Source organism: Tauraco erythrolophus, chromosome 5, assembly GCF_009769465.1.
Source record: "Tauraco erythrolophus isolate bTauEry1 chromosome 5, bTauEry1.pri, whole genome shotgun sequence".
In the NCBI taxonomy this organism is placed as follows: domain Eukaryota; kingdom Metazoa; phylum Chordata; class Aves; order Musophagiformes; family Musophagidae; genus Tauraco; species Tauraco erythrolophus.
In genome coordinates this window covers 35450607-35522695 of record NC_141469.1, presented here as the reverse complement: position 1 = coordinate 35522695, position 72089 = coordinate 35450607, and the positions used below count along the sequence as shown (strand labels likewise).

Here is a 72089-nt window from a genome sequence, read left to right as displayed (position 1 = left end):
TTTAACAAGTACATAATTCAAGGTGCTCCCTAGGAATAAAGCTGTTGCGATTCTCCAGAGAATCTCCAATAGGGCATAAATCAAAAGCCTGAACACCAAAGACGATGATTCATCTCTCAGACAGGCATCCGTCTTGCCGAGAGCAACATAGAGTAACGAGTTCAACCCCTGAAGAAGGTGGTCAGAGGAAACGGATTTTTAAGTAACCTATCACCAGCTAAAGATACTGTTTTGTGACGGTAAAGTTTTCTATACCTTGCAAGATTCAGTATATGCTCAAGCACTTAATCAAATCATTACATTCATATACTTCTGAAAGCCATGACATGGACTCATGACACTTCTCAGAACATTTGTTGGTTTGACTTCAAGATCTTGGTAAAGAAAAATGAACTTTTCTAGAAAGGTCAGCCAGTTTTCATGGTTGGAGGAGGTTGCACTACTGCTGGGGTGTAGTGAAAAAAGCAGCCACATTTAGGGCAGAAGCAACCACAGCTTTAGAACAGAAACGCGACACAGTGGCATTCAGCTTAGCTGCATACAGCAGGTATGCACTTTCTGTGCCACAAGAAGCAGCCCAAAACAAACGAGGCATGGAAGAGTTTGGGGAGTTGTCTGTAATATCTTAGAAGAAGCTAACAGCATGCAGGTAAAAAGCTGTTACTATAATTACATAATAAATATAGTTTACTTGCTCTCTGGGCATTTTCATCTTCATTTACTAATCTATCTTCCAATGGGACCATTACTAACATTTCAAATATGCCAGCAGCTTTCAAAGAACCGTCATGTCTTTAAAGTGAGTAGCTTCAAAAATATAATTTCTTTCCTAAAGGTCATTAGTAATGCACTGCTACTACAGCAGTTCATGATGAGGAGGTGGAGACATTTTGAACTAACGTATTTTTATTTTATTTTAAATTAGAGAAACATCTCAGGAAGGCTCACTGCAGATTAAGGATGGCTGTCCAGGCTAGCGAAGTCAAGCTGAGGGACTTCTCTTCCTGCTGCAGCCATAGTGGCAAATAAAAGACCATGGCCAGAGAACTTGCAGAAAGCTTCATTAAAGCTAATGAAAGTTTTGCGTGAATGAGAACAGCTCCAGAGCAAATGAATGAAGGGCACAATGACAACTAGGTACGCAGATGTAATTTTTCCCAAATATCACCAAACCTCTGTGATATAGGGAAGAGCAGAAAAACACGCACAAACAAGAACCTAGTGAGTTCTCGTTTTAGCTTCTACCACAGTCCTGAGCTGGGAATTCATGCAGTTGTACACAGACGAGTGGTCTTTTGCAAAACTGGCTGGAGAAAGGAGGCCTATTAACCTCCCAGAGTATATGGGGTACATGTATCCAGCTGTTATGGAGCTGGTAAGGTGATTCATGGACCTGTGTTTTCCCCAGCCTTGGCAGAGCAGTCTGTGCCTGCACAGACGCCAGCAAGTGCCTGGCCTGGCCTGCAAGAGAACAGGGGAGATTTGACCGAGGACACTCAGGAGTTTAAAGGCTCATTTTACCCTCCGTGCCTTTTCCGAGCAATTCAGGACTGCACCTCAGCAGCATATCCCACACCTCTCAGCTGTGGTTTGCTTCATCCTGAGGATAATAAATCCCGAGAACAGCTCAAAAACTTTAAATCATATAGCAGATATTCTTTCTAAATGTGTCTTCACTGAAAAGATTGTCCTAATGGCCAGCACCTGAGTGTAAAATATCCAAGCTAGCCAGAAGTAAGCACCCAGGCAGGAAAGCCACATCTGAGCTTCTGTGGTCTAAGATGGTCTAAGACCATTGCAGGACCTCAGTGCTCGCAGGGGAGGGAGCACAGCCTGGCCTCCAGACTGAAGAACAAAGGCACAGGCAGGTGTCCAGCTTCTATACTGTGTGAGGACTCCTCAAAAGGGTTACCCGAAAAGCCCCCCCATACACTGGAGAGACCCGTCTAGAGCTGGTGTTCAACACCAGTTGTTGGAGTGGAGCTCAGGCCTCAACTGAGGGCTACGAGATGGATGGATGAGCTTTCAACCCTTGGAGTGCAGAGACTGAGATCTGCTGGGGAGGTTCCAAAGAACTCTTCTGAGTTTGTTCCTTCCTTTATTGCTCACCTGACATACAGCCTGATGGTTAAAGCATAGCAAGCAACAGATCTGGATTTATTGCTTTATTTTTGTCTAGAATGGGATGTTCAAACTCTACCTTCCCAGAACAAATTTAGACAAAGCTAAGCCTTTCTACAACATTGCTTAGGCTTCTGGGGACATGTCCCAGGTGTCTTTGTGATTACCTCTTCAAATTAAAGCAAAAACTATCTGTCTGCCTAGCCCTAACTAGGAATTGCTGTGTTTCTGGCTCTGAAGTTCAGATCGTGACTCAAACCCGGCAATCACGAGACAGAGAAATCACCTTCTAGTCTAGAAGGAGCCAGGAGGGGGAAAAAAAAATCAAATTTCATCACTAGCCTTTGTAGCTTTCCACTTCATCTTCCTTTCCCACACAGCTGTGATAATTGTTAATGTGTTTCCCTGTCAATTGCACAGAGGGAGAATTTACTTTTATTCTCTTCAAAGGAAAATAATACTAACTTTTGATTATTCACTTGATTAGCTTCTTCGTTTCTTACCTCCAGTGCATAAACATCTTCTCCAGATATTCCTCCTTCTTCCTCCATGCTCTTCCTTGCCTCTCAATGCCAATCCAATGGCGAGTCCTTCAGCTGAGGGCCACACTCTGCCCCTCTCCCACTCCTCCCTCCTGCCTCCAACCCTGCTTCACCAACCCTCACTGTCTATGAGGACATCGCTAATTTACGCTGAAGATACACCAGGTGAGAAGAATCATACTGATGCCCCAAGCCGCAGACTGTCCTTTGCTGTCCCAAACATCAGCCATGCCTGCAGCCGCAGGACCAAGGTCAGTGTGATGGCATTCATGTAAAATGACCAATGTTGCGGATTGCTTACAAACCTCAACTTTAGGGCAACATCCTGCAATCGTTTCCATTTTTCAGAAGTACCTGCTATGGAACATGGCCATATTTTTACTGTAGAATCCTGAAAAAGTTGACGTGAACACAAAATTTATTATTTTTTCCATCCTGGCTGCTTCTCAGTGCTTTATTGAGAACTGGGGTGGGATTTATCAGATATACATAAGCTGCATGTAGTCCTCCACTGTTTGCACTTCACTGTGAAGCTTCAGGATTGCACAGGATGTCCAACCCTGCTCACACCAGGCCACCTCTGCCCCTGGTACTACACTAAAACACATGTGCTTTACTTCCTCTATTGTTCTGTAAATTCACCCACAGTGATAGCTACAGAGTGACCAACAGGCAGGGGAACAACAAGGGTATCATCAAGGGATTAGTAAAAATAGAAAGACAAATATTACCTGGAAATGTATCTGCTTTTGTCAGCTTGTGTCATTTTTAGCAGAATTGGAAAGAAAATTGTGAAAAGAACTTTTGGCTTGGATTGAAAATGGATATCTGAAAAATAGCTTCTAAGTAAGAACAAATAGCTTAATAGAGTGGTGAGTCAAGTTGTTGGAAGAAAAAGAGAAAAGATTCCTTTTTATAACAGTAATGATAATTCCACTGGCATGAGTATCTCTCAATGTATGATTGAAGGTAATATTCAAACAGAAAAATGTCTGCATCATGAGAGACATAACAATCACTCATAAATTTAGGGTGTATTCAAAAAATTGAATTTCATCAGATCATCCATGCAAACAGCAAATTCTTCAAATCAGTCTACCTTCATATTCCACCTACAGAAGGCACCAGCCAGCCATCAGCTCTTCACCTTCTCCTTTTTTTCCCTCCTTTTAAGGTAAGTTTCCAGGTTTGGCAGGCTGTTAGATATGCTGTGGTATAAGCAGGAAAGTGGTGGGGACCATTACGGCTCACAAAGAACTGGCAGGGAACAAGACAGTAAGAGCCTCTGTGCCCTGCCAGCCCCTGCTCCAGCTGTCTGTGCCTGGGGATCAGGGCAGGAGGGTCCTGCAAGCCCTACTGATATCATGGAGCTCCCTGGGCTTGGGGTCATCCTGCTCAGCTGCACTTGCAGCTCCAGTCCAGCCCTAATGGGTTTTCCTTCAGTCTTCTTCTTTGATTTTTTTCTTCTTTGATTTATAACACTGTCAGCAAAGGTATACTGTAACTCCCTTCTATTACTATTGCTTTCATTGTAACTTTTTCTCAGTTTCAAAAGCAAGAACATTGTCTTTTCCTCTCCTAGGGTAAATCCTCCCTTGTATTTAAAAGCATCTACAGTACCAAGGTCACGCTGGCCAGTGCAGTGAAGTAACAAGGTCCGTGAACACGGTGTTCTTTTGGTGACCTTGCACTGAAGTGGGTGAGATACTGGAATGATTTTACACTAACAGGTCACACGATGATCTAGAAGCAGAAAGAAAACTGTCCCCCAGCGGGTTGGGGAAAGAGAAAAGGAAGAGTAACAGTGAGAAAACTCGTGGGTTGTGATAAAAATAGTTTAATAAGCAAAGGATCGAAGGATGAAAGGAAATAAAAACAAAACAAGTGATGCAAAGGCAACCGCTCACCATCTTGCCCTGCGTAGACTGACGTCCAGCCAGTTCCTGACCAAAAGATGACTGACCTACCTAACCTTGCTCCTCTTCGTTTTATTGCTGAGCATGACGTTATACGGCATGGAATATCTCTTTGGTTAGTTCAGGTCATCTGCCTGGTTGTGTCCCCTCCCAACCTCTTGCACATCCCTGATCTATTCACTGCAGGGCCAGAGTGAGAAGCTGAGAAGGCCTTGGTGCTGTACAAACACTATTCAGTGAAAGCTAAAATATTAATGTGCTATCAGCATTGTTCTAGTCACAAACCTAAAACATCGGACTATACAGACTGCAATGAAGAAAACTAACTCCATCCCAGCCAGAGTCAGTACAAAAGAGGTGATTTTCAGATGAGATTGTGCAGCTCTGGTTGTAAATAGCTACATTAACAATTCAGAACTCATAACCAGAAGTTGATCATTTTTTTGTTCTATTTATCAAAATTGCCTCTGCATCTTCAAAGGCAGATTTAATGTAGTTGGGTGAGCTGGCCACTGAAAATCTTACGAACACAATACTAAATTTGATGTCAGAACTGTTTATGTAACACAAGTTGCAGAGTTTTAATAAGGATGTGGGTTTGTTTGCTTTCTACAGAGAATGTAAGGATACTTCTCTTAAATTGCACCTAGCTGCCTTGTCTTTTACTTATGGTTTTTGTGGGGAAAGGAAAGAGCTAGGGGAAATAAAATATTGCTGATAGTATCCTAACAGTTTGGAAATAAATTGGAGACATACAAATGACTTTAAATGCATCTGAGTGAAATACTTTGACTTGAATCCACATATTTCTTGTTTGGAGTCTGAGTTATGTTTTAGGCTGGGAAAGGGGAGAATAAAGCTTAGTGAACTTCTAGACTCATCAGATCTTGAATTGTCAGTTGCATCTCAAAAGCTGTTCATGCATGACAAGTCCACCATCGTTATATGTCATCAGCTTTAGAATCAGATTTGTCCTAAGAAGGATATAAAAATGACAAACTCACCCTGTTACAAAACTACTCAGTTACTCCTACTATTGCAGGATGCTGCAGCTATTCTTTTGTTGTTGTAGTTACCTCCAAATTTTAACACTGAGATAAATAGGCTTCCACATTTTAATTGTGGGAAGGATAACAACAGTTGGCCTTTGCATGCAGCCCCACTCCTTCGCTCGTGCCATACACATATGGCTCCTGCCGTTACTGCCACTCACACACCCACAAATGAAGCGCTGAGGCTCCCATACGACTCTGTCTACCGCACATTCTCTCACTTAAAAGCATTTGATTTGCTTCCTCAGCCTAATACTTTTTTTTTTTCCTATTAAACCCTGCATATGAAAATAGCTATAATCCTCCAGGCAAGGAAAGAACTCTGGCTGAAGAAGATTTTTTAATGCCATGTTATCTGCACAGCGCTGACTCAAATGGTTAATGATGTATGGGAATGTTAAGTAAAACTTGAGTCATTTTCTTTTATCAGACCTGCCATTCCTTAGATGTATAATTTAAAAAATAACTTCAATGTTTTCCCAGATCTGCATAGGGCAAGAAAGCTCCTCTCAAAACTTTTTCTTAAGATTGAAAACACATGGTAGAAAAAGATGGTTCTCTGTCAAATGTTTCTTCAAGTCACATCAGTGACTCAAACTCTCTGTCTGAACCATGCTCCCTGCTTTGCATGTTTTTTTGGTTTTGCTTTTCTTCCTGCTGCTTTGTTATCACATAATGATTCCTACCAATCTATTGCAAATTTACACCTGTGCTCTTACCAAGGCAACGCATTAAGATGGTGTAAAAGTGCCATAATTCAGTTCTCAATCAAGCCTACAGTGGTTACAGGATACTTTATATAAAGGCAGAACTGTAGTAGGGCAGAGGTCTTGCACAAGAACTGTAAGGGTCATAAACAACTCCCCTGTAAAGTGTCACTGAAAAGTCTGGAAGCATTTACCTTAAAAGCATATAAACTCACAGATAAACTAGACTGGAAGTTTTGGTTCTCTTTCCATGTGACACAAGAAATAAGGAGGCATTAGATGAAATGGAGAGGCAGTAAATGAAAAGCTGATCACATGAACCAATTTTTCAAACACTGTGACACCCACAGATCTGCAAATGAAACTGCAGTGAACTTCTAAGACCAAGTTGAATACTTACACAATCATCAGTAATATCTAAACTTAGTTAAAATTGTAGAGAAATCACTGCTCATCAAGGCTACAAGGACAGTGCTATTTGGAGCAGGTGGTAATATCTTTTATTATCCTCTGTGACAAACAAAGAGACTTTCAAGCATACGCACTTTGCTTCATCAGATACAGACACAAAACAGTTCAGACCAGAAGAAGGGCTTTTGTTCCCAGAAGTCTGACTGTTTATTGTATCAGTTAAATACACTATCACTTTCTTGGGATGTATAACAGTCAATGACAACATAAATCAGAGACGGAGTATAAAACATCATGCCTCAGACACCAGTATTTTAAGCACAATTTAACAAGGAAGAGCTACAGAAAAGGAAATGCCTTCATTTTGAGCTGCAATATTTGAAAGGGTTAGACAAATCGTGCACACATCCTACCAGGTGTGACAGTTTCCTTTCTTCTGGGATTTCAGTGAAAGATCTTCTTGAAGACCTCAGCAACCTCCCTCCCTGCTCCAGGAAAGAGTTATTGGCTCATTTTCAAATACCTTCAATACCATACAGGTAAATAGGACACAAACTTATCTTAACTGTGGAAGAAGTTAAACCTAACACTTCTCCATGCCCACACTAGGCTTATTAGAAGTTTGATAAGAGACATTTAAGCCACTTTTCAGTGTTTTTCCTTCAGGAAGAACTCTGTGCTGTGCGAGTAGGACAGTTTATCTCGCATAGGTCGCTCAATGGACTTCATTGATCCTGTAATTACTGACCAGATCTGGATTCCAATCAGAGGCCAAATACAGAGACACTTTGTATAGTCCACCTTCTAGGTATCTTCTGCTTCTGTGTCAAATACTTGTTAAGAGGTGGAAGTGGGAGGAAGCAACTGAGGCTGAAATGAAGCCAGAAAGCAATCCAATTACTGCTTGCTAACCCTAGAAAGTTTTTTGTTGTTGTTTTTCTTTAACTCTTTAAGCGTAGCTTTGTCAGGCTGGACATTTCATCTTACCTTCTAATTAAACCAGAGGCTTACCAGTGGGGAGAAAATTAAGCCAGTGGTGTGGCTTCACAGCACAAAAGCCAAGCCAGTAGAAAAGCATTTCTAACCTGCTTTTAGCTCTCAGCTTTGGAAAATCCCAAACAAGTGGAAGCTACGGGATCGGAATATCAGTCAACTAGTTTTATCAAGGACTTTTGATCTGAACTGGGCCTTTGAACAGGTGGCAACCATATCCAGGTTAAGCTTTTGAAGCACATTATTTACATGGGGACCAGACCTTCTGAGCTCTGCCCACTGGGAGAGGAAAACTGGACTGAGAAATGCTGCCAATGTGAGCCTGGGTGTGAGCTGCCTCCAAATCTGTTCTTGCTGGAGGAAGGAGATATACAGGTGTGGCCAGTTCATGAAGAGCCAGCCTTGCATGGGATGCTGGGAGCATAAACTGTAAGTCTGTCCTGGTTTCAGCTGGGATAAAGTTAATTTTCTTCTTAGTAGCTAGAATAGCATTGTGTTTTGGATTCAGTATGGGATTTGGTATGAGAAGAAGGTTGGCAATATACTGATTGTTTTAGTTGTTGCTAAGAAATCAAGGACTTCCCATGCTTTGCTAGCGTGCAGGTGCACAAGAAGCTGGGCGGGAGCATAGCTGGAGCATCACACCCAAACTGGCCAAAAGGATATTCCATACCATATAATATCATGCTCAGCACACAAAGCTGGGGGAAGAAAAAGGAAGGGAGGGATGCTCAGAGTCTTCCCACGTAACCGTTATGCATGATGGAGCCCTGCTTCCTGGAGATGGCTGAACACCTGCCTGCGGATGGAAAGGGGTGAAGGAATTCCTTGTTTTGCTTTGCTTGTGCGTGCAATTTTTGCTTTACCTATTAAACTGCCTTTATCTCAACTCACGCGTTTTCTCACTTTTACTCTTTTGATTCTCTCCCTCATCCCACCAGGGGGGAGTGCGTGAGCAGCTGCGCAGGGCTGAGTTGCCAGCTGCGGTTAAACCACAACAAAGTCTTTGCGTAGCTATCCACTTCTTCTTGTATTTAATCCTTCTCCTTCTTTCCTATATTCTCTTCTTGTGTATGGATATTCTAACTCATAAAGATGGGGAACTGGTCACAGCATGTAGCTCATCCTGTAGAGCAGGAAAGAGGGTGGTGCATGAGAAGACCACATTCCCGCTGTTCAAAGCCTCAATAGACATGGTGTCAGCCCAAAGTGCTGGAAGCTGACGTTGGTGTGGATCCCACCACTTCCAATAGCATCAGAGACTTAGCTGAATTGTTGAGAGTAGCAGGACCTGACACAAAGCAGCAAATGAGACCTCCAAGGACTTAGGAAAGTGTGCATCTCTTTTCTCAAAGGGAGACAGCCTGCCTCCGGTACTGGACAAAACTGAAGTCAGTACACCACCCTGATGGACCTTGAATGGTCCATCCTCACTTCAGTCACAGGCCAGTTGCAAGTAAGCTAGAAGTCCAATTCCAATCTGTCCTCAGATCATCACTGCTTGGCAACTAGGAAGAACACACAGAGCCAAAGAGGTATTTTCATATGACCTGAAAGCCACTGACTTTGAACACAGAATGAGACATGCAGAAATGAGTCTCTCTGAACCTGGAGTTTTTTCACAGGGAAAAAGAAAAGAGAGTTTGTGGAGGACAATTTCTAGCATACAATCCTTTCTAGTTGTTGTAGGTGAAAGGAAAAGCTTACATTCTGAACAATTACAGGCTGTAGATAACTGGTAGGAGGAGCAGGCGTTAGTATCTGAAATCAAACTCTCAAGCAGAAGCCTGCTACTTACTAGCTGCAACCAATACAGACAGGTAAATTTTGGTAAAACCTGGACTGAACTAAAGTGGCACATCCTGAATCCTCCAGTTAACAAAGAGGTGTGAGAGTCACCAATTCGGGGGCTGATCATGCAGTGTGCTTCCACACATAGACTGTGTGGTGCTTTCTGGAATGTAGAGGTGGTGCAGAAAAGCGGGGTTCCCCAAAAGAAGTAGTCATCTGGGAAAGAAGAAGGGAGCCCGGAAAGAATAAAGTTACAATCTTGGCTAGGGGAAAGATTTGGAAAGTAAGTTTCCTCCAGCTATTGATTAGCACCTCCCAAAGGAGACTATCAGGCACTTTTAGGACAATTTATTATAACTAATCAAATAGAAAATAACTTTTCTGCCTGTACCAAACAATTTTCTCTAGTGCTCCAGCTAATACACCAGCAAATTAAGAAAGAGAGCAGAGACAACAAAAAAGACAGTTTTAGAATGGCAAAGTCATCTCTTTTAAACCATCTTCACCACTGAATGATCTGTCCTATTTAATTAAAGTTATAAAGTTTGTATTGCTGCCATCACTGAAATCATCGCATTTGCTTTTATACACAAGGCACTGAAGCATACCATCTTTTAAAAAAGCAACTGGAAGTGGACTGTGCCTCTTTGAGCCACAAAATAAAGCTCTCAGCCCAGAAACATGAAGTTAAGGGCGTTTTTTAGTCTTCCCGAGGCTTCCTGAACGTGCAAAGAGGCGCAGATGTAGCAGCACAAGCCATTCTCCGGTCAGCCTGAGCTGCTTGTGAGGGGCACACCGCACAGGAGAGTTCCTCATTTTACATCCATTGGTCCCGGTGCTGCAAAACCCCACTCCAGGATGGTTTCATAGCCCCTGTACATGAATGGATGCAATAGTATGTTGGGACCAGTGGTTTGCTTCAGCTCACAGTGAGAGAATACAAAGCACACGCTGAACCAGGTGGTGCTCACAAGTGAGAAGGGACAATCCTGCTTCATCTGTGCTTGCAAAGTCATTCAGTTTACACACTTCTGCGTGGCCTTTCAAAGCCTGTCCATCTGGGATCCAGATTCATTTGCAACATGCGCAACATGTAAATATGTATTTACATATTTGAGTAAATACATCTGTAACCTAGAAGGTATTAAAATGCTTACAGTTCCACTTACGTGGAATTTAAGTGCCTAAGTTTAGGACAACAGTCTTGAAAAAAAATCCCACTTTCACAGCCAACTGTTTTATAAGGCAATTGTTGTCTCCAAGTTCCTAAAGCTGTGCCATCACATACACCCCCTTTGCCCTCAGTTTTGCCGAGACACCTTCCCACCAGCTATGGAGGGGTGGCACTTGGAGACTAGGCATTCCTGCATTGCTGACACTTGCTTGATTTACCCAGCACACTCAGAGGCTGTCGTTCAGCTTGACTCAGAAACGCAGCCAGTAAGGACAGTATTTGCAATGTGTATCATAGTCTCGTGGTTAAAGACCCTGCTGAAAACAGAGAGATTAAGTTTCTGCAGCCTCCAAGGAGAGCTGCTGAGCTGCAGTGTGAGCGCAGGCACGTGGGGCAGCACTGGGCCATGACTGTGGTGTGCATGGATCCAGAAAGAGTGCAAGTATGAGATGTTGAGCTTTACCTGGTGCAGGTCGTTGCACTAACATGGTGAATACATTCAAGCAGAGGTATCATCACTTCTCATCCAAACAGTACATAGCAAAAGATTTAAATTTTACAGTTTACTCTGCAGCTCTTTTGGCCGTTACCATCTGTTGGCTGTTACCATCACTTGGGTATCCTGACAGAAGTCACTACAAGGTTAAAAAAATAAAAAAAAAAAAAGCAGCATTCTGCAAAGATGTAAGCCAGTGTAAACCTTGTATAGTACAGAACTGAATAACTTCCTGTTCGATATTACATGATATGTATATAACTATTTTTAATTAAGATTTATGTCTCTTAAGTTCATTTCCAACAGTCCCATCACTGTACAAAAGCATCCAATTAGGCATGCCCATAAGTAGTAGTTGGTACCTTTGTACTTGAAATAAAATATTGCTAGTACTTGTATTTAGCAAAAAGCAAAAAAAAAACAAACCACGTTTCTTGTAGTTGCAAATTGGCAGATTTGGTCTTGGAGTCATGTTATGGAGTCAATTCCATAACATCACATTACAAGTCACCACTGGAGATCAGCTTTTCACAATGAACATATGCACTCAATATACAGCAGCAGATTTTGCTTACGTTCAATACCTTATTTGCACAGATTAAAGAAATCACAGTACTGACATACTAGGGCCATTCTACTAAAGATTTCAAATGGGACTAGGCTCTTTCAGAAAGTTTCCAGCAGACAGACTTGCTTCTAGCAATCCAGCAGAACTAGGACAAACAGCTAAAATGCCCTACCATTACACAGCAAAACCAGCATGATCTAGCACAGCGGGAAGATGATCTCAAAGCCCTCTTTGCTCTCCACTCCTTGACTGAGTATTCTTTGCAGGATAGTGTAGCATGTCACTGTGGAAGTTATTTTCCAAGCTTTAACACAGTGGAATAATTATGACAGCTGTTCATCTGCTGCACAGTAGACTGACACTTGAGTTGTACCTGTTTAATGATAAAATGAAGCGGCAATACTGGAGTTAATTGGAAGTGGTAGGTGGGGATGGCAAAGAGCAGGAAGGACTGCGGATCCTGGGAGAAGAAAGGGTGGGTGAGTTGTCTGCTCTCAGCCCTTCCCTGTTGGCTTCCCCACAGAAATCTCACGCATCTCTGTACGGCCTCCCAGAGCCCCACAAGCCTTTAGGGATGCTCTCTGCCTAGACTCCTTCCTGATCCCTTCCAGTTCCCTTTCACCCACTCACTCCAAAACCTACTGACCTCTGTTATCATCCCTGCATCATCTAACTGGGACTGTATCAATTCCTCTTGGTCCCTTATTGTCTTCAACTGCCACCAAATTTCTCGCTTCCTGGACCCTCAGCTGGTTTCTCTCATTACTCCTCTAAAATTCTCTCCTTGCTTCCTGCCCAACTATTTTCTTCCCTGTCCTCAGCCATGGCTCTGCTATTGCCAAGATGTTCAATCTTGCCTATTTTCTTTAGTGCTGCTGAGCTGGTCCTTGAATTTTCACTTCTCTATCCCATTTGACCTATGAAACCCTGACCCTTTGCAAATATTATTTTATTATTTATATTTATTATTATTATGGGTACAAAAATGATCAGAGGGATGAAGCACCTCGCCTATGAAGAAAGGCTGAGCGAGCTGGGGTTGTTCACCCTTGAGAAGAGAAGGCTCCATGGAGACCTTACAGCAGCCTTTCAGTACTTAAAGGAGGCTTATAAGAAAGATGAGGACAAAATTCTTAGTAGGGTCTGTTGCTATAGGACAAGGGATAATGGTTTTAAACTAAAAGAGCATAGATTCAGACTAGATACAAGGAAGAAATTTTTTACAATGAGGATGTTGAAACACTGGAATAGGTTGCCCAGAGAGGTGGTAGAAGCCCTGTCCCTGGAAACATTCAAGGTCAGGTTGCATGGGGCTCTGAGCAACTTGATCTAGTTAAAGATGTCGCCACTCATTGCAGCGGTAGTTGGACTAGATGACCTTTAAAGGTCCCTTCCAACCCAAACTATTCTATGATTCTATGATTATTTTTAAGAGAAGGCCATTATTTGAATTATCAAACTAGTTGTTTAACACAGAAAATACGTCAACCTGAGATGTCTTTTAAAATTTGGACACTATGTTACCTAAATTGGATATTTTGAAAGGTTTTGTAATACATTCTATCTTCCGGTGAAGCAGAAACTCTTTGCATGCTGTCAAGAAGTTTGCACCTCCGTTTCACCGCATCAGAAAGACAAAAGCATTAATACTTGTTGTTGAGGGACATTCATGAGGTACTTCTAAATCATCTCCTCTTCTTGCTATCTGTCTCAAAATGATTACAGATAAAGATCAATTAGCTATCATTACTAAAAGGTTTTAAATATAAAATAGTTGAAAGAATTTTGTAAACTCCCTCTCACTGAATATTTGGATTTTCAAAGACTTCAACTTTAAGCAGCCAAAGCACCTTTTGAACATCTGGGAAGACTGTGCACTTGTATTTGATGGTTGTGATAAAAGAATAATAGTAAAATTTTAAGATGTGACTTGCTTCCTTCTGGATGAATTTGCACATTTTGTATTTAGAGAAATATATTTAATTACCCTGTAAATATGATGAAATATATTTGCATGTGTGTATATACATCTATATAAAGAACATATGTATGCATACAAGTGTATAAAATGAAATGCATATACTCTTCACAAATAAAATATCCAGCTCATATTTCTATAAAAAGCCCAAAATTATACCTCTTGTAGAAAAAACTCTTTTATCTCTATGCCTAATACCGATCCATTCTCATTTTGTATAATCAAGCAAAATCCTTAAGAGCTTTAAAAAAAAGTCTATTTATGCTTGTCCTCTAAATTATACTTCTGGTGAATAATCTTGTGTTGAGGAGGGAAATGTTGTTGCTTGGAAAAAAAAAAAAAATCTAAAAGATTCCCTTCGGGCTGAAGACGTAATTTAAGTGTAGCTTGAGGTAGTTTCAGATTCGGTGACGATGAAGTACCCAAGCAGCTAACACCATGCCAGGAGCTTCTGTCCACTGAAGGAGACTAATTACATGAAGTTAACAGAGAAAGCAAAAGGTCAAGGCCAAAGGCTGGAAATGTAGATTTTTAATCTGACTAAAAACATTTTAGATGGGAAAAATGGGGTCAAAGGGTAAAAGAGGGCACACTGAACTTCCTTGTTAGTATTTTACCCATGGGACATTTTCAAAACTGCAGCAGGTGAGCTGTAGACTAGATTTACCCGCTGTCCTCAGAAGCAACCAAGCTCAGGCTGCAGTCGAAGCTCATCTCTGCTGTGCAACCACCAGACTATGTTTTACAGTGCTCCTCAGAGGCTCTGGAAAAACTATATGAATTTACGATTTCTTCCACTCAATATTAGGCCCCTAAACTACAACATACATGCAGTTCAGATATTGAAAACCTGAGCAGCTACCACAGCCATATCCGTTCAAGCACTAGCCAGGCAGCAGCTAAACCACTGAGACAATAAACACCAGATGTCATTTGCAACCACTTATTTCAGAGCATAACCTTGAAAAAGAAAAGCGTAGTTTCTCTTTTACGTAGTCAAGAAAAGTCAGAGCAGTTGTTAAAAAGCTTAGATTTCCTAAGCATTACATATAGATTTTGAGCATCCACCTTGGGAGCAACAGGTCTACCATGCAGCCAAGGTCTAGGGAGCTGGCGTTCGAGATCCTTGTGCATCACAAGAATGGCTCATCACTGTGCAGTCATCTGCACGGGCTGGCTGACACCAGGCCGATTTCATGTGAACTGAACCTATCTGTACGTGTTGCTGCCATTTCCTTCCTTATTTTTCAGACCTTCCTCCTAACATGAATCAGCAGATTATCAGTAGCAGGTTCAGAGCATTTCAGCTTCTTCTGGTAGCAATGAGAGTGTAGTCCAACATACAAATAAGTATTTGTTGTTAACAGTGGGGAATAAATCATAGGAAGAAACTTTTTCATTAACTGAAATTTTTAATTATTTTTTTATGATTAATGCATTGTATTTTGCAACCCTCACAAATGTGACCATGACGGCTGTGATATAAATGATTAAGTCCATAAAAATGTATATCCTCCTTAAACAGCTATCTGTCCACTATAAATATTATTGAACATTATCTCCAGTCAGAGCTGAGAATGGATTTAGGCATATAACAAAACAAAATCATCTTGTAAATTTCCTATTAAACTAAACTATCCTGGGAGAGCTGGTAGGCTCCCAAAAAAAAACAATCCATCATTTGCTTCAGATGATAATATTATTTGTATTTCTACTCTTTACACCCCTAATCCCATTATTGCTCACTGCAGTCTTACACTGCTACAATAAATAAAAGGCTGCAGAAAGAGGCACATCTTGGGTGTCTCCGTTACTAATGGAAATGTCTTCATTTATAGGTATTTTTGTGCACATCTGTGCTTTTACAGCAAAAGTATACCCTCATCTCGGAAAACATCAGCTTAAACTTAGAGGAGTATAATTCTGTTCACAAAAGCATAGCGCACTATATAGTTACCAGTGCACTAAAATTGCAACCAGTTGTTGCTGACCTGAGATACGATCAAAGAGGAAATGCTCTTTGTGTGGACTTTGTGAAGCTCCTAGAAAGTCTGAAAAGTCTTCCGAAGTTTGAAAACAAATAAGTAAATCTGAATAAAATAATTATTTCTGCGTATCAGCTGGTGAAATATTTTGTTCAGCATGCCAACTTTAACATGTCACCATCCACTAGCAGAGAACACCAGCAGTAATATTCATAAGAAGCCAGGAGAAATAACTTCATTGCTCTGTGACCCAAGCCCACATTCATCACTGAGGTCTTCTACTGATTTAAATAGGCACTGAATAATTTTAAAGATCTAATTAATCCAATTAAACAGTAGTGAAGACGGCCTCAGAGGAAAGAAAAATCTCTGCATAATTATTAACACCGACATAGGTGTATACCCTGCCTTCTGTGTGACAGTGACGAAATTGCTCTCCTTGTCAAGAGCGGCAATTTTGGCACATAGAAACAGCTGAAGGACTTGTGACCTCTCAAACCTCCAGTTTGATGCATGTTCTGAACACCGCCTCCAGTCTTCTCAGTCTCTTGAATGCTGAGTTTATACATGATTGACTCCTAAATGGTGTAAGATTGTCCTTAGTGTTACTTTTATAAGAAGCCTTCCTGATTTTGAAGCCTTTTTTTGTTATATGTCACAAAAACACTCGAGTTTTCCGTAGGGACTCTCCCTGCAGAGACACAGCAGATGTGACTTGCAAAAGTAACAAACATAATGAAAGCAAAGGAATAAAGTACAAAACTTACCAAAAAATATTGCAGTATTTTTTCTCTCTTTGAAAAGCGTTTTGTTTGTGTTCACCTCTGAGAAAGTCATCTATATTTCTTTAGCTTGGGGGGGGGGAGGGAAACACTATACAACCCATAAATATGAATAGTGAGTGAATCTTCATGGTGTCTGCAGCATTTTACATAAAACACTGTACTTTCATGTCCCCTATGTCCGAGCTTCTGAAAAATGAACTAAGATACCTTCACATGTTCTGTTCTTTAACTAAAACGAACTCCTCTGCCATTAGTTAACTCAGACAGAAAACATACAGACTACTGATCTACTGACCCTCCTTTGGTATGGGGTTATCCAGGACTAACAGAATGAGCCGTAATAGAAGATTTGGCTGGCTCAGAGGTAATTTAATAGTGACGCATATCACAAGGTAAGATATATAAGCAATAACACAAAATAGAAATTGAAAAGAATTGGGGATCTTAAAGGTCAGCCAACACTCAGAACTACATTAAGTAAAACAACTCAAAGCCAAACTGCACTGTACATTCAAATCGTTAAAAGTATAAAGGACAAAAAAAAAGAAAAAAAAACTGAGCTAGCAATAAGTGATCATGCTTAAGTAGAATGCGCGACAGGAGCAAGGTGACTTTCTCAGAAGAAAACATGTTGATGGGAGGCACAAACCATTGGCACAGATGAGTTCCGGAGTGACACCACAAGGATATGAGGATTATAAGAACCTGCTTGCACTTCCAGTGAACTCTGCTCTACAGCTAGGCAGATGCATTAGTCCTTAAGAGGAAAACCATCAAAAAAGTAGGGCAGCAGTTTCATCTGAGAGAAACCCGCTTAAAAAAGCCTTTTTGGGGACGTTTTCATTAAAAGTCTGCTTTTTTATAGTTCAAGGCAAGATAACAGATTTCTTTTTAAAAAGTTTATCTTACTAATTCTGAATACACTAGCAACAAATCGTCCCAATGTTACAAATCAAGAAAAAGGTTTTCTTTCAGATCCTTAAAGTCAATCTGTGCTCCTAGCAAAAACGTTTGTTTTCCCTGTCTTTCAAAGCAGAAATGTTCCCTTTCTGATACTCCTGGGCTCCAAAGGATAAAGCCCCCTGACAGGTACACATGCCAAGGGGAAAGATTATATCGTAGAGCCACCATCAGAAATCATTTATCAGCTGAAGTCATAAACTAAAAATTAGTAATGGAAAGTGGCAATTAGGCCAGTTTTCTGTATTGTTCTAATCATGCTCCCAAACTCTGGGGGCAAGCTAAAAATTGCCTTCATTTAGATCCGAGATAAGACCGTCTCTAATATTCTGTGCAAAGTTGTCATATAAACCCACTGATGGAGATGTCATCTTCTTGAATCCCAAAGTTAGCCCACCCACTTACCCCTGAAACCTAGGCAGGTAAAGCCTTGATGAGGAGAAAAACACCTGCCAAGGGGATGCACTAGCATATTCTTGTGCACATCTACCCCTCCAACACACCTGCAGGGACCTGGATCTAAGGGAACTGTCACTACTGAGACTGTTCTGCGGCTCTGTACTGCTGCTGGAGCAGGGTGTGAGGTGCAGCATCAGACAGCACAGTCTGTTGGCACACAGGTGCCCAGGAAGAAACCATCTTTCCCCATTTCCCCTGGCAGTTTCTGATTTAATATGGGCAAAATCAGACAGAATACAGGCATTGCCCTGGGAGCTGGAATCAGCACCTAGTGTCTGCACTATCACAGGCTTTTTGCAGAGATCCAGGAAGTTTTACATGCTGTACTAGCCTCAAAATTTGAGCAGTAACGAGCAAATGCAACAATCTAAATTCTGGTTGGGATAATTCATCACTACACCACCAGAAGCCGTTTCTGTTGTTTTTATTTGGGAAAATTATTTTATTCTGGGCAAGTTTATCTAACCAGCAGGGCTAAAACTATGGTTAACTCCTGGCAACATATGATTGCTTTAGTAGAGGAATGATAACATACTCACCCTTGATGTCAAGCCATTAGTACGCTGAACCTGGTTATGGGCATGACATTTGTTTTTCAAGCTTCCCTAAGCCGCAGTCACAATACTCTTTTCTGAGGACAGCTGTAAAGGGATGTTACACTCAGATCTCGTACCAACAGCAAAGAAAACGCTCAGGTAGATGTCGATCTTCAGTGACAAGCAGTTGACAAAATAAGCCAAAATGACAATATAACAAATTAGTATCAGAGACTACACACACAAAAAACATTGCTTGCAGACAAAACCGTATTGTGGTAGAGGCGACCACAAAGGGTTTTCAATCACAAGCCTCCTGTCCTTCTTCCACCCCATATCCCAAGGGGAGGTAAGACAATCCCCAAACCAGTATTAAGGCCTTGACTTCCAAAGAGACTCAATACTAAGTCCTTAACATTCCCAAATCCCAGCATCTGCTTAAATGACTTCTGAACCATGCTGGCTAGTGCAAATCCTACTTTTCTCCCAGGCATCATATAGGGGCCTTCAGTCCCCAGTCAGGCAGGATAGGGAGGCTCCAGGTGAGGCTAGTCAGGACCACCAGGAGGGAGTGCTGCTGCTTCAACACCTACAATTTAAATCTGCTCAGCTCCTGGCACAGGTATTTTTAAAGGGTAAATGAATTCAAACATCATTCGTTTCATAAGCCAAAACTTGAAATAAATATTGGTACTGTTTTTAGTACCTTTGATCATTTGTCTTGGAAATAAGATCACTTTTCATTTCTCAGCTGAAAGCTTACAAACATTTCTAAACAATGCATTCCAGTTGGTTTAAATGTTTCAACAGAAACAGAGCTCAAAAAAAATATTTTGAAATTTTTAAAGACTGCTTTAAAATGTTTTGTCGAGTCAAAGCATCTGAAGTATGTTTAAGTTCTGGTTAAAAAGTAAGTAACTCAAAAATACATCAACAGCATTTTTTTCTTCTCTTGGTTTCAGTGAGTTCCCATATCTACAGTGGCAACTGCTGATTCTTATCATTTTCTAACACAATTATTTTTTTCAGACATATCCAGTTCCTAATTCTATCACCAAACTCTTCATCAATAGTATCTTTCAAAAGTAAGTTCAAGTGGAAAGTTGTAATAGCTCGTAGGTATGTATACCTGATATTCTTAGCTGTGGAGAGGGGATAGCATCAGTTAAACTAATAAGAAGAAAAACAGGCATAAATCTAGCTGTAAGTAGAGTCATACGAAACAGTTCATTTTAAATCAATCCTATGAGTCTTGCTTCTACTCAAAAACTGTGTTTTCTATACAGCCTATTTTCCTTTTAAATGATAGGGTTTAGCTGTTAGTCATTCTAACCATTCAAACAAAAACGTAAAAGTTCGAATACTTGTTGTAAAACTTTCAGGGTGATAAATGAAAGATAATAACCCCTTGATCAATGTAACTTTTATTTATTCATCTGGGAACATGGCAAGGATATCATAGGCAACAACGCTGCCTAGGAGAACATGGATTTCACATAAACTGTTTTGGCAGAAACACGCATTTAAATAATCATCCAAATCATCACCTCACTATTTCTATCTTAAAAAACAAAACAAAACAAGAAAGAAAAAAAAACCCAACAGAGAAAAAGAAACGTAAGATCTGAACAAACAAACAGCTTAGAATTTTTTCTATTTAATGTCTCTGCCAGCCACATACGTCCCTGATTTTAGAAGTTGTAGTACGTAGCACTGACAATGGCACCTTTCATTTGCAAACACATTATAAACATGAACTGACTGTATAATTATACCACAATACCTCACCACAGCTAATCAACGCGACTGCCTGGTCCTCCCTCAGCCGGGGAAAGTGCTGAATTCAGTTTTACTGCCAGCTCCCTGTACGACAGCATCTACATCCTGCAAAGTGCTACACTACACGTAGAAGTGAGTTTAGCATGAAGTGACTGACCAAACTATAGCATAAAACCAAGCAGGTTCTTCCACTCAGTGCTAATATGTTGTTGAGTAATCCAAGAAGAACTGACCAGGACAGGATGCAATTTAACGTAAACCATTTGGAGTGAAAGGTGTTATTTTGCCTAGTGAAATCTCCCCCTCACAGTCCAGCTCACAGACAGAGTTAGTGGCAATCTCACGGTCAGGGGAGATCTGGGACATCCTATCAAAAGGGTCCTCGCGATTTTCCTCACAGTCAACCACATTTGGGATCATGTTAACGTAAGCAGTCACAATCTCCTTATGGAAAAGGGTGTCCTGGTTGTAAGAGATAAGCTCGTTGCTTATATTAACAGTCTCCACTGGAGTACTAGAGCAAAACTGACTGCATCCCAGGAGGTTGGAGAAGACTTTTCTAAAGTCAGCATTGAAGGCATAGATGATGGGGTTGAGAGAGGAGTTGGCCCAACCAAACCAAACAAAGATATTAAAGGTGGTCTCACTGACGCAGGGAAGGCCAGCGCGGGGGTCACCGGGTGGGCTCTCGCAGAAGGGAACCATGCAGTTCAAGATGAAGAACGGCAACCAACAGCAGACAAAGACGCCCATGATGACGGAGAGAGTCTTCAACACCTTGGTCTCCTTTCTGATGGAGGACTTGAGGCTTGTGTGATGATGGCAGTCAATGCGGCTGTTCCGGCAGCTCTGCGCATGCTCGGCTGCCCTCTCCAGGGAAGAGATACGACGAATCTGCACCTGGGCAATGCGGTAGATTCGAGTGTAGGTAACTATCATGATAGCCACTGGGATATAAAAACTGATCAAGGAGGAGGAAATAGCGTAAGTCCTGTTGAGGCTGGAGTCACAGCTTTCAGATGGTCCAGTGAGGGTATCATTGCTGCCAGAGGTCCCATCAGAGGGTCTCATTGCTGCTAATGCCACCCATGTGGTACTTATATCTTCCGCCCAGGTGGTGACAGCACCTGCTGCTGCCCAGCCAGCGCCAAATCCATCTCCAGTATCACCAGCAGCGACAACATCCTCACCTTTGTGCCAGTTGAGCTGGACAGGAATGAAGGAGATGAGCACAGACAAAGCCCACGCCACGCTGATCATCACCAGCGCCAACCGTTGGGTCATCTTCCTCTCATAGCGGAAAGGGCTGGAAATAGCCCAGTACCTGTCCACACTAATCACACACAGGTTCAGGATGGAGGCCGTGGAGCACATGATATCGAAGGCCACCCAGACATTGCAGAAAGCCCCAAACGGCCAGTACCCGGCCACCTCAGCCACCGCCTTCCAGGGCATGACTAGCAGAGCCACCAGCAGGTCCGAGATGGCCAGGGACACGATGAAGATGTTGGTGACCTTGCTCCTCAGGTGCCGGTAGCGGACGATGGCCGCGCACACCAGCACGTTCCCAAAGAGCGTCCAGAGGATGAGCAGAGCCAGCAGGCTGCCCGCCGCCACCTGCGCCGCCCCAGGGCCGCCCGCCGGCCCCCGCGCCCCGCCGGGGGGCCCCGCCGCCGGCGGCAGCGGGCTCCCGCCGCCCCGCAGCATGGCTGGCGGCTCCCGGCGGCCAGGACGCGCCGAGCAGCCGGCACCGCCCCGCCGCCCGGCCCCATGGGGCCGCCGCCCGCCGCCACTCCTGCCGGATGAACCCCCACCCCCGCCGCTCCGGCGGCCCCGCTCCGCGGCTCAGCGCGTACCGGGCTCCGCGCCCCGCCGCTCAGCGCGTCCCCCTGCTCGGGGTCTCTGCCCCGCGGCCCCGGGCTGGGGTTCGCACTCGGCGGCTCAGCGCGGGTACCCCCGCTCGGGGTCTCTGCTCCGCGGCTCCCGCACGGGGTCCGCGCTCCGCAGTTCGGCGCGTTCCCCCGTGCGGGGTCTCTGCCTCGCGGCACCCGGTCGGGGTCCCCGCCCCGCGTCCCCCCGATTGCTCTTCCCGCTCCGCGGCTCAGCGCGTCCCCCCCTGCTCGGGGTCTCCGCTCCTCTCCGCCTCGGGCTCACCGCTCCGCGGCTCAGCGCGCACCCTCCTCGGGGCACCCGCTCCGCGCCCGCTCCTCGAAGTGACCGCTCGGCGCTGCGCGGCTCCAGGTGGCTGCCGCCCGGGCTGGCGGCTCCGCCCGCCCCGCACACGCCGAGGCTCCCGGCGCGGCGGAGCGGCGGCACCGCTGCCGGTTCCCCGGGCCGGCCGGCGCGCCCGCCCCCGCCGCCCTCTGAGCATGCTCCGCCGCCAGGGACGCCCCGTCCGGGCCGGCGGACAGAGGGGCTTGAGGGCGGCGGGTCCGCGCGGCGTGGGCGGCTTTTTTCCTCCCCCCCGAAACCAAGCCATCCTCGCAGTTTTTTGCAGCTGTCACCGGCTTGGTGCGGTGTTTTTTCCAGCTGGAGGGAAGAGCGAGGTCCCACCGCGGCGAACGGGGAGATGCTCTTTCCCCCCGCCGCCAGTATCCCCGGGGGAAGCGGGGCTGTCGGGAATGGGCACGGGCACAGCCCGCTCGGCCTTTCGCTGGGAGCGAGTGGGGCTGAAAGTTGCCGTGGGGGGAGCGAGACGGGCTGGGTTGCATCCACAGGGATGGGAAACGTAGCCTAAATCGGTATTTTTTTCCAAAGGGTTCTACTGGACGACTGAGATGTGTTACAGGCAAGAAACCCGGCAAATGAAATCCGATTCTCTTGCTTTTCAGCTCTTCCATGGGGCGAATCGTTCCTCTGGGCAGGGCTCCAGTGCAGCTAGAAAACGGAGTTATGACCCCTAAGTACAGGTGTGAACACTGTGCCGTTGGACTCAGCGTGCACTAATGTCATGCCTGTGTTTCAGAGAATGTGCTTTAGTGATTTTTATTCAAAATATTATGAATTCAGTTTTTCAAAAACTTTATTCTTTTTTAAAACCATTGACAGAGATCAAACCCGTTGTTGACTCTGTAGCCTATTTTGGCACTAAAAGGGCTGAGAAAGACACTCTTTAGGGGCCTTCCAGCTGCTTCTCCAGGCAGATGGGGAAGGACAAGACTCGTTATACCTTGCTGCATCTACAGTGATATGAAGGTTAAGTGTTAAAAGAGTTACTAAATGCAGAGTAAAAAAAAGAAATAGGTAAACTCCAACTCCAACCTTTTAGACAATTTTCTAAAATTGTCACAAGGAAAACCTGGAGCTTCACTTTAGCTCTCGCTTAAGAAATTGGCACTACTTTTCCACATTTAAGCAGAGTTATATTTAATATTGGAGGGAGAATTTAGCTTTTGTCACCACTGAATTCTAAACAGCGTGACTAAAGCTGTGATGCCGAGGCAATGTGTTGCTTGCACAAACTCTGCTTTCCTAAGCAATGCCTCCTACAATTCGTATAAACGAAGGACCGAATTGCACAAGTATTTGTGCATGTGTCTGTTGAAGCTGCTGGTCCAGACATTTTATGTAAAAAAGCAATGATCTGATTTGCTTCTTTAGCTTATATTCATTGCATCACCAATGTAGAGGTGTGTGCGCACACATGCAAATGCATCAGCACAAATTGCATATAGAATGTGGTATCTATATGCCGGTGTGTATTTACATGCACGCAGTCAGTATGCGTTAGCTATTTAAATAAACGTATGTGTAGGTACCTGCCTGCTTAATAATTACAGTAGCCCAATAATAACATAGCCTGCCCACAACTCCACAGCACCATGCAAGCGCTGGTGGCTTGGTACAAATGAGCACCAGCGTTGGAAGCAAAGACATTGGGCTCTGGCTGGGTGCAGCGGAGGTGCGGGCGTATGTTCTCTCCTGCCAGCTCTGCTGTGTGTGGTGGAGTCAGGCAGAGAGGAGCTGCAAGCAGCCGGGAAGGCGCCTTAACCCATTGAAACAAAAATTGTCACAGTTCGCTTGTCAGGCATCTAAAGAATGAAATTTTACTGTGCTTTCTACAGTAGTGTCTGCAATAGGCGGACTCAAAGTAGAGAGGAGTTTCCAAAGTATCTCGTTTATCAGCCAAGCGTTGCATTTGACTGTCTTGCTCCTGAGTAACTCAGAATTTAAGGGATATAATGTCCTGTCCCAACGACTTCATCTTTAGCAAATATTCTGCATTTCATCTGGTGTGAACTGAAGTTGCTCATCAGAGATCCCGGTGGAAAAAGACTTAACCATTGAGCTGGGGGAAGTTTCATCAGCCAAGGACGCACCTGTACCTATAGGTGCACTGGTGATCCAGTCTTCAATGTTGATCCAACATTTCATGCATGCTCAAAACTTTCTTTCGAGTCAAAGGAATGCGTTAGGAGATCAGGAATAGTTTCAATGGTAGTAGAAAAAAATATTGATTTGTGACAGGGTGGCATATGAGAGTAAAAACCCCCACACTAATGAACTCCAGTGAGTTGGGAAGAGGTGGAGTAGGAGTGGGCAACAGGACAACTCCTTTTGCTGCAGCACTTGTGCCAGATCATTCATAGCCACACCAGGCCAAAGCAGCAATCGTGTAATGGGGATGTTTACAGTATGTTATAATATTCCATCCATTGCTATCAACATTTTTTGAGCCTGAGATAAAAACCTTCAACAGTTATAGATTATTAACATCCTTTTTTTACTTTCTGTAGGCAGTTTGCATATAAATCTCATTTTAAGAATAGTCCATTAAAACCACAGCTGTCACTTGCTGAGAGATTTGAGGTGGGTTTTTTCATCCTGAAATCATCTTTGTAATGGCTTTTGTGCTTTTCTTTCAGAGCTTTGTCTCATTTTTCTTTTTTTTATTCACCTGTTAAAATTGCACTTCTCTCTCACAGCTGGCAGATTGGAAGTAATGGAATTCAACTGCTATTGCAATGATTCTGAGCAGGAAAAAAAATCTTTGCAGTTCCTGATTTTAGAAATGTATGTTTTACTAGCTTTTTCTCTTCATTGCCACATATTCTGTTTCCATTTCAAAATACATAGACCCACTGTTCTGCCTGATTATATTTATTTAAAAGTAGACATCACTCAGAAATTAACACATTCTCTCATCTAAGAGATACTCGATTTAAAGAGATAAAAAATAATTAACACCAAAAGGAAGCTAAAATATATAGACACAGATGTACTGCTGAGGTTTAGGCTACAAAAGCATCCCATCAAAAACCTCTCGTTACAGTTAGTCTCTGAAACAGGCAAGAAGAGGTAGCGGTAAAGGTGGAGCAGCCTGGAAGACATTGCACATTAGACCAATTTAGCAAAGTAGCTGGACATGTTCTTAACTGTAGAAGTATGCTCAAGTGGAGCTATATTTAGGAGCACGGCTGAACATATGCTTAAGGTCCATCAGTTTTACTCACTGAAGCTGAAATGCTTTACTGTACAGGGATGGGCAAAGGTGCGAGTGTATATATATAGTCATGTGAAAGTACTGAGGAAGGAAGGGAGAGAACTGGTATCATCAATTTATTCAGCACAGAAAAATCCTTGCAGACTAGGTCGGGTTCCGCTGTTCATGTTTCAAATAAAAATAAATATGAGCAATTGGAAAATGATCAGAAAAGCATTACAGGAATTATGTCTGGGAAACTTCCTTAGCTGAGCAGAGAGCACCAGGAGGGTGAGAAACAGCTGGCAATGTCTTACAGGAGGAAAAGTTTTCCGATAATGGATGACTTTCAATCGTTTAGGTAAGTCCATAAAAACTGCAGAGGCTAGAAACTGAATCTATCAGAAATCAGGGTAGAGAAGACGTGCATGTTTTTAACAGTGAGGATGATTAATGGCCGATGCAATTGATTTTGGGTTGTAATAGATTTGCCATCATTTGCAGTCTGAAGGCCAAGGCTGAATGCATTTCTCAGAGACTGTGCCTCAGCTCACCCCCAGCTCTGTCTTGATTCAGATGGTACCAAACAGCATTCTGTAGACTGCCTTGTGGAAAAAGTCATTTTAGATGGTTACAGTTATCCCCGCTGGCCTTAAAACCTATTTAAGTTTTTGTTGACTTGGGACTGTGATGGATAGTATTAATTAACCATATATAACAGAATGAGCAGTTCTCACGGTATCTCCGTTGCTTTTTTCTCTGTAATGAGTGCAATATGGTTCCTACATCAGCAGTTGATCACTGTCTGGGTGAAATCATGACGTAATTGATACTACTAGAAGAGATTTCCACAAATTTTCTTCTTTTTTTTTTTTTTGGTGTGTTATTCATACTGAGCTTGACTTCATTTAAACCGATGGTAAAGGATGAAAGATGAATGCTAGCCAAGACCTAAAGCAAAGGATTTTTGTAAATATGATTTCCTGGTGGACTGTGTTAGTACATTTTGTGACTTTTATCTTATAAAATATTATCTGTATTTTTGTATGTTCACAATGATATACTAAAATTAGTATCATTATTTTTAATATAGAAAGAGCTCACATGATGAAAAACTACTAAAGATCAGTGACATTAGAAGCAAGATAAAGAAAAGAAAGAAAAAGAACTTGATTTATTCAGTGGTAAAATTTGAGTACGTTATTCGTATTGTCTGGGTGTGCATGGCTACATCCCAGGTGAATATCTGCCCTGAGAAAATTATCAAAGTGAAAAAAATGATTTCAATTTTCTAATACTGAACATTTCAATATTTTTATTTTACCGTTTGTCAGCTATACTACCAAACTGCACATAAAAATCAGATAGGCTTAATTTCCAAAGAAGCTGCTCTAATTTTGTCTCTGGCTTAAATGGTATAAGGGCAGTTTGCCCTATGGAATAATTTGAAAACAGATTTCAGTGTTCTGATTTCTCTGTTTCTCTAACCCACTGTATTTTAACAGGACCTATGAATTTTATATTGAATAGGTAAATTACAGGCTTTTTTAGTTAACAGTTTTTATTGGAAGACTTGCAATCGACATCATTCATCTTAGGATTTTACCCTGTCTGTTAACTTAGTGTGAGATTATCTTCCACAAAATGAGTAGGAAAACCAAATCATTCATGGAATCAAAGAAACAGTAATTTCTGTAATGAAAACAGACTCTATTGTGAAGACTTTTAAGTTTGATAGAAAAAGGGGACTCAGAAGACAGAAGTCAGAGGCGGGGTCACAGCCTCTTGAGGACAGCAACTCATCATTGGGCTTCCCTCCTCCCCAAAGGCAACTGCTGGATGGAACCTCGGCTGCTTCGCTGGCGCTGTGGGACAGCTGTAACCTCGCAGGATAGCCTGTTGCAAATGCTAAACAGAAAACTACAATACAAGGTAATTTTACAAATGTGTCAACAGCTAGAGCTGATAGGTTTTTTGATCTATATTTTTAAGATTTGTATAGGACCAGGGCTAGATTTTGTAGTTCAGGATTTATTTGGAGGAAGAATTCCAGTTTCAAATTTTTAAACACTAGTGGTAAGAATGAGCAACTTTATCACTTTGAGATGAACAGCAGTAAAATACTGCTTTTACTTAGTTGTGCCCTTTTTTTTTTTCCTTAAGTAAGACTTAAAATAAAACGCTCCTTTAGAATCAACAGGTCTCATTCATCTCCATAGCAGAATATCAGCAATAGAGATTAGAAAGTTCTTTATTAAATACCTGTTGCAATAATCTTTAGGACTATTAGTGCTATTACAGAACACAGAGGAACAGTTGATGAAGACATCAGTCTGCTAACACAAGAGCTGTACTTGAGCTGACAAAGAGAAACTAAAGTGTATTCTTCCGCCCATCTGTGAGACAGCAATAGCCATTTATTCTGAATTGTGAGTAGCCTTCTGCATGCTGAGTAGCAACATTTCATCCTACAGTGTGTCTAGATTGGTCATCCTCCCGATTTCTCCTTCTCCAACACAAATAAGGAAGGTCAAAGAAGAAATACACAGTTTTTCAAGTGCAGACAGCATCAAGCACCCCCTGCAATGCCTTTATGACCCCCATTCTTCTGGCTGACACACTGCAAATCAAAGGAGAGAACCTAGAGATGAAAAAGCGTATGCTCCAATAAATCAATGCAAATACCCCAAATTCAGAAAAATTCACAGCCACAGTGGATTGGCACAATGTGCAGCCTTGGAACAAAAATCGTCTTTGAAAGGGAAGGAGGTAGGACCTTGACAGCATCGCATGGGGCAGGCCCAGGATCCGATCAGTCCTGGCGAATTGGTCAGTCTGGGGTTCATTTGAGGCTCTGCAACCCGCTCAGGGAAGACTTCTGTTAAAGTCACAGAGAGAGCTAAGCAGTGGCTATGATACTTACTGGAGCCAACAGTTTGTCCCAGTGATCCTTGTGTTGGTAAACCAATAACTCTACTCAGTGAGATTTTCTGTGTATTTTTTTGGCAGGCTTGGTCAATAAGACTTATATTTACTAACTTTCAAGATATGTTAAAAGACTATTTTTGCCTTGGGGATTCAGCAGAGGTAACCGTACACAGGCCAGTGTTCATGAAACGTAAAATGTGTATTGATCTGAGACAAAAAGAGTTGCCACAGGGAGACGCAGGTTCCCGAATGTCAGAGCAGAAGACAAAACCAAGGACAGAAGCTACCAATTGAAATATTGTCTAGCTGCTTTTAATCAAAGAAAATACTACAGATCAAATTATCTGATATTTGTGAATTGTTTGTTGCACGTAGGCTGTACTGATTGCACTAATTGCCTGCAATAATGATACCCAGCTCTGGATCTGAATTTTAATTTTAGAATAATTTGCAACTACTTATTGTTGCTGCTGTGGCCTTTATAGTTAAAAATAACTAGCTAATGCAATTCCTTTTAGTACTATTGACTGAGATTTGTGGCCTGAAGAGGAACGAACTATTTTATTTTAGCTGTAGCTCTATTCAAACATAAAAGATAATCATGCGAATCATAGTTGCACAAAAGTTCAACATTCATTTCTGCTTTGACAAAATATGAGGTAATTTCCTTCCTTGGGTCATTTAGTGTATTAATTATGCCCCATTAATTTATGTTGCCACAATGTCAGGTCCCCACATGGTGTTGTGAGGACCGGCTTGCCCCTCTCAGGTCTTACCTGTACTTGATGGCCACATCTCAAAGGTTCAGTGTTGGTGCAACACCTGTGCACAGAGCTGATGTTGAATGCAGGCACAGTTATCTCTTCTTGATATAGTGAAGTTTGAGTTCATGACTCTTACTGCATTGGAAAGGTTTTCCAAAATGGTGAGCAGAGAAAATAAAATTAAACATTTGGAGAGAAAAAAGACACTCTGATGTTTGGAAAAGGACTCAAGAATGCAATGCTTTCAAAAGTACGTTTGACTAGTGTTATATCTTATTAAAGTATTTCTTGGTAATGACGCCATTTGATTCAAGCAGGCAGGACAATCCCACCTGGGGAGCACTGCGAGAGTGCTCCTCATACATGGGAGGGGAGCAATGGGAGGGACAAGGAAGGGGGCTCATATAACCAGCTACCATTAAGATGTTATTATGAAGCTGTTGCTTACTACATCATAGATGTTAGTTGCTGCCCTCCTGCAAATGTCATTGCCTGTTAAAGGAGAAATTGCTAAACTCAGAAGATGATGGACTCAAGTCTGAACCAAGCACCAAGTGATTTAGCCCTAGATATGTTATAAATGGTGTATTTTTAAAAGCATTCTGATCTTCAGTTAAGCCTAGTAAATATTTGATTGCAGAATAAATTAGAATAAAGAGTTATGGTAACCTTGATAATCCTGGCTGTGTGGACAGGAGCTGTTCCTCACTCTGCTTTGATTAAAATACTGATATTATTCTCTGGAATTAATGGGTCTATGTGTGCTTTTCATAAACTGGCTTTTAATTCCAGTCATGTTGCAGTGGCATTCAAGCAAACATTTATTGGAAAATAAACATGAAGCATCCACTACTTGTACAAGTTTTGCTAGAAGTTGTGTAAAGACAAAAAAATGCGTTTGTTGCAAGTGAAGGAGAGAGATGGCAACTGGTTTTCCTGCCATCTCTGTTCTTTTACAAATTTCTACCTACTGCATCCATCTTTATTTCAGATGTTCTTAGGCCTGATTTGTGGTCCATTTACTTCTGGCAAGAACTAGAAAATGTGTTGGTAAAGATTTTACCAAAGGATGTATTTATAGGGGTGAAACTCAGTCACAAGTGGTGTTCCCCGGGGCTCAGTATCAGGGCCAGTTCTGTTTAGTATCTTTATCAATGATCTGGACAAGGAGATTGAGTGCACCCTCAGTAAGTTTGGGGATGACACCAAGTTGAGTGGGAGTGTTGAACAGCTTGAGGGTAGGAAGGTGCTACAGAGGGGTCTGGACGGGCTGGAACAATGGGCTCAGGCCAATTGTATGAGGTTCAACAAGGCTCAGGGCTGGGCTGGGTCCTGCACTTGGGTCACAAAACCCCCATGCAATGCTACAGGATTAGGGAAGAGTGGCTGGAGAGCTGCCCAGCAGAAAAGGACCTGGGGGGGTTGGTCAACAGCCGGCTGAATATGAGCCGGCCATGTGCCCAGGTGGCCAAGAAGCATTCTAGCTTGTATCAGAAATAGTGTGGCCGGCAGGACTGGGGAAGTGATCGTCCCCCTGTACTCGGCACTGGTGAGGCGGAACCTCAAATACTGTGTTCAGTTTGGGGCCCCTCACTCAAGAAAGACATTGAGGTGCTGGAGCGTGTCCAGAGAAGAGCTATAAAGGTGGTGAAGGGTCTAGAGCACATGTCCTATGAGGAGTAGCTGAGAGAACTGGGGTTGTTTAGCCTGGAGAAAAGGAGGCTTATCACTGTTCAACCTGAAAGGAGGTTGTAGCGAGGTGGGCGTTGGTCTCTTCTCCCAGGTAACAACCCATAGGATGAGAGAAAATGGCCTCAAGTTGCACCAGGAGAGGTTTAGATTGGATATTAGGAAAAATTTCTCCACTGAAATGGCTATCAAGCATTGGAATAGGCTGCCCAGGAAAGTGGTCGAGTCACCGTTCCTGGAGGTATTTGGAAGATGTAGTTGTGGTGCTTAGGGACATGGTTTAGTGGTGGACTTGGCAGTATTAGGTGTAGGACTTGAAGATCTTAAGGGTCTTTTCCAACCTAAACAATTCTAAGATTCTATGATTCAGATCTCTTTTAGGTGAAGAATAGTAGCAGAGGAAGGTGGGAGACATGCCATAGAGAACTGCAAGTTTTGCTTTAAATTTCATATAACACACTTTCTAATAAAAAAAAAAAGAGGACTCTGACAATTGACTATTGACATTAAAGTGAGATTTTCCACTATTATCAACTTCAAGACCAAATTCAACCAACCCTGGTTTTTAAGGTTCCCATTTACAATTGCAGCTGCTTCAATTCTGTTTAAATCCAGATCTCATTTTATTTGTGCACATGCAGAATGAGGCCAAATCCTTGGAGACAAGAGTTCCCAAGGAATAAGTGATCCAATGAGCTAAACTCATATTGGCTACACAAAACATTGTCATCAAGTTTACAGGTAAATTACCCTGCTCACATTATTATGATGATCGAAATTCGCACTTCATTTTCAGCTACAAACAACTCCAGCAAACAACAAAGCCTACAGCTTAACAAAACTACCATATCTTTAATTTTCTTTTTAACCAAATCCTGCTTTGTTCAGAGTTGTTTCAGGAAAAGGTAGAATATACAAGCAGGATATACTACTTAGGAAAGAGCAGATTAGATCTTGAACGATCTATTACATGCTGCTCAATGGAAGAGACAGTCAGCTTTTTTTTTTTAATGAAGTAATTATCCTCATAAGGGCCTTAAATTCCCTAGTAAATGGAGAGAAGCATGTACTTAAATTACTTCGATAATTTCCCTCTCTCCTGTTCTCTGGAGCCATCTACTCTGCACTGATACAGTCCACTCAGCCTATGGACCACAAGTGGGCCGTACAACACAGGAACATTTCTAAAATTATCAGAATTTTGGAAATATTTTTTAAAGTGAATAAAAAGGGAAAATGAAAGTACTGAGAAATACTAGTAAAAGGAATTCAGTTATTTTAGAAAGACTCGACCATGACTCCTCCACCTTCTTCCATCTTAGAGTTAGTGTCATGGACACTAAAAACACTTGGAAAAATCTATGCTCATGCAAGTTTGACTCTTCAGGCAAATGCTTGAGGATTGCAGGAATCTTTTTGCACCTTAGTAACCTTTATTCCTGTACATATATGATGTACAGGAATGCTGCCCAAGCATACATTACTGAATAAATAATATCATCTAGGGAAGAAGGGAGGGAGAGGAAGAGTCTAACAGAAGGATATGACGAACATCAGAGAATAGCTTTCTGATTAAGATTATGCAGCAAAAATTCAGAATCCTTTACATATCACGTGCATTTTGGAGCTGAATAAAGAAATTTCCTTAAAAAAAACCCAAATCCCTTTTCAAGTAATATTAAATCGATCTCAAAGGCATTCCCTAGAGATCTCAAAATAGGCAAACTGTCCCCTGGAGGCACCAGGAACAGAACAATGAGCAGCTGTTAGACCTCTCTCCTGGGTAAGCCAGCTCTGCTGCCTCCTGTCACATGCTTGAGCAGATAGGTAGACAGAAATAGGGGAACAGTGCTATTTCTTATATTTTAAAACCTGTGATAAATTAATATTGTTGATATATGCTAGAGAAAAACAAAAAAGAGACATTTGAAAGCAGTTGTTTAAGAAAGCTTAGGTTTAACATTTATCAGAGGGCTAGAGGTAGTGCTACGTTAAACAATCTGATTATTGTTCCTGGTCGAAAAATCTATGTTTCTTAAAAATCTATGTTTCTAAAATGTTTGGAACTTCATGACTTACTATTGCTTCAAGAGTAGTTAAACTAAGACCTGCTTCCATAAAACATTCTGCATTTGGATGAAAAAATATTTTTTGAGAGAAGTCCTGTCATGAAAACCTCTTAAGCTTCTCAGGTGAAAATCAAATCTCTGGTCCTGAAACAGAACCAGTTAAGTCAGCAGGGTTTCATCAGTGCAGTTTAGAATAGAATCTGCCCATTAGCATGTTTAAATCATCTGCTCACTGCCAGGGTGCTGCCTTTTCTGAATAAACTTCAATTTCAGCACTTAAAATCAATTTAATGTTGTGGACAAATGAACTATTTTAATAGTAATATTAAGAAACAAAAAAGGCCAAGTAATTGAAGATTAAATATAACTAAATAAGGATGTTATTTATTTCAAAACTTCCAAATGTGTGCTACATGTTTGTAATTGAGCATATGGCCCTTTCTTGGCCCTAGGGACTAGCTAGCTCTGCTTTGGTTGAACATAAATGCTGAGAATCAGCTAAAGAGCACCAGTTCTAACTGAAGAATGACATGGGACCCATCCTACAGAAGCAGAGGAAGAGGAAACAGGCTTCCTCTAGCCATCTTTATGAGCACTTAAAAAATAAGTGGAATTTGTGAGCTTACCTAGTGAAATTATTTTTTTCTGATACCAGAATTAGCTGGAGTTGGTCAAAGAGTTGATTTAGAAGGAAGATTAAAGTGTTATTTGATTATCTGGATAGCCCTACTCACTCTGCTTCAAATGGAACCAGTCTGAGAGACAACCAAGTGAAATGGTTAGAGCTGGTAATTGCATGGAAGTAGCTGAGATCAAGCTACTGTGTTCAAGGGGAGAGAGAAAATTTTACTCCCTAGAACAAATGTAAGAACTAATAGAGATGTGATAAAAGATTATGACAAGCAGCCCTAGAGAAGGGCAGACATTACAGCAACGTGATCAGATGGTAACTCAAAAACTGCTTAACATCGAACAACTGAAATTACTTTGCAGGAACATAGTTCTCATGCTCAGCCTCACTGATGGTTCATTTAATTCAGACCTCACCTGAGACTTCAGATAAAAGTTACTTTACTTGATCTAGGTTTTGCAACAGGTAAGGAAGGTAGTAAAAATTCCCAGGCAGGTTATGGCTGTGTGTACCACAAAATAGGACTGAAGATTAATGATGATGTGAAGCAACTCCTAGGAGTCAGGTAATTTATCCCATGGTCTGTTGTTGCCATCTAGTGGTATAAAGCCAAAAATTTTGTTCCGATGCATGAGAGCGGACAAAGCTGCAATCTTCTGTCTCGGAAGCAGCCCTCTCCCACGCAGATATCTGGCTGCTTTCAGACAGATGGGGGTGACAACGGTATAACTGTCCTTCCACAAACTAGAAGCAGAAATTTTGCAGCCCTTGACACACGAAACTTCGGACTAGATCATTAGCGAGCTAGCAAGGATTATTCAATAATTGATCTGTCACTCCCTTTTAGTATTCTGATCATTGCTCCAGTCTTTCAATCTTACAGGCGCAGATTCTAAGAATATTCAACCAACTTTTCACTGCTTTCTGTGGGAATTCAGGCAACTAAATACCCTAGGGACTTGAGATTATGTTCTAACAGCTTGTAAACCATGCTTGTAAAATCCTCAGCCAAGGGCCTTCCAGATTCCTAGAGGCATCAGCTATGCTTTACAGCAGCCCTGTATGAAGATGTATCTTCCAACCAGGAGATGTATCTTCCAACCAGAAGACTGAACTACAAAGAAATTAGCAGCTTATAAAAAAAATTGTACACGGAATATATACCATTCTGGCAACAGAACATATATACCTAAACATAAGCTCTAAGACTAGTTTTCTCTAAGACATTTCAAGGATTCGTGAATAAAGAATTAAGTAAAAGGATCAATTTCAATTCGCAGTTTTCTCATATAATAAATATAAGACAAAGGGGATGCATCAACAGAAGTATGTTTTATCAGAAGAAAATATATACAGCATGATACACACCTGGATTTCTTGCTATATAGTTAAGAAAATAATAATTATATATTGATTTATTTATCAGTATTCAGGAAGTTTAAAATTATTCCCACATCCCAACAACTAGCACATGTTCTCAGGTTTAATTACTCAGTTTAGCTGTTCCTGGGATTTTCCCTCCTAAGTCATGTAGATTTTTTTTTTTTTAAACCCCTTTCACAAGCCACAATGAATGAAAACAAAGTAATACAAATTATATAGAGGACAAATCCCAGATGACTAAAACGAAGATTGATGAGATCGAATTAACTTTACTACGTAGCGTTAATGATATTAACACTAATATGATTCTGAAAAGTGTACCTATACAATAACACCACATATATAACAAAACGTGGACAGAAAATTAAAAAAATTACATGCTATTACCTATGGTCCCTTCTTTTAAAAAAAAAAAAATCTTCTATTTATTGAGCAGCTGTTGCTACATTCATGCATTCATTCATCCACTCGTTCAACTGTTATTTATTTAATTACTTATTCAATCAATTGTTCACTGAGGAACCGTGTATGATCTATGTTTTACAATTGACCTCAAAGAGTGAGGCAGCTGAATGCATCCGATAGAAAATAGAAAAAGGCATTGCAAGGTTCACAACAATTATCCAGGGTTCAAAGCCAAAAACTATTTCTTCTAGTCCATTGTCATATTCCGGGCGGCACCCGAATGCCGGTGGTATCCACAGCTGCAAGGGAAGAACACAAGGCCAATGTTAATCACCAGCGATACAAGTCACTAGCTCTTAATGACTGTGACCCCACTGAACTGCAAATTGGTTTCAGAAATCGCTAAGGAAACCATCCCTATTGCTACTGGGACACACTGGTGGAAGAGGGTTTCAGCTTCCACTGCTGCTACGGTTTTTGTACTGTGACTAAAATAAGCCTAGGCTCCTAGATTCCATATTTAAATAAACTTTGTTTCCCAAAGGCATATTCACTTATTCTTCCAGAAGAAGTAAAATTTACTTGTTACAAACTATAGAACCATGTAATTCCAATATACTTATCAGGCTTGAAAGGTTGGGAAGCTTTTGGGTATTAACTTGTGAATTATGTTCAAAATCTCTTACCGAAAGGTTGCAGAGGAATAAAAAGGCAGCGATGTTCTTCAGAATCCTCCTCTTGTTGTTAGTAACTGAGTTTCTACTGTAAAATGAGAAATCTGGGGCTGAATGCATGACCGAATTATTTTCCAGACTCGTTTCCTCTTTGGCACCACCACCACCATCATTTTCTCTCCCACAGATACTGCCCTTAAACAGGCAGGGTACCTCTCTGCTGTCACAGGCGGCTCGGCCGTTGTAAATCTCTTTGTACGAGGGGGTAAGTGATAAAGTGCTCCCTCGAGATATAGTCACTATTCGAAGAGTTTTAATATCCTCGTTCACCTTTTCCTGCTCACGGTGTATGGATTCAATGATGAAGAGGTTCTGAATATATTTCTCAATGATAACCAGGACGGAGTAGGGCAGGTTATACCACGTGTATTTTGGATGAGCTTGGGCACAGATAATGGCAAGGATTGAGCCCCAGGAGAGGAGCCAGGACCCTGCAGCAGTGCCCACCAGCAGCTCTGCATCGAGTTTCCGAGCAGGATTTTTTGAATTATCCAGTGATCTGTCTTCCAGTCTGTAGATGAGAAGGGCTACAATTCCAGCTGTACACATCAGAGCCAACACAAAGATAGCATGCAAGTAAAACATAGTAAGTGCTAACTCGCTTTTGATTTTCGAACGTCCAATCTGAATTAAATACACAACAACTATGGCTATGGTGCTAGTTAACACGATCAGTCCAAAACCCATTCCAACAGTTATGCCGTGGAATTTGAATGGAGTTTTGTGTTGCTGATGGTGTTCGACTTGGCGGCCAATGTTCTTCCACAGGACGTAGAGCATCGTAGACGCTAGGATGTGGTACTCTATATTAAAGGGGTATAGGTAATATATTCCTTGAGAAAATATCGAGCAGAGAGTTGTTGTTGTGCAATTGCATTGAGGTGCATGGTCATCTAAAACTAAAGAAGAGGGAGAGATTAGTTTCGTGTGCTGTAAGGGTTTCTCATTAAAAGTGAATGAATAAAACATAAAGAAAATAAAATATAAAAGGTAAAATTTCAGTCAAATAACACATCACAGCACCCAGTTAGTCACCTAAGAAAAGGTCTCATCATTGAAGTCATTAAGCTTTTGCACGTGTACTGAAGTACAACCTCTGACTTCACTGCTCAGCTGCTGAGCAATAATCACACCACCAAAGAGCACCAAACTTCACTGGGTCTTGGTAAAAATGCTTTCTTATAACACGAAAATCCAAGATCCCAAGGGCTTTGAGTCCTCAGCCCTTCAGCTTAGAAGGCTTTTATAGAAGCCCGGGAATCTGTGGATCAGATCAAGAACCAGCTTAACAAGGAAAGGGCTCAGTTCTACTCTCACTGTTATCAGTTAGTTACACTAGTGTGGTTTCTAATACCAAAACCACTTTATTAATAAAGTTGTTTATGTCTAGGAAAGAGGTGAAGTAAACCACAGATACTTTCACTCAAGGTCCCAGTACAGTTTTAAGTTTAAAAAAAACCCAGAACAACAACAACAACAAAAATCTTATTTTGAGAGGAACCTATGAAATCCTTATCTCTCTGCTGCGCAGTTACCTGCACTGTAAACCCCTAAGGCACCGCAAAGAACAAATGCTTGTATTTGTAAAATAAATATATAACCTAAGCAAATAATTTCAGGAATCAGAAATTTCCACAGTGGCAGGAAAAAAAAATACTTATTTTCACAAAGTTTTTATTTCTAAATATATAAACACACATGCTGAAGAGCACATTTTGTAGGCACTGATCTTAGATTTGTGCCTGAATGTATTTCTTTCGTTTTCTATAATTTTGGGCAAGAAAAAGAGAGGAGAAAGTAGGTATTGTTTTGCCTCAAGCACACATTGTTAAGAGACGAAAAAAAATTGCTTTTGCAGTGGCTTATATGTTAATGTCAAACTTGTCTTGTGGATCACTACTTCACTCCCCCTTTTTTCAGATACTATTTCTGACTGTTCATAATTGTGTAACAATTCTGGCAGCAGAATAATAGGAAATAATATAAGGAAATGGCTCCTATTTAACAAGGGGAAATATCAAGAAGAGGCACTAACTTGTGATTTGCCTGCTCCAGAATTACAAAATCTCTGATCAATTCAGCTACCTGATTATTAATGGAAACTACATAGTTTCCACAGATACATCTAAAAGGTAACACTTGCAAATAGAAGTAAAATTGTGGGTATAATTTTAGACACAGTTATACTGAAAATACTAATTTATATATTTTAAATGGGTTTTTTACGTATTTTTACATTTGACTTACATGTGAACTTTGTCAGGAATTATTAAAAATGCCTAAAATTTTTCAATTTATGCAGACTATAAATAGGCAAAAAAATAAATCAGTTCAGGGTTTGGCTTTGTAGAGGTAAAATCAGGAGTTTTTACGATATGGGCACTATTGAATTCACTGGATGGGAAAACATACGTTTTCCTCTTCAAAAGCTATCTGTCTTTTCCGTTGTGAACACAATAAAAGTTTATCAACCATACTGATACATTTTCATGGGAAGAAAATTACTTATAGTGGCTGAGAACTTTTATTTCCTCTTTAAAGTTAAGCACTCCTAATTTCCCTATGCTTCAGTGATATTTGAAGGCGGAAAGCATCCCCAGCAGTTAAACACAATGTTTGTTGGCTACAACTTGCATCACCTTACCAATGGAGAAGATGGTTCATTACAAAAAAAGAACCACCCAGAGCAAAATCCTTGTTTTGTAAAGCAGCACTAATGGATAACCCCTATCCCTCTAAGCCATCCCACTGAATCCTATAGGACCACACGCCACATGTTACCACTCTCCTGGGAAGGATTTGCAGGATTATGCATGCTTGTTTTGCTATGAATAGCTTACAAAACAGTAAACTCTAGTTTTAACACTGCTACGTTCAATTTACTTCTATGATTTACTAATAAAAGGGTTCCTCAGTTATGTTACTCCTCAAATAAAATGTTTTTTAAAATCTTTTTGTTTGTTTGGAACTTCGAGCATTTATTTTTCTTTTGGACCTCATCAAAAGGGAGATGAGTAAACAGAAAACCATGGCCTGAATCACACATATGACAATGATAATGATCATATAACATTTTAGTTAAGATCTGAGCTAACTATGTATCGGCTCGTTACCATTTGCCTGAAGATGACTATGCTGACATAGTCATGAATGACCCAGCTCCATCCTCCAGTGACGCAGTATTCTGTATGAGAGCGTGTTAGAACAGGAATTCCAAAATGTACAAACTCTTTCACTTACCTATTGTTATGTTCCCAAAACCAAGCGTGATTAGTCTTTCCTTATGTTCATTCAGTTGATGTTTTGACTCTGTTAGCACTCCATTTGTCCACAGGAGTAAATTTGTGAACACGGAATGGATAACCCCAAACCTACAAAATAAAGTAATTATTGAAGGAATCTGCACAGAGTATACCTCCACATATGTTAAATAAAATAGACTAACTTTCTGTAGACATGCTACATGACACTACGGAGCTGTCGGTGCTGGGAAAATAAAAACCTAACCAATCTCTCTAAAGGTGTTCCTCAGTGGAGCACAATGAATGTTAGACTTCCAAAATTTTATAGAAACACAACGGCTTAATGTATTAAACCATTAACAGCGTGCTGTTATTATTTGTTACGCTCTCTTATGTGATGGTTGTTATTCTTTAGCTGGACAATCTTCATGCTAATGACAGTGACTGAACAGTCTGAACAGGGTTAATTGTTTTGCAAGCCATATTTCACAGCCTTCTGCAGTGCTCCTTCATACTCACTGTGGCGGGTCTTTCTTCACAGGTACCACCACCTTTTCTAATCTCTAGTCCATGCATTTTTGTCTCCTGGAAAGAGCTGAAGCCAACAAAGGGCTTTATCCCATTCAGACTACTGGTACAGTGAGGGGAGGTCTCCACGTGTTTTTGAGACTCCTGGTTTCTGACAAGCCAGGTGTTTTTCTCCTGCATCTGAGGCTGGTAATGTTCCTTTACCAAGAAACAGTTCTTTATTACTGCACTGTTCTCACTGATAGACTTGCAGTTATGGATTTTTAAAATTCTACTTATAAACAGAGCTGATTTCACCAGCTGACATTGCAAAACCTTCTGCGATCTCTCTCCTCATTGGCACGAGGCTTGAACACTTACCCAAGAGAGCAAGAAAAAGAACCTTCTCCATAAATGATGTTTCTGAGTAGATTTCTTTTACTTCCTATAGAAACTCATCAGCTCATTGATAATTTGAGATGAGTATTTTAAAGTTACCATGTTTGTTTATTTATGTTCTATGTATAGATAATTAATCTACATTAATTGACTTTCTCATAAAACCAAAAATACATAGGAGCTGGCTGTGCTGCCTCAACAACTAGTCCTCAGTTCTACAAGAAATATAAGTATGCAGCTGTTCAGAGCACACATCGGTTACCCTGCGAGAACTGAGTTCTGGTGTCAGAAATATGCACAACCCTTACTGATTTGGGTATATGGGATACCACTGGGGAGGATGTATTTCCCAGTGGATTTGCACATCTGCATCTAGTTCCAAAAGGTGCTTTCCATAAAAATAAATATAAAATACCTCAGATATATTGCAGTGACTGCAGGTTGCTGATGCAAATTCCCTTTCAGTAGCTAAATAACGAAAACATAATACAGTGCATAGTCCGAGGACACATACATGATGCTTCCTTCCTCAGAAAAAAGCAAGTGACACTGTGGTATCATACATTGCCCATTTCCCTCTCTCATGAGAAAAATATTCTGTGGCTGTTTTATATTGTAAAATATAAGCATAGTTTAAATAAGAAAAAAATAATTCAGACTTACAATTATCTTCTCACTTGGGTAAATGGAGTTGCTTTCTACTTGTATTAACACAATTAAGAGGAGAACCTGTAAGTTCTCAATGTCCCTCACACAGGAGAACTGTAGGTGTTAAAGCACTGTGCAGAACTACACCTATTAGCATTCCAGGTGAGGATAGATCCACTTTACCTTTCAAGTGTTTTGAAAGACTGGATAATATCCTTTGCATGACACCAAAGAAAGTACACCTAAATGAAAGGAATACAGAGAGATGTCATTGCACGAACGAGCATGTATGACATACAAACAGGAAAGTGCATCTGTAGACGGAAACTCTGATGATTTAAAGTGAGGCAGCTCCATCTCCACGCATATGAAATAACTTATGATTTCCTCTGCTATTCAGTCAGAACCTCTCTGTCATGATAAACCTAAGATTTCTTATATGGAAAGTCAGTGGTTCAACAGTAGAAAGTCTGAGTGTGACTCACCAAAACTTATCTAAGCCTGTATCTGGAGAGGCTTTTATTTCAAAAGAAGTAAAGCTACCAGCTCTGGACAGCAGTATGATTGCTGCAGGGTGTGGTGATGCTAAGTTTGAATAATTTCTTAAATATATGAAATTCTAGGGAGTGAGAGAGAGAAGTGAAAGGATGCCAGGCGTGATTAATAAAAGAAACAATGGACTGCCAGGAAGCAAGAGAAAAGGTCGTACTATCAGCCTGAGAGACAACCGCATTAGGAACACATGCAGTTGAACTCAAGTATGGTACAGAGGGCTCAACCTGAAGAATAAGAGAGAGATAACAGTATTGAGTTAAAATGTAAAGTGTAAAGAAGTATTAAAAGTGGGAATCTCTGCTTGTGGGAGGATAATGGAAACCTCATGATACAGATTGTTGCTGATACAAAACTGGTTCCAAGCACAAGGAGAACAATACCAATTATTCCTCAGGAATGTTAGGGTGAAACTGGGAGTCCTGTTTACTCAGAACTGCTTCCAGGATGCTGAACTTCACAGTAGGTGAACTATCAGGAGAGAAATGGTCTAAAAGCTTTCTCTTAGAAACCTGCCTGGTTTGATGTTTCAGAAATGGTCTGGAAAATGCAAAGAACTTTGGGTTCTTCCTCAGCAATTACAGTAACTGCAAGTCCATTTTACCACTGTGCCCATTAATGAGGGCACCCGACACCATGGCTGGTGTTGTCAGAGACATTCCGTATCAGATTTTTGAAAAAGCTAGGAAAATGCAGTTCTCTGTGGGTCACCTACCCCACACAGCAATAATACGTTCATTCATTCCTCTAATGAAGCGTTTATCACAAGGAACTGTGACCACTGTAAAACTCCACGTGTAGATACTACAAGATATCATGGAGGTTTCAACTGAAATAAAACAAACTGAAATTAGCACCTTAGTCTCATCTAATGCCATGTTCAATTTCCCATTCTGGGATAGATGCACCTAGCAGCAGACGTGAATGCATTCTTCAAAACTTAAAAAACATCAGTTTTGAACATCTGTTCAGGCATTAGAGTCAAGAAAGTGGGGGAAAATAGGAAGAGAAAAGTCAGTAAGGTAAAGAAATAGCGTAAAATCCAATTTTTGCTCACAGAGTACTCATTGCCTCAAAGGGACTTCTGTCTGTGGAAGAGCATAACGCACAGCCTGTCTTGGAAGGGCAGGTACATGTTAGGTCACTGCTTGCACAGGTGCAGTATGTATATATTGATTAACTGAATGGCACATATCAGATGCCTCATTAAAGTAAAATACAACAGAATCTGACACATATTCTGTAGAAAACAAATCTGTAGGATTTAGATGACACATAATTAGGAACGCTATCTGTTGTAATTTCATCCTGTGTTTCAAGGACATAAGAAGATTCATCTCAGGTAAGAGACATCTGGTAAATTACTTTTTAACTTTTTCTTTGATTGCTCAGGCTAACATTCTAGATTTCATTATTTTAAGCTAAGTAGATGATATTCAGCAATATTGAGTGATGTAAAATCTAAATTACAATTCTTGTTCCCTTTGTTCAGCATTGTTATATACTGTTTCTTCCACACTCCAGTTCACAGTAGCTGGAAACCTTGTCAGCTCAGGGTCACTGGATGCAATGAAAAATGCTACATGCAGATCAGCAGAGAAAAAAAGCTTAATTTCTTTGGTTTGTTTTTCAGGGGTAAAGCGAAGAAGTTGTGAGACATGGAGAGTGGATATTACAAGAATGTGAAATTAAGATTGCTTCAACAAAATCAAAATTTCACCCTCAGAGAAAAAGATACAGGAGTCGGAGTTACTGCTTAAATATCAATGCTTTTTTTGTTATAGAAAGCAGAAAAACGTAGGTTCTTTAAATGCTCTTTTACATGCAACCACAATTGCTAGGAAAATCTTTCTTTTCTCTCTGAATGATTTAATCATCTTAGAAAGTGCGTTAAATGACCTGGCTAAAACTGAGTATCTTAGTTGAGCGGATTTTTCTTTCCTTCTTTCCTACAAATCTGCTGACAGGGGCTCAGAGGAATTCATGTGATAAACAATCAGCTATGGAGTATCATCATACAATATAGACCCAAAGCCTTACCATAAACAAGCAGCTGGGATATTTTACCGGAGTCACTGACTGTTTGCTGCTGTGCAGCCACTGGTAAGCATGAACAAATGCTTCTAGAAGGAAAATCCATGTTCATTTGTTACAGGAAAGATGTGAAAGTATGTTATAACCAGCTAGGGCCGGGCTTTTTTCCCCGTTGAAGTATCAGGTCTCACCCTAACCACAACGGGACATCAGGATAGACAGATTGAATTGAACTTGTGTGGCAAGTCCTACATATAGAAATAAGTGAAATGTCATTAGCCAAGCTGCTCATTTCAGCCTGAAAATTCTGGAGGTTATATATGTAACTTGAACTAAAAAAAGCACATAACTTCAACTATAGGAGAGCATTTTTTCATTATTTCTTTTTTTGAACCCACATGAGTTTCACAGTTGAGCAATTTCAAGTTGCAAAGCCTGAATTCACACATAGAAAGGATATACATGCACAAGAATTTAGCCCTCAAAAGTATCCTGTGCTATGCTCAGAAATTAAATTAGTGTAAAATTCACTGATGATGAGAAGATAAAAGATTTTTTGTAAGAAATACAGATATAATATAAAACTGCAACCAGTGACTTTTACCTGTAAGATGGTGTGCACGGCATGTGTAACAGGAAAAATGCCTTCAGTTGGTGATAAACAGTTTGAAAAATCAATATAATATCCAATCTTAAAAGAGTCCAGAATTAAAGTAATCACTGCAAATAATGTAATCCCACCTACAAGCAAAAAAAGATATTAGAAAATGTCAATGTACAGTAATAGTGTCTAGAGACAATTTGAACAATAGGCTAAAATCTGTTTAGGGAAATAAAAGTAGATCAATATCCGTGTTCTTGTTTAAGGAAATAAAAGTAGATCGATGTTCATGAAGATAACTGACTCAATGTAGTGAGCCCCTCTAATTTGTGAAAGCTTCTGCCTAGTACATCACAAAAGCACATTCCCATATCCGCCCTGCACGGTCAGTGCAGAGGAGCCAGTCCAGCAGTGGCCAGGACCTGGAGACCTCAGCACCTTGCAGATGGCTCCCAGCTCCTTCCAAGGTCAGCCTCTCAAGTAACGGCTGCACTGAAGCGGCCATACAGTGCATGAATTAATGCTCTATACAGCCACACAGCAAACTATACAATGCCAGGGAGCTGAACAATCATGTTACAGTCTCCTGGCCCAAGAGCTCTACAGTGAGAAGTAACACAATCACTTGGTATGCCTTCCCCACGCTTCAGGAGGTTACGCTTTAACTCAGAGACCAAAACTACAATGAACTGTATGGTTTGTTCTCCTAGAAAGAAGCCAAAGATTTCATTTCAGTATCTATTATTTTCACACGTACACGACAAACCCCTAATATGTTTCTTCTCCTAAAGAACTTTCAAAATACATACTTCCCCTTGTTTAATTCTTTTTTTCCTTCAGAAACGCAAATGTTTGTTACAAACTTGTTCTGGAAAGCTATATGGTTAACACAATGTATATTATTAATTATTGGTTTTGTAACTCTAGGACAAAGCACAACTGGCAATAAAATTACTGAACCAAGCTCTAAAGTCTTCATTTGGTTGGATTTTTCTTTCTAGGCTTTCATTCAACTAAACTCCTACTGAATTTAATTCGTGCTCATTTGAACTAAGACTAGATAAAAATCTATCTGTGGACCCTAACTGTACTTTAAGACGTACATCAGTATTGGTACCTTAATCTTTCTTTGCAGTTCCTCACAGAGTAAATAACATCACTAGTGTTGACTCTGATGAAAATTTATCCTTTAAAAGAGCCCATAACCTAACTTCCTCATATGCATCACATCTTCCACTTGACTTCTGTTAATACAACACTAATTCAATAATTTATTAAATTAATAATACATTTATTATTAAAGTTGCAGTGATAAAAATTAAGTATAAATTATAAAAATACAATGTATTTTTGTTTCTTATTTCATTGATCCTTTAAAATTAAACAAAAATGGACTTCAGAATTTTTTTTAACCACAAGGGTATGAATTCCAGTAGGATTTTGTGTTTCTGTTTTACAATCTCTCTATAATAAAAATAATGTAAAATTACTGATGGAGTGTAATTTCTACCACGAGATTAAAACTTTTGCTTTCATATTTCAAAATCTAAAACCTCAGTTCTGCAATTCATGCATGTATATAATCCCATACATATTTCTATTTATGCTTATTATGTCAGCTAATTTGTATTATTTCTAACACATATAACAGGACTGGAGCCCTCATTTCAATAGATGTGCCATTTTCATTACGTATAAAAGTAAATGGCATCACAAAACGCAGAATTCTAGGCTACTCTCGAGATCAAATGAGATGTTTCCTTCCTTATTTAAAGAACTTAAATTATTCTAAAATAAATTAGAATTGTTAAATCTTCTGAGATAACTTTACCTGAGGTAATTCGACCTGCTCTGAGCAAGACGTTGGACTAGATGACTTCCAGAGTTCCCTTCCTACCTAAATTATTCTATGATTGATTCTGTGATTCATGATTTATTTAGAAAGTGTGCAGAAAAATCAGCCTGTTTCACTATTTATCTGAAAGATGCCAATCTTAGGGACTTAATGTGTATTACAAGTGTTTCAGAAAAATGAATGCTATCTTCTAAAGCAAAAATATTAAAAAAATCTTCCACAACTACTCAACCAATAATTGTTGTGTATATGTTGATTTTACAGAGTATTTTAGAAAGGTATTTAATTCCCCAATCATGACACTAGTAAGGTAATTTCCCAATGAATTCATGGTGCAGGATCAAGCCCTGAGGAACTGCTTTAATGAAGTAGTAATGTCAGAGCAAAATGAGTGGAAAATTTATTTTATAACATAAAAGTTCTGCATCCTTGCTTCCATTGCTCATAAGAGTGGCTCAGCAGAATAGGATCACAAGGGACTTGTTAACTAGAAAAAGGAAACAAGGAAACAAGGAAAGGCAAGGGGCCCAGGATTAAATTCACAAAAATAAAAAGCAAACACATCTTAGATTAGTCATCTATCTCCTGCACTGTACATGGATCATCTTTACAGGGATGACCTGTACTGTAGTTCCACTCTGTCTTGCTTACATTTCACAAGGCCAGTATTTTGGTTGTACAGTTTTGCAGTTTTACATCAACGTTCAGCAGACCATGGAGGAGGGGAAAAACAGATGACAACAGCAACAACAAAACCCCCCGAAGTTTCTTTCACAATAAGTATTTCGGTTTATGCCTTAGTATATACTGTCTCTTCGCGTTTCCTTTACTTTCATCAGAGACTAGATGGTCTTCAATCTGTTCCCACTGAAATCAATAGTTTTGCCATTGTTCTCCAGGGATTAAAGACTTTATACGATTCATTTCTTTTAATGTTCAAATGATGCAACTAATGCATCATTTGCATTCAAATGATATGTAGATATTTCTGTCATTCACTTAGGTGACCATGCTGTAAGCATATACAAAGTGTCCAACAAGCGTATTTAAGGGATTTCAAAAGAGAATGATTGCACTAATTTGCCTGGGCAAAAATCAAAGCACAACTATAATGACCATACATATGGTATGCTAAAGGTTTCCACGTTAACTTTTCCTGATGGAAACTTCAGTATTATGTACTAATACTAACTACTAGATATATATCAGCAATTATAAATATAGAAGATAATTCCACTGCTTTGCTATTTCTATTTGAAATTTAAAGAAGCATGAAACAACTGCTGTTAAGCACTGTATTATTAAAAAAAAAAAAGATTTTTTTTTTTTCAAATGCTCATGGAAATCTGTATATTTTAGGGGATTAAGAATAGGATTTTCAGTATTGCTAAGTGCTGGCTTAATTCTTTCTATTAACTATCAAGAAGAAAAAAAGTCATAATGATACAGTTGTGAAAATGCCACTCTAACTCAAAATATCATTCGAATAATAGACAATTTAATGCGAGCAGTAAAAAGATACAAGTCAAAATCTGCCAAGAGCTTTGTAAGTTGACTAGCTGTCTGTGCTTTAAGCAGAAGCTGTGCTGCTGCTGCAGAATGTGATAAAATAAAGCCATTTGTGAAACCAATTGATTTTCATTCTGAGTTCTCTAGCTCACTTGCTTGAACTTTCAAATAATGGTCAAGAGAGCTTTAACTAACAGGAGAGTGTACTCAGGGGAATAACATTTGGAACAAGTCAAGCAAAGGACTTCCTAAGCTTCCCCGTGATTATTTGGGTCAGGATAACTGTACCTTATTGAAGACAAAGCTCTCCCCGAAACTTTTCCAACATTCAGACTATAGGAGCGGTTCTTGGTCTACCGCACAAGTGGGAAGGCAACTGTGCTCTAGGGTTCACACAGTTGACAGCTAGGTGTGAAAAGGCTCAAGGAAACCTTTCTGTGAGCAGCTCTTGTGAATTGACCATCTGTCCTTCTAGCATTGTTAACCGTGCATGAAGACGCAGTTATAGGAGGTTTTTGTTAAATCCTTCTTTCTCAACGTATGTCAGAGCAAAATACTCTAAGTAGCCAGCTTACTACTGGCTTTTACTACCATGATTTTTTTTTTTACTACCCCACTTTTACTAAAATGATATTCTCAGTTTGAAAGGAATCATGAAAATATGTTCATTTTATACTGATTAATAGAAGGACATTTGCTCTTACAATGAGAGCAAGGAGATACTCTTCAAAAGCAGCTGATAGAGTCAGTAAAAAATTGCAGAGAGCTTTCTGTGGAAAGACCTGATGAAAATTTGTCCTCCCTACCCTCCTCTTTTTTTGGACTTTTAGTCTTTCAGATAAAAGACTTCTATGACAAAACCATTGATAATGAGGAGGGCAAGGGGGATCTTGGCAGAGGAACTGCCACCTGAGTTTTTCTTAGCTCAAATAAGTTTTCTTTTACCAACAGAGGATAAAGGAGTTGTACAGGCTTGTTGTAACTACAAGAAACTCCTAAGAATAGGAAAGTGTAGGTCTTCCCCTAAGGGCAAATTTGTTGAATTGCAGCCTAGACATCCAAGAGAAGCCGTGGAAGCCGCACCACTTGAGAAGCTAGTACAAAGAGCCATCCTGTGCTGGGAAAAGAAATGGATAAGGTAACCTAGTAGTTCATTCCAGTATCTTATTTCTAAGTTTCTGTGACTCCTTATATCCTGTCGGACAAATGAAATGCTGTGAACACTGTGCCAAAAGAAAAAGGGCAGGGGGTCCTGCTGTACTTACCCATGTTAGGCAGTATTTATTCCATACTTAGGAAGGGAAAGCTACTCTGTGAGTAACAAAAGGATAGCTTGGTCCAAAATAGGATCAAATTAAGCCTTGCATTAATGAATTTCTGGAGGTTGTAAGCACATACACTAAGAAATGAAAAATGCCTAAGACTTGAATATTGTTTTGGAAAACAGTGAATAATCAAGAACAATTCAACAGTTGGTACATGGAACTCCTTACATTTCAGAAGAGTCTACAGACCATTGCTGTAAAATGTTAGGCATTAAAAAAAAAGATTTTCCCAGAGCAATTCGTACAGCACAATTGTTAACAATTGCAAAGAAAATAAGACACGCAAGCTCTGAGGCTGAGAACAAACGAAACGCCCACTATTTGAAAAATAAACCTTACTTTTCAAAATAATCGGGTTTTAGATGTTCTTGGGATTTTCATTTAGGTATTTCATTAGCTGCTGTGATAACTAACTGTTGTCTCATTGCTGGTAGGTAGGAAATATTTTATGGAAAAGCTGTCTTCTAGCATTCCACTTAACATACTCACTTTCCAACCTACCATTTACAGTGCCGAGACTGGAAAAGAGGTTGACAAAACTGGGCTTGCCTATTACTCTACACAGTGCTGATGAGAGTAGCTTCTTTTTCTTGGCACCCAGAAATACAGCATTCCAGTCACTATGACTGTGATGTGCTCCCCTGACCACCTCCTCTCAATAAACCTTCATATCCTTACTCCTGACTGCAAGTAAGGACCATCGCGTCCCAGCACTGCCCTTGCAAACTTGGACACTTTTCCTACAAGGTAATGCTAGCTTTAGCTTCCTTGCTTAGATGTTTTATGCACTAATCTATAAAACGATCTGGCCAGGGGTTTTGTCCTCTTCTGTCTGACTCCAGATATTTCTAAGGCATCACTGTACACATACAAGTGAGAATCTCCGTAATACGTAGGTATAGAGAGCACTTTGAGAACCTTTCTGACTGGTACTAGCCTAAAGTAAGTTGCATTGTATCCTCTGGAAAAGGTGGTAATTCCTCCAAAAGAGTTCCACAACACCAACAAAATTGCCTCTTCCATTACCTATATTTTATTTTTCAAGTGCTGCCAAACCAGCCTGGTAAGGGGAAAAAAGGTGCCGGAGCCTTCAGCACTGTAAACGGTAGGTTGGAAAGTGAGGATGTTTAGCAAACAGCTTTCCCATACAACCTCCTAGTATGTTCAGCTTATGCATATATTTACTTTAGAGTGCACTGCATGTGCGTTAAATTCATGAATACCAGGATTTCTCCTGGTAGAGATGGAGAGGGTACCAAAGCGGTAGCAGGGATGGGTGATGACACGGATGTCCAGTGCGTGATACCACCCTTTGCGCCACTGGCCACTACTTACACTTCAGCCAGCGGGCTCCGGCGTGTGTGTCCTTGTCCCGGATCAGCCTCCTCTGTGTGCAGCTCCTGCAGAGGTACCACAGCATCCACAGCAGCTGGATAAGCATAAGCGTGATGAGGTAGGAGAGCAGGTGGCTCTTGCTGATGCCCACGGCATGCACAGCCCAGGCGAAGGTGAGCAGCAGCCCGGCCAAGAAGAGGTTGATGCCGTACTGGCTGCTGAGGATCTCGGCGTTTTTCTGCGGGTAGCTGCCGCCCACGGAGGAGGAACCGGCAGCTTTCTCCATCTCCCACGCCGCCTGCCAGGTGCTGCAAGCAGGCTGACCCGCTTCCCCCGGGGAGCCCCGGGGCCGTCGGCTGGCCCGTCCCCCGTCGGCGGCCGGGGGCGGAGCGGGGCCAGCGGTCCGTCCCTGCCTGCCCGCAGCCGGTGCCCGCCGGGCGGGGGCATCGGGGGGTCCCCGGCTGCCGAGGGGAGAGCAGGGGGCTGCCCGAGGGGAGGCTCGGCTGCCGGGGGGGAAGGCTGCTGAGGTTTTGCGGGGCAGGGGGGTCTCGCCTTAGACTCAGCCAGCAGCTAGGGCCGAGACTGGGGTAAGGGAGAAATTACTCGGCGGAAGATTAGCCCGGAGGTGGTCGCGTCCCTTGCAGGGCGTCGGGGAGCCCCGCGCGGCGGGTGGCTGGGAGGGACACGGAGTTGACGGCCGTGTTGACGGAGACGTGTGCGGCGTAACGTGTTCCCTAGGCTGGGAGACAGGAAGCAGAGCGAGCGGTGAACAGAACACCCCTGACCGTTAACGGCTGCCTGGAAAGCCGAGGAACGGCCAACATGCGGGAGATGTTCGGAGAAGGCGAGGACGGGGCGGTGGAGCCTCCCCGCAGCCCGGGGCGCCGAGGGCCGGTGAAGCAGCTCCTTCGCAGGGGGTGGCCGTGGCATCACCCGCCGCGCCTCCGTGCTCGGGGCCCCGCAGTCCACCTTCTTGGCAACTGGCACTTCCATTGGCAGTAAATAACATCGGTTTTCAGGAATTTTCTACATCTTTCCAAGGCAGCAGTTTACCTTATTTTTCTAGCAAGTCCCATTCCGACAACAGAGTATTTATTACCGTGATTGCTATTTGGAGTAGCAACTGCTGAGCTCGAAGTAGCAGAGACTTCTGCGGGATTTAGTCCACAGTTTATACCATTATTTATTCAATTTTCTCCCCAGTTTTTATACACATTTTAAGCACTGAGTTTATTTAATAAACTGCTTAGTTGTAACCGTGACCTATGGTCATAAGACACTAAGGGCATGCAAACCTCGAGATTTGGAGCACAAGCTGATTGCCTGTAGGGGTTGAGAGGAATTTAGCCCGGTGTAAAACACGACATATTTAAAATGGTATTTTGTTTGCGTACAATGCGAATTCTCTTAATTCTAGGTATTCAGGTACCGACCCATAGCTTGGAGGCCAAATACCAAGACAGACTGGTCCTTGTTCTGGCCAGGCGGGTCTTACATTTTTACCTTCTATCTGTTGATAGCACATGAAATATCCAAAGCATTGGTTTTTACAGTGGCTGACCTATGTCTCACATGAAACTAAGCCACTAATTCAGCTACATCAAAAAAACTGAATAAATGAAGGACAGCATCTATTTTACTCCACTTCCACTGGCAAAACTTACGAGAGGTTTGAAGCTTTTTCTCTTCTGAAGCCAGAAGATTTTTCTTAAATAACAAAGGACATTTCTGAACTTATATGCACATTTCTGAGGTTCGCATTCCTCTTAACAGGGAAGGAAAAGAAAATGGCAGAAAGGTGGTATAGTGAATTCTGGACAATCGCCTATCTAGGTAAGCATAAGCAGTAGCTTACGTCCTTTATTCATTTGGGCCTGTTCTCAAGAAATGGGTATTTTAAGCCATCTACAACTTTTCCTTTTGGAAAATGCACTTAACTGAAAGCTTGCCCTATGTCTCTGTCTGGCCAAAACAGCAGCACAAATAAAACACGAAACTAGTCAAACAGTTAAGGCTTCAACCACCTCTAGCTCAGAGCGACATCCATCATTAGCAGAAGCTTATGGAAACGCCAAGTCCTGCTTTTATCTTACGTAACATAACCTTTAAAGAATAACTAAGGAAGATGCTTTCATTTTACAGAGCTTCTGTGGGTAACTGTGATAAATAATCTTCACTATGTGGACTATTTTCTTTCAAGATTATTCTGGAGCATCCCTTGTCACCTGTGAAAAGCTCCTTGGTGCTGGAACACATTCTCATCCTCAAATGTAATTAATGTAAATGGATACAGAAAATACCTATGGGGGTCTGTAGCCAGCTAACATGTTCAGGTAGAGGTAAGGATTTTGACTGCCTAGTAATTGTTTTCAGGAAACTATTAAGATCTACTCTCTTGCCCTAAGTTCTGTATTTAGTGGTAAGGAAAATAACAAAAGCAAGGAGTTCACAGAACTGGAAGTGCAGTGCTGAATGCAGCAGCATTTTGTCAGGTTGCTAATTAGAGCAAACGTTGTTTTAAATTCTTAACAGATTCACCACCACTTCCTTTTGAGCACGTAAGTGAATGAGTATTGCAATGGATACTCGCAACTGTTACTAAAAGACTTCACAGGACTTTTGGACAATGAGTATTATCTACCTGGGATTTTCAGAAACAGACATCAAAGTGGTCAGAGGACAGACAGCTCTCCAAAGGTGAACAGAATAGTATTACAACCTCAATAAACCCAGCTGAGAGGTCAGGCAACGCAAACCAATTCCAAGTTGAGTACAGTATTTAATATCTACATGAACATCTATTTTCTAGGCAAAATGATGGGCTAACAGTCCCCAAGACTGTTAAACAATTAGTACTGAACAATAATTGATCACTTTTATACAAAGTTTATTAAGATGTCCAGATGAATAAATATGAAAAACCATGTAGCAAATACTAATTGTAATTCAAGAGTACAAGGCAACTTAAAACACCTAGAGCATTTATACAGTTGACAAAGAAAAATACAGTGATAATTACTGTCCCTGAGCAACACTGCATTTCAAGTATCATGCTAAACAAATTTACGTAAATGTACCTGTGTATGCAGACATAAAATTGTTAAAATTTGTTAAAAGATGAAGACCTAAAGATAAGGAACTTACCCTTTGAAGATGTGAAACATAACTGGTTTTGGAAAACTTCGATATTACATTTCAACAAAGCAAGCTGTTAACTCTCTCTAAAAGATACTTAACAGTAGTGCTAAATGTGTTTTATTTTGGTTTGACTGACCCTTTGTATTGCACACTGACAGCACCTTTCTTCCTTAATGAAACAGCAGCAGCTTAAGACAACATCTGTCTTTCTCATTACTAAATGTTTCACGTATGGTGTATTCAGCAATGGTGTGAATTTGAAAGTCAGAATGAAGAACGCAGTCTCTTCTAACAGTCCACACTTCAAGCAACAGTCACAAAGAGTAAATTTTAACAAGTTTCAATACCCAGCTTCTACATTCTCCTGCCTTCCAAAAGGTGTGGATGTGAAAGCATTTAACACAAGGATCTATATAAAATGGTCTAGCAACTAGACGGTGCCCAGATTTCCAGACACTTAAGTATCTCAGCCAAGGTGAACAGACAGACAATGTTGTTTTATTTTCCCAACTGTGTACGACTAGCAGCACTGAAGTTAGTATCAGCCTCTTGCTGAGGAAGAAAAATGGCAACTTCAGTAACAGGCACTGCTAAGAATGGAAAGTTAATTTACAGAAGAAAAACACCCTGAATACTGAAAAGTAGTGCATACATCAAAAGAATTTACTTTGTGCTCTTAATTTCTTGTGTAGTTTTAATATTGTTCATTATATTGCTGGTTATTCACAGCTTGATCATCCATCTTTGGCTGTGGACAAACTGTATCAGCACAAGTAGAATCAATTTATTTTCCTGCTGGCACTGCCAACATCAACTAGCTTTCTAGGCCCTTACCCCATCCATATCTTATTTCAAACACTAGCAGATCTGAAGTCAAGACATTAGGTAATAAAATATTTCCTACATGGTAACACACATAACATTAGAAATTTAATAGGTCAAGAAACGTCTCCTGTGTGATCTATGAGTAAGTTTACAAATACAAGCACAGATTCCAGATAATAATATTTTAGCTGTCAGTTCAAATGGAAAGAATATAGTATTAAAAATCCACAGCACTTGAATTAAATATCAATTACTTTCGAACCAAGCAACCTGCTTTCAGCAGGAGGTTGGACTAGGTGACCTCTGGAGTCCCCAGATAGGATTTAAGACTACTTAATATTGAAATATGAATTAAAGCTTTACAAAGCAGCGATGAAATGCTTTATGTTACTAAAAGAGGTAAAACCTAACTATTTTTCAATTATTCACTTATCAGTTGCTTTTTCCCAGCCACTGGGTGACCTATGACTACATCCATTTGATTCAGAAATCAGGTAGTCTAAGAATTACGGTATCAGCTAGAGCAAATAAAAACAATTAAAAGTACTGGAATATAACAAAAGTGATATCCACTTTGCAGGATTAATAAAAGTACTGGAATGTAACAAAAGTGGTATCTGCTTTGCTGGATAACAGTCACTTGAATCCTTCAGATGAAGCTGAAAGAAAAGAAAAAACAAATCCAACTTTAACAAAAATGCTGTAAGTTTGTATATACTGCACAAGCTGAATCTTGTACTAATTCAATATTGATAGTTAAATGATTTTTGATCACCAAGTAATAATTTGGCCCTAATTATTAGGCTAGCAATTATCTGGCCTAATACAAGAATACTTGGCTGTTCATACAGAAAATCAGAATGTTTTCATAATGTTCAGCTGTTCAGGGTATCTGTAATTCACTTGTACTTCTTACTTTCTAAGTACAAATTAATACAGAATGGTTGTTTTAGTCTGTTAATACAATCAGCATTAACACACTGAAATGCATCCTCTCCCTAACTCCTTCCAGTGCTCAGACAGAACACAGCTAATGACAGAATGAACAAACATTATTTGAGGAAGTCTGCATTAACCAGTGTAACTGAAGGCCCCATAATACAGTAAAGAGATTCTGAAGTAAGTATTGTATTTTTCAGAAGTCCATAGGTGTTGTCAGAGTATGACCTAAGTTAATGACCATCTTAATAAACTGGGTTTCTTGATATCTAGAAAATAGGAAAAAAAATGCACCACTAGTTTTGGTTTGTTTATGCAAACAAAAGCTGTGTCTCACTGTCCCAGCCATTAAATATTTTTTACCTACAGCTCTGGCACTACAAGAAGCTACACTCAAAATCCAGCACTGTCTCATTCTTCTTGCTGCACTCATAAAAATGCTGGGGGACTTCGTCACAGGAAAGGATTTGTGATGGCAAGCAAAACCAAATGGGCTTCTCCACATTCCCTTGAGAAGTACAGCAAACGAGATGTGCTGGAGGAGTCACCTCACTGGATGATGTAGACGCCTGTGATACAGGGGACATTCCTTACCCTATTTACTGAGTGGTCTTTGATGTCTTCCTTAAGACTTTCCAATTTCACAGGATTCATTTGAACAGTCTATCCTAACAAGAGGTGAGAACCCCTTTTCAACGTGGCAGTTACTGAGAATGAACTTTTCAAGTTAACAAAATATCTGTTTTTTCCTTTGAAAGTTTATTTTTTAAGAAGAACAAAGAACTTCTGATAACTGGCAGTTTTCCAGGTAGCAGGTTGATCTGGACTGTTCATCACAGAAAATAAAAACAGCATACTTAAAAAATTTGAATTTAAAAAAAAAAAAAATAGAGAAGACGGTTGCATATGGATGTTAATAGCTTCTCCCCTTTACTATCAGGTCAAGAAACTTCACTAAGAAGTTTTCCCAGTCTGGGTAAAAGCTGCAGGTATTTAGCCTGTACTCGCCAAAACCATCCACTCCCACTACTCACTTTTATTGTCACTGCCTAGAATGGAATCTTAGAGAAGAAAAAAGGATATTCTTCCCCTTAGGACACTTGTATGTTCTTCAGTTACTCTATATGCCACAAAATGTCAACTTTCTAAAAGCATACGCAAAACATAGCAAAGGAATCCTTAAATGGTTTTACAATCTTTAAATGTCTAACAAAGCAGTTCATGCAACAAGATCAATATTTTTATGTGCTTAAACAATGCAATTATTTACCTGAAGGACTTATCCCAGGAGCGATATGAACATCGCAACACCCATAAACTGAATGAAGAGCAACAAAGGTGTCATAAACGACCAGACAGGCCATAAGGCAATGTTGAAACTGGGAATAAAAGCAGCAAGATTTTTGGTAAATTCAATTACTCAATCAATACTAGAGAAATACCAGCCACACAAAGAAAATGTGGCACAAGAGGAAATGAGATTTAAATTACTCAACCTGGAAAAATACTTGTTTCTTTACGACTTGAGAGAAAACAAAACAAAAAGTCTCAGCACCTACTTATTAAATTGATATTTAGTTTACTGTTTATTTACTGACAGCTCCTCCCAGAAACTTCAGTAACTGTTGCAAATTTTACACTGAGCAAGTCCACTCAATCCCATCAAGGGTAAAGATACTTTTACTTTCAGAATCTCTGTGTATGAAGCATCTCAAAATTAACTACTCTTGATTTATCCCTGGGCACACATGGCAACTGAGAAAAGCCTTAGTTTGTACTTCAGCCAAGCAGATTCAAGTTAACTGAAGAGAAAGGGGAAAATCAACTTATTTTACAACTGAATTACAAAGATTATAGCTTTGACTAATTCTAAACTATAGGCAACCTTTATCTTCTTCAATCTACCTTTTTTTCCCAGCATTGCAACAAATACTGACTGACGTTATTCAGCTACAACATCTAAACTCAAAGAGAACCAGCTTTCATGCAGAGAGCAAATATACTGGCACACATGTATATACTTTTTTCATTCACATGCATATTTGCTCAATTCTGACTCCCATAATCCCATCAATAAAGTAGCTCTTACTACAAGTATCATTCTTTGACAAGATATAAACCTTTAAAGCTCATATAACAATAGTTATAAATATAAATTTCAGTGTATTTTTGCTATTTATAGTTTGCTTGATAAACAAGAACTCTGTATTAGAAACTGATCAGGCATAATTTTTTCTCAGCTAGAGAATACACCTTTGTCTTAGTTTATAAAACTCACAAACAGTTGTCAGAGGTGAACAATTTAGACTGACAAAGGTAAGGACTTCAGTTTTCCCATAAATTTTCAAGACAGAAAAGATCCAGTACATCTACAAGTACACTTACACAGTTTCGATAGCTGCAACTCTTGCTTTGCGGATGAATGTTGAAAGCGGAAGAAATTATGCTATGTAAAACTGGTGTTGTCACAAATACGCTTGGTAGAATTAGAGAAATTACACTTTCGATAAAATGAGCCCATTAAGACAGTCAGACTCGCACAGGTTTAGTGGAAGTTTGTACACAGTGTTTGAACTTACCAAATCGCTGCTGCAATAAAGGTAGTTGTTGCGATAGGGATCAGGGCTGGATACTGTGCCTCGTAGTCCTCAATCCCACAATACCACTCGAGATACAGTATACAGTAAAAGGCAACAGATAAACATGCAGCCAACAAACAACTGCCAGAGGCAAACCACCAGCTGTGGGGGGGGGGGTAAGCACGTTAAAGCATGTTAAGCACAGCCACACTGCAGTTTGCATATTAATCTTCATTCTAATCTAGAAACAGAACAGACAATATCTGTTAATTACACAGATTATGGCCTAGAGTTCCTGTAGTTTTTTCCTTAAATTACTTTTACAAAACACTTTTTTGCCCTTCTAAAGCTGTTCAATATACACAACTAATTGAGTTTAATTTTGCAACGCAACATTCCTCTCATTTATTTTTCACTCAAATAATTTGGAAATGCAATGCAACAGACCTTGCCAGTCATCTACAATACTACCACACCAAAAATACTTTGTCACTAATGAAATAAAATAGGCTCCACTGCAACTGTGCTTCTCACTACAAATGAGGCTACTGATTTTTGTGGAATAGAAATGTCGCAGAAAGCTTTAACAAGGTTTCAAGTTTATGAACTCTCAAATTTAATAGACAAGAAGTATGAGATATTTCTTTACAGTAGCTGAAGAAAACTGTAGAGAAATTCAAGATTTCAAACTCAGAATCACGAAAACACAAGGTATGTCATTATCTAGGAAGATGCACTTTTGAGCCTCTTTGAGGACATAATTCAAGAGGAAGACGGGAAAGACAACTTGGGAGGAAGGTACACTTTAATAAAATCTTATACTTACTGATTGTGTATTTAGCAAATAAAATTTTAAAAAGTGATTTTTTTACTACCATAGTTTGATTACTAAATTACAAAGAGTAATCAAGGATCTTCCTACTCAGGTAGAATTTGCTCTGGTATGGTACAGCAAATATTGTATGCTGTTTTGGTACCTCAACACTATCAATAGAGAAATCTGCATTAAGAGAGCAGTTGCCACAGCCTACCTAAACAACCAACACAGGAATACAGGGTCCTGCAGGGAGCAAATGGGGCCACCCAAAACTTTGATCACATCCTGGAGTCACTAGTTTGTATCCACAGCCAAGTGGATGCAGGGTGTATCTAGACCAGCCTGGAACGGCAGCTCCAAAGAACCTCACAGCACAGAGCGACGCCCTGTTCAGCTTCCACGTATTCATACAGTAATGACAATGACAATGAATGAGCTTTAAAAGTACTTCCAGGTGAAGCTATTTAAAAATATTTAACATCTATCAATCCCATTAAAAATAATTTAATAGAAAAAAATATATTAGACATTATTTCATACAAATTATTTCACTACTCTTTCACTGGTCTCCTCAAATAAGTCTAGAAAACTTCTAGAGGAATGAACTTCACTTTGACGATTAAAGATTCATTTCAGCTTTTTTAAATTAAAATAAAATCAAAACCCCAACACTTGCAACAAGAGGCAGTGATTTCTTGTACTTAAGTGTAAACTTTAAGGTACAGTATTAAAACATCCTGCTATTGGAACAAATTTTGCATGTACACAGATGGCTCAGCAGAGCCTAAATAAAACAATAATTATAGCAAAATTTTAAGCATTGTATTTACTTAAAAATTAGTTTAATAATAACAACTTCAGTGACCATCTGGTCCAATCCCTCTGTTCAAGCAGGGTCACCTACAGCCAGTTGCCCAGGACCATGTCCAGACAGGTTTTGAGTAGAGACTCCATGATCTCTCTGGGAAACCTGTACCAGTGCTCAGTCACATCACCCTCACCATGAAAAAGTATTTCCTGATGTTCAGAGGGAACCTCTCATGTTTCAGTTTGTGTCTACTGCCTCTGATCCTGTCACTGGGCACCACTGAAAAGAGCCTGGCTCTGTGTTCTATGCACTCTCCCTTCAGATACTTATATGTATTGATAAGATCCCTCTGAACCTTCTCTTCTCTAGGCTGATCGGTCCCAGCTCTCTCTATTCCTACTGTAGATCTTGTTTATCCAAGATTTAAAACAGAATGTTCAGGCGTAACAAACTGAATATGATTGTAAGATGAAAACACAATTTTCTTTGTAAGAAAAAGTACCTTACCTATTTGTTTGCATAGTTTCTTTAACATTCTGAAAAAAATCAAAGTAGTATGTCACAGCAATCGATGCCAAAATCCAGAATGCAGAATGAATATTCGCTCTGTTAAGAGGCTTCCTCTTCTTCCCTACAGCTGTAGACTCTTCTGTAAATAAGAACATAATTATAGCACCAGACCCAGTCATTAAATGAAGTATGATTATAGTTACGTAAAACACGACGCTTTATCCTTTTAATTCATTTATCTTTGGAGATTATTATACTCAGTATAATATCCTTTGTAATACAGAAGAAGTATTCTAAAAAGCTCTGCACATTTCCTGAAATAAAACAGACTAAGCAAGGTACCCTTTGATAAAATGATAAAGCAGTAACAATCAACACATACTGTGTTTGTGTATCCTTTTAGGAAATTAACAGCTGACTCAATTATGAAAGTGTTATTTAACTAATTTAAAGCCTCCTGGTGTTACTAAAGCATTTTTATTAATCTACCATATAGAAAGTCAGGTTGATATTTCCAATTACTAATTTATTTGTTAATTTTAATATTTACAAACCGATTTCAGGCATAAATAACTTTCTTGTACTCAACTCCAGTTACTCGACAAGAGATTTTCAACTTCGGTTTCAATAGCTAGCTAGCTTGATTCATGCTGCATACCTTCAGCAGGTAAACTAAAACTATCATTATGCAGTAAAGTATCTTTTATTTTTCCCCTCATCCCCATATATTGTTTTGGAGAAAGCAAGACAGCAGAACGAGCAGATTTGAAAGCATATTTCTGTGCATGACAGTAACCAGCTAGCACACTCAATACTTAACACACACTGTCAAAAAACAGCGCCAAAGGTGCCTCTGATGTTCCTGGCTTTGAACTTTGTATGTCACTGGTGGCCTGTGTGCCTCCAGCAGCGTGATGCACGCCGCTCCTCCGCGTGCGCCATCACCAGCCGAGCGTACCAACGCCTCTGCTGCGTGCAGCAGGCAGGCATTTTTATTTTTTATTTCCTAGATTCTTCCTCATCTATTAGAGCTTGGCGCTGGAGCATTTAAACACTTTATCCCCATCAAGAAATCCGCGCTTACGAGTCTTTTACACAACTCTCGCCTCCCTCGTTACATCCAACTCGCGGTTGCGACGAGGCGCCTGAAGGGAATACGTCGCTGGCCGCAAGCACGCAGCACCCCACCGGCAAGGCTGCGCGCCCCGTTACCCGAGGAGCCCCCTCGCTCCTGCAAGGAGCAGAGCCGTCCCCTTTCCCCGCTCCCGCTGCGGCGCCGCTGCTCGTCACCGCTCCCCGCCCGGGCATTCCTGTCACACCGCCCGCCTAGCAGAGCCTGGCTCCGCTCCCATCCCGCCGGGGTCTCCGCGGCTCCGGCACCACCCACCGGCCGTCCCGCCGCCCCTGAACGGCGGCTGCGGCGGCAGCGGGTCGCAGGGCTCCGTCCCTCGCCGCAAAGAGCGCCTAAACCTGGGGAGCGCATCGCCGGCACTGCCGCCGGCCTCCATCTTGGGCCGCTCCGGCAGTGACGCCAGGGCGGGGCCGGGCGGCGCAGCGGCCGTTACGGCCGTTGGCGTGAGGGGCGGCGGCCGTGTGTGCGAGGGCTCGGCGGGAGGCGGCGGGCGGAGGAGCTGCCGCAATGGCGTCTCGCAGGGCTCAGCGCTGCTGTAGCTGGTCGTAGCCCCGCCACGCCCGCGGGCGGTCGGAAAGCGAGTCTGACCGGCGGGTCCCCGTGGCGCTGCGCGGGCGCCGGGGCCGGAGCGGGGCGGAGGGCTCTGCCGCGGCACCGCCGTAGCGAGTGGTGACCCTGTTAATGGCCCAGCGGTGTGTTAGAAATCAACAGTATCATAAATCGCACTAATCCCCATTGAAAATAGTAAACAGTGTAATGTAAATCCCAAGTGCCGGAGTGAGGGCTGTTCTTTCAGAGTAACTACGAAAAATAGGGAAGAGCTGGGCGCACATCAGTGTTTTCGCTTGTCACGTTTTCCAAACGCTTTCAAGGGCAGGTGTTCAGAAAACTTCAGTCTTCATGACACGCAGCAGTAGTTTCTTTCGATCGAGCAGAAGTCAAATACAAAACTCTCAGAGGTTTCAAGAAACACAGGAATACTGTAATACCGTGAGAGCAACCCACAACTGAAAATAATAGCGATAGTTACTAGCTGAACTAGTAAGACAGTAAAATAGATTGCCTTTGTTTCGGCTTTAGCTGGATCCTACATAACTAGACACGAAGTCAAACCAGGATGTTTCTGCAAACAAAACCTTGAAACTTGTCGCTTTGTTGTTTATTCACATGGACAAACTCAAAACGAATAAATTATATTGACAGATTAGACCAGGGTCTGATCAAATTATTCCTGTTTTTTAAGAGTGCTGTGAATATATGTGTCTTTTCAGATGTGTTCATTGAATAAATAACATGGCTTTTTAGATTGAAATTTGTTTCTAATAGTAATGATTTATTAGGCTAATTACGTTATATGATACATACAAATCCTGTGCTTGCTTAGACAAAATCACGTATGGCATAAAGTTCCTACTAAGGCAAAAGTCCCACTGACTACAGAATGGAAGTACCTGTCCGATATGGCACCTGTTATGGGTAGCGTTTCTTTACAGTGTAATTAAATGTAGAAATATTCAATAAAAGCTCAGATTATTATAAGGTAGATTGAAGAAAAAAAATAATTTCAGTACGTGGACTGTACTTACCAAAATCAAATTCATAGTCCTTCTAGCTGTATATAGATCAAAGTTCAAAATCCAAATGTTTAATTACCTGTTTATACTTTACTTTTTAGAAGGCAAACTAAATATTTCGCATGAAAACAGGATGAGAAATATGAGTATGAGAAATATGTCAAATTATGAGTATGAGAATTATGTCGAAATATGAGTATGAGAACTATGTTGAATTTTCACTTCACATGCATTCTTTGCATATTGTGTGGCATTTATCAGACTAAAAGTTTTGCAGATACTTCCTCTGTAGTTTCATGTTGAGAAAACAGGAAAAGCAAAAAGAATGGAATGTAGGCTGTGGATAAATAGTTATTTATTTTATCAGTAAATCTTTAAAAATGTCAGGCCATCCTAAGGGTAGAAACTGACTGGTAGAAACGAATTAGGGTACAAGCTAGACTTGCTCTGACCTGCACTGTTTTTAAGCAGTTCTATACCTGTTGGGTAACTAATGACCTTATCAAATGCCCTTTGAAATGGGTGGGAAAAAAAATAAATAAGTATTAATAAAATAATAGATTTTCTGCATATATAACCTAATTCATACAGTGTAATAGCAGATGTAACTCAGTAGACTTTCATCAGTTTAACTAGTGTCATGATGAACCCTAACAGTACATAAGACTAAGTTTTTTCAACATATTTAATTATTGCAACTCACATTTGGTTTGAATTTTGGATGATGAAATAATGGAGAATTCAACTTAATGTGTGCATTCTACAATTAGAAAAACAGCACTGGCTCTTCATTTGTCGTGTAACCTGATATGTAGATACAATGTATTGTTTAATCTACCTGGAGATGTTATCTCTTCAGCAAAGGGCCTGCTAACAGTAATTTATCAGGAAAAAAATGACTACATTTTCCTAAATATCCTGTCATCTATTTTATAGATGAGTGAGGTTCTAGGGACAAGGGAAGCAAGGGTTCTAGTTATTCTTTATTGCTTTGCATTGAGTTTTGAGTAAATTCGGACTAAAAGATACAAGAATGGATCCTTTTTTTTTACTTTTTTTTTTTTTTTCCCTGCTGAAAGCCGGGCCTTCATTTAGAATCATAGAATCATAGAATGGTTAGAGCTGGAAGGGACCTTCAAAGGTCATCTAGTCCAACCCCCCTGCAAGGAATAGGGATATCTCCAACTAGATCAGGTTGCTCAGGGCCTCGTCCAACCTGGCCTTGAACGTCTCCAGGGATGGAGCATCCACCACCTCTCTGGGCAACCTGTTCCAGTGTTCTACAACTCTCATGGTAAAAAATTTTTTCCTAATATCCAATCTGAATCTACTTCCTTCTATTTTAAAACCATTACCCCTTGTCCTATCACAACAGGCCCTCCTGAACAGCCTCTCCCCATCTTTCCTGTAGGCCCCCTTGAGGTACTGGAAGACCGCTATAAGGTCACCCCGGAGCCTCCTCTTCTCCAGGCTGAACAGCCCCAACTCTTTCAGCCTGTCCTCATAGGAAAGGTGCTCCAGCCCTCTTATCATCTTCGTGGCCCTCCTCTGGACCCTCTCCAACTGGTCCATGTCCTTCTTATGTTGGGGACTCCAGAACTGGACGCAGTACTCCAGGTGAGGTCTCACGAGGGCAGAGTAGAGGGGGAGAATCAGCTCTCTCGACCTGCTGGCCACGCTCCTCTTGATGCAGCCCAGGATGCGGTTGGCCTTCTGGGCCGCAAGAGCACATTGCCGGCTCATATTGAGCTTCTCGTCCACCAGTACTCCCAAGTCCTTCTCCTCAGGGCTGCTCTCGATCCATTCACCACCCAGTCTGTATTTGTGTCTGGGATTGCCATGACCCAGATGCAGGACCTTGCATTTGGCCTGGTTGAACTTCATGAGGTTGACACGGGCCCACCTCTCCAGCCTGTCGAGGTCCCTCTGGATGGCATCCCTCCCTTCCAGCGTGTCGACGGCACCACACAGCTTGGTGTCATTGGCGAACTTGCTGAGGGTGCACTCCATGCCACTGTCCACGTCACCGACAAAGATGTTGAAGAGGGCCGGGCCCAACACGGACCCCTGAGGGACGCCACTCGTGACCGGTCTCCACCTGGACATCGAGCCATTGACCACTACTCTCTGAGTGCGGCCATTGAGCCAATTCCTTATCCACCGAGTGGTCCATCCATCAAACCCATGCCTCTCTAGTTTAGAGAGAAGAATGTCGTGCGGGACAGTGTCAAAAGCTTTGCACAAGTCCAGGTAGATGATATCGGTTGGTCGACCCTTGTCCACCGATGCTGTCACCCCATCATAAAAGGCGACCAAGTTGGTCAGGCACGATCTGCCTTTGGTGAAGCCATGTTGGCTGTCATCCACCACCTCCTTGCTCTCCATGTGCCTTAGCATGGTTCCCAGGAGAATCTGCTCCATGACCTTGCCAGGCACAGAGGTGAGGCTGACCGGCCTGTAGTTGCCCGGGTCCTACTTGTTCCCCTTTTTAAATATGGGGGTTATGTTCCCTCTCTTCCAGTCATCGGGGACCTCGCCAGACCGCCATGACTTCTCAAATACAATGGCCAGTGGCTTGGCAACTTCATCCGCCAGTTCCTTCAGGACCCGCGGATGGATCTCATCAGGTCCTATGGACTTGTGCACCTTCAAGTTCCTCAGATGTTCCCGAACCTGCTCTTCAAGTACAGTGGGCGGTGGTTCATCCTCACAGTCCCTGCTAGTTCTTTCCACAGCTTGGGTGGTAAGACAAGAGGCTTTATCAGTGAAGACTGAGGCAAAAAAGTCATTGAGTAACTCAGCCTTCTCTATGTCCCGGGTAACCAGAGCACCAGTATCCTTCTGGAGGGGGCCTACGTTCTCCTTGGACTTCCTTTTGCCCCCTACATACCTATAGAAGCTTTTCTTATTGCTTTTTATATCCCTTGCCAAATTCAATTCCTTCAGGGCTTTAGCCTTCCTCACCTGATCCCTGGTCACTCGTACAGCTTCTCTGTATTCCTCCCAGGCTATCTGTCTCCGCTTCCACCCTCTATAGGCTATCCTCTTCATTTTCAGTTGGTCCAGGAGCTCCTTGCTCATCCATGCGGGCTTCCCGGTCTTTTTGCCCGACTTGTTCTTCATTGGGATGCACCTCTGCTGAGCTTGGAGGAGGTGCTCCTTGAATGTGGACCAACTTTCCTGGGCCCCTCGTCCCTCCAGGGCCGCCTCCCACGGCACTTTGCCCATCAGGTCCTTGAAGAGGCTGAAGTCTGCCTTCTTGAAGTCTAGGGCACAGAGCTTGCTGTATAGTTTCCTTGCTGCCCCATGGACACAGAGCTTGCTGTATAGTTTCCTTGCTGCCCCATGGATCTTGAACTCCACCGTGTCGTGGTCACTGCAGCCAAGGCTGTCCTTAAGTTTCACATCGCCCACCAGTCCCTCCCTGTTGGTGAGCACAAGGTCAAGCATGGCACCCCTCCTTGTCGGCTCCTCTATCACCTGCAGGAGGAAGTTATCGTCCACGCATTCCAGGAACCTCCTGGACTGCCTGTGCCCTGCCGTATTGTCTCTCCAACAGATGTCAGGGTGGTTGAAGTCCCCCATGAGGACCAGGGCTTGTGACTGTGAGGCTGCTCCTATCTGGCTATAAAGCGCCTCATCTGCTCTGTCCTCCTGGCCAGGTGGCCTGTAACAGACCCCTACCGTAACATCCCCTATCCGTCCCCGTCCTCTAATCTTGACCCATAAGCTCTCTGTCAGCTCCTCCTCCGACCCCAGGCGAAGCTCCACGCACTCCAGCCGGTTGCTGACGTAGAGAGCGACATCCCCTCCTCGTCTCCCCTTCCTGTCCTTTCTAAAAAGCTTATACCCCTCCATGTTGACACTCCAGTCATAGGAGTCGTCCCACCACGTCTCCGTGATGCCAATAAGGTCGTAGCCCTGCTCATGTGCACGCATCTCCAGCTCATCCTGTTTATTTCCCATGCTGCGTGCGTTGGTGTATATACACTTCAGCTGGGCCTCCGACAAAGCCGACTCGCTGGCTGGAGCGACAGGGGTCACATTTGCATCTGAATTTCATGTGAGCCATGTCATAGTGAGTAAAAATTGTTTTTCCCAGCCTTAGAACATGTCTCACATAAGGGCCAACCACATCATAGTCCTTAGTGACTGCAGTGATTATTTTTTATTTAGTTCAGTTGAATATTTTGAAGTTAACAACTTGTGGGAGCCTCTGAGCTCTGCTGTCTTAGCAATGAAATAGAGGTGTCTTTGTTTTATTTCCTTTGAGTGAAGTGATTACCTCAGCCTTCACTTCCATGCTAGTGATTCAAATAAGAAACAAAGGAAATCTTCATGTACTTTCTTTGGAAAAGCTATTCATAGGAAACATATTTGATTTAAACATGGCAATTAAATAAATATTTATGCTCGTAAAGGTTAAGATCTGTGGTGTTGTTAAACTGAAGACTCCTGTTTACCTACAGAGTAGGTATTGTGCAAAGAGCTGAAATAAGAGCTTCCCTTCTCTGACTCACTATTGACCTTAACCTGGACCGCTCATGTTCAGTGTTTGTAGAGCTGAGATGTTTTCTGTGATCCTTTCACAGAGCTTCTCTGATTCAGAAATCATTAATCCATTAAAGAGTAGATAGTGGTCAGGAGCCGAACTGAGACTGTTACAAAATGAACAATGTAATTAATAAAGCATCTAAACAACGGGCCTGTTGTAGATAATTAATTCTTGCAAGTTAAAGCTTAAGAACCCCTGCATAAATGTTAGGAAGTGTTTTTAAATGTAGTGCTTGATCTGATAAATTTACTGAACAGTCTAAGAATTTGTGAACTTGAAGATTCTGTGAAGGAAACGTACAAAGGGTAGAGTTTGCAGCATTTTTTTTTGTTCCTGGTCTCTCGTGTAATGTGAATTCTTCCCACATTTTCAGAAACTGACTTCAACAACTTTGTGTTCTTTTAAATAAAAAAGAGGTAGCTTTTTGTGTTCCTCATACTGCAAGTTAGGCTTCTCAGTTAAATTCTCGCTTTTAGAAAGTCAAATTAGTTTTCTAGTATTCTAGCAAATATTTGTGACTTTTTTCCCCATTACAGAAGTCAATAGCTAAATTAGCCCGAATGTCTGTTCACAAAAGACCTGATTGGAATTTTCTTCATTTTTTTATCTAAGTAGGGCTGGCTCCTCTCTCCCTATGTTCTTTTTTAGCTGAATGAGGTTGGCTTCAGTGTATGCATATTCGTTATTTTGAGGAATGATTGTACAATATACTTTGTGCTTTCTGTTCATGAATTAAGAAATAATAAAGTGAGTAGTAATCCGCTGCTTATCTACCACCATCAGAAGTGAAAGGATTGGATGGGTGGAGATTCTCAAACCTTTCCGAACATTGTTCTTGGAGTAAAGCAATGCATATCCTCTCTTACACTGAGTGAAGAAGTAAATGCATTGTCTCAGTCATCCAGGTAAGAAAAAAGCCTACAGTTCTCACGCTTTCATCTAGCACTCCTTTGGTTATTTTAAACTCAGTACAATGGAAAAAATCACCAAAGAACTTGAAAGCACTTGGTATGAATAACTTAATGCTGATCTGAAAAACAACTGGAGGTTAAAACTCAATCGAATCTGAATGTTGTACGTATACAAACTATTGAACTCAAGTTGAATTCTCATGCGAGTATTGAATTACAGTGCAGCCCTGAACTGACCCTTTAGGAAGGAAACAATACGTATAATAGTGCGTTTGATACCCAGAATGCACGGTATAGAAGCATGCAAGTGCTTGAACTTCATGAAGGAAAAGAAAGCAGAAAAGATACAGGCAGTTAAAAAGGTGAAGAGGGCATCTAAGAGAACAGAAAGTTATCTGATTTTTCTAGGTATGCTATTCTTCATCTTGAAAGTTGTCTGCAAATTCCAAAGAGGTAGCTGGTCCAGAACATTAATCTGAAGTGCCTGTTTGATGGAAGACCACTTCAACACCCTCAGTTGTCCTGATTAAATATGTTAGGTCGCTTCGGTGTTTGACTCTTGCCTTTTGCTATAATCGGCATGAGGAATATAAAATGAGAAAACTGTTCTTTCCAGCTTGGATCTTCAAATGTGTAAACAAAACCCGTGAAATAAAGACAGATAAACCATTCTCCTGGAAGTTGCTGAGTAAATCTTCCTACTCTCTCTTCTAAATCATTTCTTGACTTTAATTTCACTTAACTATGCGTACTTTCTTAGGGAGTACAATGGCTCTCAAAATGTTTTCCTACGACTACAGTTTAATGATACAAAGCACTTGGCAGCAATGCTCCAGCTATGATTGTTCTTGACTACTCAATCCCCAGTAGTGGTATCTAATACCTCTCAGTTTGAGGATTTGATCTGGTTTAAAAGCCTGCGAAAGTGCAGGGGGTGGTGGAGAGGCAAAAAATGGTCAGATGTGGGAGAGTGGGAAAGGGAACACTTTGGAATTACTGAAACTGATTTCCTCACTGAGGAAGAAGTCTGTGCAACCATGCATCTGTAACAATATGATAAGAATTTCATACTTAGGGCATTTAGGAACTCCTGAAGCTGTTTTTTGGGGGTGTTTTTTTTTGAATAATGAAGGTCACAGATCTAATTCACACAGGAAAGACTGTCGATTGTGGGAATAGGCATTCAAGTTTATTATCCATCAAACATTTGCTCTACAGAAGTATTGCTCTCTTTAGCCATGACGCTATTTCCATATTGATAGAGGTCAGCATTGTTTCAGGCTGTGGTAGCATATTAACTGTTGTTTTGGAGATGGTCTAGTGTCCCCACGATCGTTTGACTGCTGTAATGAAGCAGGGACAAAGCTTCTTGGGCACATGGACCTCACTGTTACAAGATTGGGAAGTACAAATAATTTTCATAATGTGTTCAGCATAGGAACATCTCACTGATTTATTTGCCTGGAGACAGGCAAAAATTTCTGTGGAGACCTGAAAAAAATAAACATGGAACAAAGCTCTTACACACTTCATTCAGGTTTATAAGCAGGTCTTCTTTACCATCGTCCTTCACAATCCATTACCACTTCTGTATTCTGTAGGGTCAATTTTTCATAAATTTGATCTGGTATTGTAATTGGACAACAGAGTTAGAGGGAACACTGACAAGAGTGCTATACTATCAGAGTAAGAAAGGGAGAGAAGATGTTTTGCTGGTATGAAGACAAAATTCAGCAATACCTCAATTTGAAATTTTAGCTCCTGAGGATGGTTGTGCAATTCCTGTTACTCTTTTGGATAATCTGCTTGACATGAACATGTCTTTGAGAACAAGACTGAGTTCATATTTTTTTCTGCATGTAGAAAGAAGAAAACTTATCCAGTGCTAACCTCTGAAGTCACTTAAGTTCTGAAAGTTCATTAAAAAGCTGAACTTTCAAAGGTAGAACAGGTGAGGCAGAATTGTAGCAGCAAGAAAGGAAGAGGAAACATATTTCATGGTGTAAGACAAGGAAATTGTAGGAACAACCAGTCCATAAAATGTCTTATAGTAAATGGTAGAATGGTTAGATGGGGGAAAAAAAATCAATAAAGCGCTCTAAGCATGAGAGATGCCTGCACAATTCAGTAAAAGCTTTTGTACTGGCAATTGATTTAGAAGTGCAAGGCAGAAATGCAAGCATGAAGTATTGGCTTCAGTAAGTGAAGTACTTGCTTTAATGGTAAGAAATAAAAGTCTAGGAGAAAATTCTGGTCCTGTATCGCCCACAAAAAACATTAGCTTTTGTCATGCGTGGATACTATACAAGTGTCAATAGCTGTGTATTCCTCCTTGAAATCCTTCTCATCATTGAGAATGAAAGGCCAGCAGAAAGTCAAATGTATAAAAGTGCACTTCATGCTTTGTATTTATACATTAATGGCTGGATTACAAGAGGTCATTGCATGGCTACTGCAAAGAACAGAATGAAGGATTAAAAATCACAGGTTTTGAGCCATCTGCAATGCAGGCGGAATTCTGGCATTATTTTTCCTTCAGTTTGTTACTTAAATGAGATCTAGTGACCTGAACACTTTCAGATGGATTTCCTGCTGCCTGAGGCGATGATATATATGTATATTTAAAAGCACCTCTTTTCTAATAGAACCAATACATAGAATCATAGAATCATAGAATGGTTAGGGTTGGAAGGGACCTCAAACATGTGAGAGTTGAGCTTGACTCTGTAATCAGGGTTTAGTTAGGATTTTGATACTAACTTAGTAGTAATGCCTTCCACCTAAAAGTTTGAGAATAGTAGTTTAATGTGTAGCCATACAGAGACACAAATTCTGTCTTTCTGTTACTTTCAAGTCATTTAAGGAACTACAAAACTACTTCTAGAGGAAGTCAGTTATTTTACTTCTGCTGTAACTCAGATATGGAGTTGAGTAGCAAGGGCAGTTTTTATACAAAAGATACACTTTGAGAAGGGCAAAACAGTCTCTGTTTGAAGACTGGACAATTCTTCTCAAATAAATTAAAAAAGAAGTGATCACAAAGATAATAATAATAAAAAATAAAATGAGGATATGTTTAAGAAAGGACTAAGCTCTGTGATCTGCAGTCTTGCAAATAAAAGTCCAGTCTAAGCAGAAAGCTTGAAGGTGTTTCAGCCGTTACCCTGTGAGAGCGTAAAAGCATGAGGATTCAGATGCAAAAGCAATTATATCTTAACAAGTGCAAAGAAAAGCAGTAGGTTACAGGTGCAAAAGGAATTGTATCTTAACAAGTGCAAAGAAAAGTTACTACTAAAACTTCCTCTAGTCCAAGTGAAATTTAGAATTCAATACAAAATAACACTTCCTGTACAAGTACTAATGGGAAACATGATAAGCTGCTTTTCTTGGCTGACAGAGCAGAAAAGAAACTTAAAGGACTTATTCTTGTTTTCTCTTAAAAGCTAAACTGAGAGAAGAAAGGGATAAATGTTAAATATATTGACCGAGATATCCTGTAACCTGTGAATACAGCTCGATATGCCTTTTTTTTGCTTATCTCACACAGAAAAGTTTAATATTTGCTCTCTTATTTCCTTAATAAGGGTGAGTGTTACAGCTTTAAAAGTTTCCGAATGAAGTCATGTGTTGAGTCTCTGTATCCTGTGGTCATCAGCTATAAGCCACTGCTCATGTTGGGGTCTGACTACATTGCACTGATGCAATCAGATTATAGCACCAGGTGGGAGGATCGGTTTTCACTGGGAGAAAGAAGAATGAACCACTCTAATGCACCAGTACAGTGGAGGGCTGAGCACAACAAATAAGTAGGCATCCTTTGAAGCTTTTTTTTCCTTTCAGTGATTAAACTCCCTGCTTAAATGCTTATAAAGAAAGCCACTAGCATTAAACAATGTTCTAATTTACCAAGATGCTCAAATTTCCAAGATACTATTTTAGAAAGGAAAATTTTAGCAATAAGTCATATTTTACTGTAGAGATATATTATGCTGTTTAGAAAATCAACAAAACAAACA

The 72089-nt window shown here is 40.9% G+C and overlaps 3 protein-coding genes across 7 annotated transcripts; all 3 read right to left on the bottom strand.

Moving 5' to 3' along the window:
• Positions 1-20502: 20502 nt before the first annotated feature.
• DRD5 (dopamine receptor D5) lies at positions 20503-21960 on the bottom strand. The gene has a single exon (XM_086612060.1). The coding sequence runs from the start codon at positions 21958-21960 to the stop codon at positions 20503-20505; it is 1458 nt and encodes a 485-aa protein (XP_086468186.1).
• Positions 21961-35672: 13712 nt separating this feature from the next.
• Positions 35673-50571, bottom strand: OTOP1 (otopetrin 1). Its single transcript, XM_009987454.2, has 6 exons — positions 50286-50571; positions 44265-44401; positions 41258-41316; positions 39519-39649; positions 36231-37177; positions 35673-35843 (listed from the first exon to the last, which is right to left on the bottom strand). The coding sequence occupies exons 1-6, from the start codon at positions 50569-50571 to the stop codon at positions 35673-35675; spliced, it is 1731 nt and encodes a 576-aa protein (XP_009985756.2).
• A 2617-nt stretch (positions 50572-53188) lies between these two features.
• Positions 53189-61409, bottom strand: TMEM128 (transmembrane protein 128). 5 transcript variants are annotated; one of them, XR_015222164.1, is made up of 5 exons: positions 61289-61409; positions 59899-60040; positions 57767-57928; positions 55782-56566; positions 53189-54907 (listed from the first exon to the last, which is right to left on the bottom strand). XR_015222164.1 is itself a non-coding variant. In XM_086612165.1 (5 exons), exons 1-4 carry the CDS (start codon positions 61407-61409, stop codon positions 56467-56469), a joined length of 525 nt encoding a protein of 174 aa, XP_086468291.1. In that variant the 3' UTR covers positions 53189-55855; positions 56458-56466. The 5 variants fall into 5 exon arrangements, 4 of the variants coding, with proteins under 4 accessions (XP_086468291.1, XP_086468292.1, XP_086468290.1 ...); XM_086612165.1 differs by having other exon boundaries at positions 53189-55855; positions 56458-56566; XM_086612166.1 differs by having other exon boundaries at positions 56458-56566.
• Positions 61410-72089: the final 10680 nt, after the last annotated feature.

Bases quoted from the DNA above. Each gene is read 5' to 3' on its own strand.
- TMEM128 (XM_086612164.1), bottom strand. From the start codon at position 61,409: ATGGAGGCCGGCGGCAGTGCCGGCGATGCGCTCCCCAGGTTTAGGCGC. The intron at 57,929-59,898 runs GTAAGGTACTTT...CCCCCCCCACAG, and splicing joins GAAACTATGCAAACAAATAG to CTGGTGGTTTGCCTCTGGCA. The intron at 56,567-57,766 runs GTAAGTTCAAAC...TTTTATTCCCAG, and splicing joins TTTATTGCAGCAGCGATTTG to TTTCAACATTGCCTTATGGC.
- DRD5 (XM_086612060.1), bottom strand. From the start codon at position 21,960: ATGCTGCGGGGCGGCGGGAGCCCGCTGCCGCCGGCGGCGGGGCCCCCC.
- OTOP1 (XM_009987454.2), bottom strand. From the start codon at position 50,571: ATGGAGAAAGCTGCCGGTTCCTCCTCCGTGGGCGGCAGCTACCCGCAG. The intron at 39,650-41,257 runs GTAAAGTGGATC...TTTATTTTGTAG, and splicing joins TCTTTCAAAACACTTGAAAG to GTTTGGGGTTATCCATTCCG. The intron at 35,844-36,230 runs GTAAGAGATTTT...CTTCCCTTGCAG, and splicing joins TATTCCTCTGCAACCTTTCG to CTGTGGATACCACCGGCATT.